Raw genomic sequence first — 72,089 nt, forward strand, 5'->3', positions numbered from 1 at the left:
TAAGGGGAGGTACCTTACAGGGACATTCACTATGTCAGAATTACATAAACAAGATGGAGGTCATGGGTATAAAAATTCCAGTCCACTCTCTGTATCTGGGGAGTGGTGAGTTGGCCCGGGCCACCCTCCCCCCTCATGCCATTTTGGCATGAGGCTGTAACTATTTTCTGTATTTCTATCTTTTAAATAAACTTCTGTAAATCTTCAGCAACTGTCCAAGATATGCATATTTACTCTTAGCTTAGGACAAGAACCCACAGTTTTTCTGTTTTTGGTCATTTTGGGTTTTGTTATGGGTTGGGAGTAAGTATGTCTGGGACCCTAGCAGGGGTTCCTGGGGAACAGTTTCCCCAAACCATATTCTCACAATCCGTAACAATTACCAGAGTCTAGAAAAAGGTGAAAAATGTCTCCCCCATAAGTTTCAGAGGGATAATGGCCCTGCTTGTACCAGTATTGGGAATGGCCTAGGAAGATTTGGAAAGCTCTGATTATTAATAGATGTATTTCAAAAATAATTGTGTCAAACTGGCGGCAGACCTGGGGAAAGAAAGGACATGGTTTCTGCAAAAAGAAGCAGACAATTCCAATGTAAATTAACCTAGCTAAAGGTAATTAGCAAGTGAATAGGACAGGGGAGCTAGGGCTTCCTCTTTCTAAACAACAGATCTACATGATAGTCTAGGGAGGATCCAACAGGGGGTTGACCTTCACCCTTCATGAAAGGAGACACCTTGCCACACGTTGCTAGGGGTCTCACCTTACAGGAATGTTATTATGTCAGTGAACAAGATGGAGGTCATGGGACTTCCGGGAAGATGGCGACCGAGAAAAGCGGGGCTTAAGAGCCCCGCTAACAACCAATCTCCATTACCACAAAATCAGCACCTTTCATAGCCAGAAAACACAATCACCAGAGAAACAAAAAAATCACCAGGCTCCAGAGAGAAAGCGACTGAGAACAGAGATCAGAGCCACAGAGGAGATACAGAGCGCCATACTGCTGGTGGAAGCGGCGACTTCACCGGACGGCTACAGCAAGCCGAGGTGAGCCGCTGCGGAACAGCCAGGCGGGATTTCTCACCGCAGGTAAAATCTAAAGCTCCCAGTGGCTGAGCTCAGCACACGCTGCAGGGATTCAGAGTGAAAATCAAAACCAAGAAGAAATACGCCAGCCTCACGGCCGAGGGCGTAACAGCGGCGCCATATTGCCACCGGCGGCAGCAGCAGAGAATTCACCGAATCCAGTACAGCTACATCTGCGTACTCAAGAACAGTAAGTCAAATTGCGGGCCACAGAGGAGAAATCCCAGTACTATACTCCCTGGGACTTGACCCAATGGGGGAGGGGCAGTAGCAGAGATATCACACCATAGGAGAACGTGCAACCTGGCACCCCCACAGTCTAAAGCAGCCTCTATCATCTCTCTGGGTCGGATACTCTGTGATACAACCCAGTAAAGGAGTAGTGGGGTCTGAGATACTACTGACTCGAGATCCAAAGCACCTTAAGTGAAGTCATAGTGACCCAATAGAAGAACCCAGAGAAGGCACAAACTTCCGAAATCATGGGAAAGAGGAATAACACTGGAGCAATGAATGCCCACACCCCACAACATCAGAACCCGATAAATCAGAAAATCAGAGATTTCTAGAAGATCAAATCAGGAAAATAACTGTAGAAATAATAGAGGTGCTTCGAAAAGAACTCAGAGAGAGCCAAAAAGAGATAAAGGATGCAATTAATGAAGTAAAGGCCTCAATTCAAAGCACAAACAACCGATTAGACCACATGGAGAACAGAATCTCGCTCTTAGAAGATGATCATTCCAAAAATGAACGCATAGTTTCTAATCTAGGAAAAAATATCCGACAGCAGGAATCTGATATTGAAGAAATATGGGCCCATTTTAAGAGAGCTAACCTAAGAATAATTGGAATAGAGGAGGGGAAAGAAGGTGAAACCAAAGGGATCAACAATCTCTTCAAGGAAGTAATAGTAGAAAATTTTCCAGACATAGAGCAAGAGGTTGATACACAGGTCCAGGAAACTTATAGAACTCCCTTTAGACAGGATCGGAGAAGAGGATCCCCAGGCCACATAATTGTCAAAATGACCAATGTGGAAGCCAAGCAGAAAATCTTAAAGGCAACAAAACAAAGAGCCAAGTGACATTCAGAGGCAAACCAATTAGAATCACTCCAGACTTCCCAAACCAATTCATGAGAGCCAGAAGGGCTTGGAGTAACATATTCCAAGCTCTGAAAGAAAACAACTTCCAGCCAAAAATTTCCTACCCAGAAAAACTTTCTATCAAATTAGATGGAGAAATAAGAAGCTTCCATGACAAACAGAAACTGAAGGAATTTATGTCTTCAAAACCAGCACTAGAGAAAATACTCAAATAAATTAACTACAAAGAAGAAATAGGAAACACACAACAGAACCAGAGAAACAAGAGTTTCCATCCAACAGGCAAGTAAGATTGGTTATCTGTGGAAATTCATTACTTATGTTAGTCTTTTACCTATCTCTAAATGGAATTGTTTGCCTTTATTGTTGTTAATTTTTAGGATTTCTAGTTGGAATATTAATATACCTTCAGATATAGCATTTGGAAATATTTTATCCCATTCTATCAGTAACTGTTAACTCTGTTTACATTTTCTTTGGATATACAATATTTTTTTTTTATTTTTTAGGGAGTTTGTATACTCTTCTGTTGCCTGTGCCATTGAAATCATATCCAAGAAATCACTGCCAATTTCAATGTTGTGAGGTTTTATGACCCAGATTTTCTCCTAAAAGTTTATAGTCTTAAGATTTATATTTAGGTCTTTTATCTATTTTGAGTTAATATTTGTATATGGGATTAGGTAAGGGTCCAACTTTATTCTTTTCCATGTAATTATTATGTTTCAACAATATTTAGTTAAAAGATTAATATTTCCACCACCAAATGTTCGTGGAAACCTTGTCAAAAATAACTTGACAATATAGGGAAGAATTTAGCTCTAGGCTTTTATTTAACTCCAATGGTTTATATATCTGCCTTTAGAATAGTACTACACTGTTTCAATTATTGTAGCTTTATATGGTTTGAAATCAGAAAATATATATCTTCTAGCTTTGTTCTTTTTCAAGATCATTTTGGGTATCTAGAATCCATATTCCATATTAGGATAGATTTTTTTTCTGAAAAATAAATATATAAATATATGATAATTTCACCTAAAAAAATAGAAAAAAATATTCTCTGGTAAGAAAGAAAGTAAAAAGAAATATTGAAATGTTATCTTTAAGTCATCAAAAGCTTGGTATCAGACAAATGAAACTATTATGTGAGATTATCATTTTTAATTTTGGATAAATTGCTATGATACTAGATGTCAACCACTAAGCCAAGCATGGGAAGGAGGAATGGGGAGAGAATGGGGTGGGGATCGGGTGGGGGCTGACTGGGCGATGTGTGCATGTATGTCTACAAAAGTTTGTATCCCACTATGATGTATGAATACAGTGCACCAATAAAAAATAAAAAAAAATAAAATAAATAAAAGATGGAGGTCATGGATATAAAAGTTCGGTCCATGTGCTGTATCTTGAGGTGGTGAATTGGCTCGGACCATGCCACCCATGCCATTTTGGCATGGGGCTATAACTATCTTGTGTATTATTATCTTCTTAATAAACTTCTTTAAATATTCAGCAAGTGTCCAAGCTATGTATACTTATCCTTAGCTCAGGACAAGAACCCGCGGTTTTTCTGTTTTTCTGTGTTTTGGGTTTTTTTGTAGTTTGAGGGAACTTGTGTTCAGAACCCTAACAGGGGTCCTCGGACAGTTTCCCCAAAACCGTAACATTCCCAAACCATAACATAGTTCACCGTAACACTGCTGACATCTGGAGCTTCGCCTTCAAGTTCTCAAAAAATTGTAAGAACATAAATTTCTGTTTTTCTATGCCACCCAATATCAATTTGAACAGCCTCCCTAGAAAATTGCTATATTTAGGTTATCTTATGCATTTGTGCTCACAGTATCATCATTTTCCCATGGAAATGTATATTCTGGTTAGAAAGAATTGGAAGTAGTTTGTGGAGCGGGTAAATGGTTTGTGTGGCAAAATTTTGTTCACTATAACAAAAACATGACAGTATGTTTTCTGTACAGAGCAACTCTCGAATGTATAAGAGCTTCCAACCAAAAGATAAGCGATCAGTTAGCATATGGTATAAACACTGCATGTCTTATATATTCAGTGGTTTTAAAATTATACAGTGATAAGAAAATCATATAATACTGACTTTACAGATTTCCATTTTCATCCTATTACAATCTTCCGTTTTTTAGTGGCATACAGTGTTTCTTTTAACTTCATCAATATAAATCAACTAACTCAGTTTGGGCACTAAAATATATATTTAGTTCTAAGGATTCACCATCATGTATCATTAGCTCTGTAAATAATTACAAAAGAGTATTCACAGCCAAATACTCAGAAACTGATAAAAAAAAAGACCAAGTAATGCTATGTCCACATATGAAAAATATCACTAATATGCATTGTGGCTCATGCCTGTAATCTAGTACATAGGAGGCTGAGACAGGAGAATTGCAGATTTAAGACCAGTCTAAGAAGTTTAGCAAGACTCACAGCAGTCTAGTGAGACTCTATCTTAAAACAAAACAAAACAAAAAATTAAAAAGTGTTATGGGTATAAATCTGGGGTACAATGCCCCTGGGTTCCACCCTAGTACCAATTAAAAAAAAAAAGTATCACTACCAGTCTTACTAATACATTATGTACAAAGAGTGGTTGGTGAAAGGGTGGGAACTAAAGGGAAACACACCACTAAGACCTGTATGTATGTTTTCTTTTTGTATCATTTTGAACCTCACTATGATGTATTATACAATGCACCAATAACAGTATTAAAAATACTCCACAACTGAACAATGTAAGTCCTTTATCGATATCTTTTTCAAAATCCTATGCATGTCTAATATTCTTTGGAATATTTAGGTCAATTCAAATTGCTTTGTTCTTGTTTGTTTGTTTGAGAGTATTTTGTGTCTGCATTTTCTCTCTTGATAAAAATTATGTTTTTCTACAGTTTGTTTTACTCATAATGTGAAAGTGTTTATTAAGGGAGAATGTAGCAAAAAATACAGATTTAAAATGCATAAAAATCATTACTAGGAGGTAGTTTGAATTGGTTGCTTCATTTAAGAAACAAGTTTGGAAATTTTATCTTATTGATCAAGAGATTCTGGGAATCAGTCCATTTAGAAACTGATAGACTCCTCAACTCTATATTGTATTTAGTTTAAGAAAAGGTTTAACTTTTGAGAAGTTCTAACATAAATATTTTTATAGTTTTGATTATCCAGCTGATATATTTACTTGCATTTTGCAAATTTTACTCTTCCATTTTCAAATGCTAATGTTGATTTATACTAGGTAGTACACATTCTATTTCAGTGATCAGTTTCAACAGTATATTTTCTCTTGCAGTTTAAACTGAAGTAGAACATTTAAAACTGCTGTTTTTGAAAATTATTCTATAGAATATTAACAGCATTTTGCTTTCCAAACTAAAAAGCATATGTTTTATTTATCTTGTCATTAATTAGTGCAAGCACATATGGTTAGGGTTTGTTAGCATTTATGATAACTTTATGTAATTCTAAGATACCAAATGTCATTTTGTGCTATTTTGCATTCCTTTTTTTACTTTGGATCAACCTTTTGTATTTTTCATATGCCTTTTTCTTCCTTTCTCACAGAAATTTGATGATATTACTAGATAGCTTGATTATGTTCCTTCTGTGAGGTTGTTGTTGTTGTTGTTGTTGTTGTTGTTGTTGTTTTTCCAGTACTGCAGATGGAACCCAGGGGCATTCAACCTCTGAGCTACACCCCCAGCCCTATTTTTTATTCTTTATTTTGAAACAGGATCTCACTGAGTTGCAGAGGCCCTCACTAAGTAGTAGCTGAGGCTATCCACAAAACACAATCCTTCTGTCTTAGCCTCCCAAATGCTGGGATTACAAGCGTGCACCACAAAGCCTGGCTCTTCGGTAATTTTTTAACACTTCAAGCAACCAATGAAACAAGAAATGTTATTTAAATAGTAGAGTATCAGACTTTACTTTGAAGTAAAATCTTACAATATTTTCCTAATAAGTATCATTAGCTTTATTCCCCTAAAAACAACAAAATTAAAATGATAACCTGCCATTTTTGGAACAGCATAATCAAAACATTTGTCTTATTTCCATAAGATCATGAGTTAAGGAAAAGGCCCCCTTGGTTTACTTGAATATTGCTTTACTCACAGATATGATGTGCTTTGCACACTCTTTATAGAATATATCAACACTAGTTCTTTAAGTCACTCTATAGACTTTATGTAACAAAGAAGCTGGACATGAAATTATTGAAGTTGATTTTAATGTTTCTGCCTTGGAATGATCTCAATTAGTGTACTAGTTACTATACTCTAGGGTGTACATAGAATTAAAAGTGCAATTTGAAGGCATTTTGTTAAATTTTTAGAATAAAATTAATATACATTCAAGTCACTAATTTTAAGTGTATAGCTGAATGAACTTAGAGCAATGCAGGCAGTTGTGTGACATAGAAGTTTTTCCTTATCCCCAAGAGTTCTGTTATCCTTCTTTTCAGATTATTCTTTACCCTCACCCTCTGGCTCCTACTTTTTTCACTTTGTTTTGCACTAGAATTTACTTAAAGAACTTAGCTGTACTTAGTGTTTTATATTTGGAATCCTTTAGACAGGATAATGTTATTGAGATGCAGCTATTTTGTTGCAGACATCAGCAACATCCTTATTGTTGCTGAGTAGCATTCACTATTTTATGGATATTTGTGATGTTTTAATTCCATTTTGTCTAAATGTACTTCTCTATATATCCTTAGACACTTAATATTACTCATAAAAATATTTTATGCTTTGCTTTCTAAATTCTATCATCTGTGTTCTTTGTAGCATCTATTTCTCTACTTCTTGCATGTAGAGATATTTGTAGGAAAACTAATATTTTGAGTTTAGGTTTGTGGGGTTTTTTTCCTGTTTGAATTATTTTAACTTGCTTTTGGCTTTGCTACAGATTACAAATAATTTGCATGGAATTAGTCTGATTTCATTTTTTAAAACCTTTACTAGCTGAGACAGTAGAATCGTGATTTGTGGACAGCCTCAGATACTTAGGACCTTTGCAACTCAGTGAGACCCTGTTTCAAAATAAAGAATAAAATATAAGCTTGGGATGTAGCTCAGAGGTAGAATGCCCCTGGGTCTCATCCCCAGTGCTGAATTAAAAAAAATAATAATAACCTTTACTATGATTAGCATGGGCCTTGAAAAGTCATTAATCTATGTCCAGTCTGTTCTCTTCTCTAGGTCTCTATAAATTTGCATCTAATTTATACTGATCCCATAAAAAAAATTCCCCAAATTAGGAGGCTTAAAACAACAAAGGTTGTTAACAGTTCTAAAAGCTATAAATAAATTTTAAAAAATCAAAAGTCATGTGTGTCATGAGCCCCTTCCAAACTTTTGATGATTGTTGGTGACTCTTGCTTGCAAGATGGTAACTTCCACCTTTCCTTCCATCTCCACATGGCTGCCTCCAGCTGGCACTCTCTTCTGTGTGAGTCTTTCTCTGAATCACTTTCCCTGTCCTTATAAGAACATTAAGTCATATTGCATTAAAGACTCATAGTACTCAAATATAATTTCACCTTAAATTACATCTTATGTACATTTACTGAGTCTTGATTTCCAAAAACAGATCACATTCACAAGTATCAGAGGTTAGGGTTTTCACCTATGTTTTTAAAGGATATAATTCACTCCACAGTATAGTTGTTCCAATGCACTAGAAAGCATATGATGTACTTAAACAAACTAGAATGGCTTTGCATTATAAGCACTACAATCAGAGCAAATTCTGGGCATCTGTGAGAATCCAAGATTTCCAATCATTCATTTCTGAGGCTGAGGTTGTTTGTCTGGACATGGTGGTGCACGCCTGTAATCTCAATACTTGGAAAGCTGGGTTCACAGCCAGTCTCAGCTACTTAGTAAGAATCTATTACTAAATAAAAAAATAAAAAATAGGGCTAGGGTGTAGCCTCTGGGTTCAATCCTCAGTACTGCAAAAAAAAAAAAAAATTCCAGTGATTTCTCTGTTTGGCATCTTTCTGTTGGTACTTCTGATAAATTCTAGCTGCCTTGGCTTCTGAAATTCCAACCTCTGTTCTCCAGCTTGATGACAGTGCCAGGCTTACATGCACTCTCTTAGTGGGATGCAGCCTAGAAACCTCTTCCCGATCAGTAAACTAGGGCACTTGAAAAAAAAATATTCTCTACTATTTTGTGAAAATAATAAATATAATAATAAAATATAATCATGTTTTGGCTTGTTATTTGTTGTTACTTGCTATTTTCCTCAAAACTGTTTCTATATCCAAACTGAAATGCAGGTATTAGATCAATCCTTTTTCACATGGAAAAATTATCTTTCTAAATATTTTGCTCAATATGAATTTTTTTTTAAGTTTTTCTGACATTCTTCAAATTTTAAATAGCACGCTTTAGTGAAATACATTATTTCACTACTTCTGGTCCTTTTTTTTTACAAAACCTAATTTTCAAAATTAACAGTGATTTAAATCTTATTAATTGAGATGACTTTTTTATTTCGGTTGACAACTAGATATCACCTCACCCTAGTTTTTATTTTTATTTTATTGAAAGTAAATGTTATACATTCAATCTGTATTTGATGCCCTCTCCCCTCCTCATTTCCCTCCCCCCTCCCGATACTTAATACCCAGGTTAACCTTGCTATATTCGTACTTTTACACCTATTTAGAAATAGCTGCTCATCAATCAAGTTCAGCCTCCTTCCTCTCTTAGTTTTTCATTCAAAGTTTGCTGAGATTTCCCTTCCATTGTCTGGAGTCCCTCTGGTATCCCCAAAGCTCACTCGTTTGGGCATATTAGAGGAAACATATGTCCCTTCTCTTTCTGTGTTTGGCTGATCTCACTTAACATAATGCTTTCCAGCCCTTTCCATCTTCTTACGAATGATGTGATTTTGTTCTTCTTTATAGCTGAATAAAATTCCATTGTGTGTATTTCCCATAACTTTGCAAACCATTCATCTGTTGATGGGGACCTAGGTTGTTTCCAAATTTTGGCTATTACAAATTGTGCTGCTATGAACATAGGTATGCATATGTTGCTGTAGTTCTCTGTTTTCAACCCCTTTGGAAAAATACCAAGGAGTGGTAAAGCTGGATCATATGGTGGATCTATTCCCAGTTTTCTAAGGAATCTCCACATAGATCTCCATAGTGGCTGAACTAGTTTGCACTCCCACCAAGAATGTAAAAGAGTTCCTCTTTCCCCACATCCTCGCCAGCATTTATTATTGTTTGATTTCTTTATGCTTGTCAGTCTGACTGGGGTTAGATGGAATCTCAGTGTAGTTTTGATTTGCATCTCCCTGATGGCTAATGATGAAGAACATCTTTTCATGAATCTATTGGCCATTTGTATCTCCTCTTTTGTAAAGTGTTTATTCATTTTAGTTGCCTATTTCTTGATTGGGTTGTTTGTTTTGCTAGTGCTGAGTCTTTTGAGCTCTTTGTATATTCTGGATATTAGCCCCATATCGGAGTGGTGACTGGTAAAGATCTCCCATTCTGTAGGCTTCCTCTTTAGATTCTTGATGGTTTCCTTTAATGAAAAGAAACTTTTTAGTTTGATGTTGTCCCACTTGTTGATTCTTGCTTTAATTTCCTGAGCTTTGGAGGTTTTGCTGAGAAAGTTACTGCCTGTGCCTATATGTTGTAGTGATGAGTCTATGTTCTCCTCTAATAACTTCACAGTCTCTGGTCTGATTTCTAAGTCTTTGATCCATCTGGAGTTGATTCCTGTGCATGGTGAGATATAGGAGTTTAGTTCCATCTTTCTACAAATGGATAGCCAGTTCTCCCAGCACCATTTGTTGAAAAGGCTGTCTTTTCTCCAGCGTATGAGTTTGTCCCCTTTGTCAAAGACTAATTGACTGTAGGTGTGTGGATTTGTTTCTGTATCTTCTATTCTGTTCCACTGGTCAGTGTACCTGTTATTGTGCCAGTACCATGTTGTTTTTACTACTATTGATCTATAGTATAGTTTGAAGTCTGGGATTGTGATGCCTCCTGCATGATTCTTGTTGCTGAGAATTGCTTTGGCTATTCTGGGTCTTTTTTTTCTCCATATAAAGTTCATGATTACTTTTTCCAGGTCTGTGAAGGATGTAGTTGGTATTTTAGTGGTAATTGCATTGAGTCCATAAATCATTTTTGACAGAATGGCCATTTTGATGATATTTATTCTGCCTATCCACGAGCATGGGAGGTCTTTCCATCTTCCAAGGTCTTCTTCAATTTCTTTCTTTAATGTTTTATAGTTTTTGTTGTAGAGGTCTTTTACATCTTTGGTTAGGTTTATTCCTAGGTACTGAATTGGTTTTGAGGTTATAGTGAATGGAATTGATTGTTTTATTTCTTTCATTGTGGATTCATTGTTGGTATAAAGAAAAGCCTCTGATTTCTTTAGGTTGATTTTGTATCCTGCAACTTTGCTGAATTTGTTAATTAACTCCAGAAGTCTTTTGGTTGAGTTCTTTGGGTCTTCTAGGTAAAGGATCATGTCATCTGCAAATAAGGATAATTTTAATTCCTCTCTTCCTATTTGAATTCCTTTGATTTCCTTCTCTTGTCTTATTGCTGTGGCAAGAGTCTCAAAGACTATATTGAAGAGGAGTGGTGATAGTAGACATCCTTGTCTTATTCCCGATTTTAGGGGAAATTCTTGCAGTTTTTCCCCATTCAGTATAATGTTGGCTTTGGGTTTGTTGTATATTGCCTTAATGATGTTGAGGTATGTTCCTTTTATTCCAATTTTCTGTAGTGTTTTTAACAAGAATGGGTGTTGGATTTTGTCAAATGCTTTTTCAGCATCTATTGCTATAATGATGTGGTTTATATTCTTGATTCTATTTATGTTGTGGGTGACATGTATTGATTTGCTTATGTTGAACCAACCTTGTTTTTCTGGGATGAAACCAACTTGGTCATGGTGTATTATTCTCTTGATATAGTTTTGAATGTGTATGGCTAGTATTTTGTTTAGAATTTTTGCATCTATGTTCATTAAAGATATTGGTCTGTAGTTTTTCTTTCTTGAGGTATCTTTATTTGGTTTGGGAATTAATGTTATACTGGCCTCATAGAAGGAATTTGGGAGAGTTCCATCTCTTTCAATTTCCTGGAATAAGTTATGAAGTATTGGTATTAGCTCTTTACTGAAGGCTTTGTAGAATTCAGCTGGAAACCCATCTGGGCCTGGGCTTTTCTTTGATGGAAGAATTTTTATTGCCATTTCTATTTCATTGTTTGCTATTGGTTGGTTTAGGCTTGCTATGTCCTCTTGGTTCAGTTTAGGTAGGTTAACTGTGTTTAGGAATCTATCAATTTCTTCCATGTTTTCTTGTCTATTGGAGTATAAACTTTTAAAGTAGTTTCTGATAATCCTTTGAATTTCTTCACTATCTGTGGTGATGTCTCCTTTTTTATTTCTGATTTTAGTAATTTGCATTGATTATCTTTTTCTTTTGGTTAGGTTGGCCAGGGGTTTATCAATTCTATTAACCTTTTCAAAGAACCAGCTTTTTGTTTTGTTGATTCTTTGAATTGATTTTTGCTCTCTATTCATTTATTTCTGTTCAAATTTTAATAATTTCCTGTCTTCTGCTGGATTTGGGGTTGGACTGTTGCAGTCTTTCTAGATCCTTGAGTTGTGCCAATAGGGTCTGAATTTGGTGATTCTGAGTCCTTCTTATGTGGGTACTCAATGCAATAAACTTTCCTCTTAATACTGCCTTTATAGTGTCCCAGAGATTTTGGTAAGTTGTGTCTCTGTTTTCATTTATTTCCAAAAAATTCTTTACTTCTTCCTTAATTTCTGCTTTTATCCATTCATCATTCAATAGTGTATCATTCAGTCTCCACGTATTTGCATAGTTTCTTTTGAGTTTCCTGTTGTTGATTTCTACTTTAATTCCCTTATGGTCTGAAAAGATGCAAGGAATAATATTATATCTTTTGAATTTTCTGGTGCTTTCTTTGTGTACCAGGATGTGATCTATTTTGGAGAAGGTTCTTTTTTTTTTTTTTTTTTTGGTGGTACTGGGGGTGGAACCCAGAGGCTTTCTACCTCTGGGATATACTCCCAGACCCATTTTATATTTTATTTGGAAACAGGGTCTCACTAAGTTGCTAAGAGCCTCACTAAGTAGCTGAGGCTGGCTTCAAACCTGCGCGATCCTCTTGTCTCAGCCTCCCAAGCACGGGGATTACAAGTGTGCGGTGCGCCACCAGGCCCGGCTTGGAGAAGGTTCTATGGGCTGATGAGAAGAATGTGTACTCTGTAGTGTCTGGATGAAATGTTCTATATATGTCTATTAGGTCCATTTGGTTTATAGTTTTCTTTAGTTCTAAAGAGTCTTTACTCAACTTTTGCCTTGAAGATCGATCCAGTGGTGTGAGAGGCATATTAAAATCTCCCAGAATTATTGTATTTGGATCTATTTGAGATCTGATGTCCTGAAGGGTTTGTTTTACAAAAGTGGTTGCATTCACATTTGGAGCATAAACATTTACTATCATTTTATCATCTTGTTGTATTGTTCCTTTTAATAAAAGAAAGTGCCCTGATTTGTCTCTTCTGATGTGTCTTAGTTTAAAGTCTGTTTTGTTGGATATCAAGATTGCAACCCCTGCCCTTTTTTGTTCTCCAGTAGCATGGTGTATCTTTTTCCATCCTTTCGCTTTCAGTCTGTGAGTATCTTTTGCTGTTAGGCGAGTTTCTTACAAACAGCATATATTTGGGTTATATTTTTTGATCCACATTGACAGTCTATGTCTTTTGATTGGTGAGTTAAGTCCTCTGATGTTAAGAGTTATTATTCAAATATGATTTTTGTTTTCTGTCATTTTGTGTTCTGTCATCTGTTTGGTAGCTTTGTCTTTCTTCCTTACTTAGAAGCCCCTCTGATCACTTTCCTCTCTTCTATGGTTCTGAAGTCTGCTTCTTTTTTCTTCTTTATGATTTATTTCTTTAAGTATTTTCTCTAGTATTGGCTTTCAATTCATAAATTTTTTAAAATTTTGTTTATCTTGAAACACTTTTATTTTGCTGTAGACTTTGAATAGTAGTTTTGCTGGATAGAGCAGCTTTGGTTGGAAGTTATTTTCTTCCAAGGTCTGGATCACGTTATACCAGTCTCTCCTGGCATTCATGACCTGTGTTGTATAGTCTGGGGTGATTCTTATTGTTTTGCCTCTGTATGTCACCTGACCTTTTGTTCTCACTGCTTTTAAGATCTTTTCCTTGGCCTCTATATTAGTCATTTTGACTATTATGTTGCATGGGAAGGTTCTTTGATCTTTTCTTAATGGTGTTCTGTATATCTCTTGAACATGAAGATCATTCTGTATGTCTCTTGAACATGAAGATCTATCTCTCATTCCATGTTTGGGTAATTCTCCAAAATTATTTCTGTGAAGAGATTATGGATGCCCCTGGTCTGTACTTCTATCCCTTCTTCAATGCCTTCTATCTGTAAGTTAGTGCATTTCATGTTGTCCCAAATTTGCTGTATGTTTAGGTTTTGTTGCTGTAATGACTTCTGCATACTATTGACTGTGTTTTCGGTGTTGGATGAACTGTCTTCTAACAGTGATATTCTACTTTCCATTTCCTCTAATCTTCCAGAATTTCTTTCTATTGCTGACTTCATTTCATTTATTGACTCTTTCATTTCATTCCAAGCCTCTTTCCGATTCTTTTTTAGTGTTTCTAACTCATCTTTCATCTCCTCTAAACTTGTTTTTAATCCTTTCATTATATTGTAGATCAAGATTCGGAACTCCCCTTCCTGCATTTCTTGTAGGTCAGTATTCGTGATTTCTGTCATTTCTCCATTATTTCTAGTTCTCATATTTTCAAAATTCTCAGGTCTGCTTTTCTGCTGTCTTCCCATCGTTAGTGGGTATTTTTTTTAGCCCAGTCTTTGTATTAGGACTTAAGAAAAGACTTATCCCCCCAGAAAAAAAAATTTTATTCCCCCCAGAAAACCAAAAACCAAAGCAAACCCAAAGACCCAAAAAGGAAAACAAACAATACCAAACCGCAATAGTAAAAAATAAAATATAAAAGGATAGAAAAATAGTAAAAAAATAATAATAATAATAAAAGAGATAACAGTCCTACTATGTTGCTAATATATGGTGAATCTTGTATTTGCTTGGAGTGTCCCCTTGTGGCCCCATGCAGGTATCACGCCTTAAGCGCTCTTCTTTGGTCCCAGAGTTGAATTGGCCCACTTTGCGCACACTGGCACTCACATATATCGTACTCACTGTGTGCTCGCTGGGTCTGTGGCTCCTCTGAATCCATGCTGGCAGTCCAATCTGTGGCTCTGAAGCTCTGGCAGCTCTCCTGTATCCTGCTGACTTTTCACTCCCATGGTGAGCAGGTCCACTTCCAGGTCCCTGCCGATCTCCGGGCATGTCTGCGGGGCCACCTTTGTTGAGTGCCGCTCAGGAGCTCCAGTTAGCTAGCAACTTCAGGTATTGGAACTCTCTAGTCACTTTCAGACTTTAGAACTTCTCTGGGAATCTAGTTGTTATTTTTAGTTACTTAGCCTATTCTCATTGATATTTGACAGTACAATGATCATAAATATCCTATCTGTAATATTTCAAATGTATTTTAAAAATTTTACTTTTGTGATAATATATTGAATTAATATACTCACTGGATTTATTCATACTTCTCATTTTATATTACACAGTTAATATTTATATATGAATTTTTAACTTCCTGTACCAAAATAAACCCTAATTATGTAAGATAAAAAGGATATGCAAAAAAAATTTGTTCATAGAATCAACTTTTCTAGAGAAAATGACAGATTATTCTTCTAGCAACTTTTTCTTATAGTTAATAACATTCATCTAATTATTTTTTCTCTGTCATTTCCTATATCTCAATAAATAAACCTGAGATTTAATTTAATCTTTCTTTAAAATATAACAAAGTCCCATTATCTATATTAAGGGTATATGGTATTAAGCTTTTGTTATCTGTAGCTAATTAATCATATATAAATTCTAATCAACCATTTTCCATGAGTTTTTATGCAATTGGACATTCCAATGAGAAAAATAATTGTGAGAAATATGAAAAAATAATTTTCAGTCAATACATCTCATGTATTCCAATTAATTCTTAACGTTAAAACACAAGTTAACCTTGTGTTTTGTAAGCAACACTATCCAGTAGTTTAGAGCTTATTTTCTATCTTAAGTGGTTGCTTAGCCTTTACATGACAGATATGAAATGCTCTGAACTTTTAACATACAATTTGCTGGGCAGGTTCACCAGATATTGGATGAAGGGTTAAATAATCCCATCAATTCCATCCCCTATGTTCCTCATTCACCTCCCTGATGTTCAGTTAATTTCCTGAATCAGTTTGCTGAATCTGTTGCTCGATGCTTTTCCCACCTCCCTGTTTCAGTTCATCTGCACACTATACCAACACTGGAACATAATTTCACTTCTGTCTAGGTTCAAAGCCTTTGACTCTGAAGAGAGGATCTGACTTGTTGAGTTAGAAAAGTTTTTGAGGATTTTCAGGATTTGATGCATCTGCTTAACCACAAACCTCGATCTTCTTTTGAATGCTAATTATTTAGCTCAGAATATAATGTGTGAAGCTTACAGTTCTTCAATAAATATACATAGCTTTTAGAAAACCAGAAAATTAAAAACCACTAGATAATATAAAAGCCTGATTCCTAAGGCAATGTTTCCAAGTGGCCTGCTCAACTTTTTCTCATCAGAGTTAGGTAAGTTAAATGAAGTGTATTTAGAAATAAATTAGACTCATAAATTAAAAAGATGGATAACCATTTCTACCCTCTATGGGAATAGGGATAGCCTCTGGAGCCTGAGATACTGTCATTGATACCATTACTAGAACAAACAATCACAGAAGAAATGAGTTTGCTGATAGGAATAAAATAAAATTGTGATTTTTATAAATATTAATTTTATGATATATGGATGGTACAACAAGAGGTAAAGTCCAAAAGTTAGTCAAGAGCTCAAAAAAAAAGTGAATGGAATAGAAGGAATAGAAGAATGGTTGAAGCTATGAACATAGATCTTGGATAGTTCTAAGGAGGAGAAAAGAGGGGGGAAGAGGAAAATCTCTAAAACACACAATGTACTTAAACATATCGAAGTCAACCACTAAGCCAAGCAAGGGAAGGAGGGATAGGGAGGGAATGGGGTGGGAATTGGGTAGGGGTTAAATCAGTGATGTGTACATGTATGTACACACAAGTTTTTTACCCCAATATGATGTATGAATATAATGCACCAATTAAAAAATTTAAAAAATAAAAAAAAGATCCCCATCTTACTTTCAAATGCATGGTTTATTTATTTATTTTTTCACCTGGGATCTCTAGAGGTAAATCCTGATCATCCAGGCTCTGTTATGCTATTATCATTTTGTTTGAAGGGAATAAGTGCCATAATAAAATTTTAGTTAGTGAATATCTGAGTTAAATGGAATTCCTCAGAGTGACTCTTGTGACTCATTTCTATGAGTTCTTTTAAGTCTGCTGTTCTCCACATTTTGTAATCACACCAATTTATCTTCAAAGGAAGTCTCTTCTGTGGAGCCTTCTTTGTGCTCCTATATCTTTCCAAGGCTGAATACTTCCCTGTATTGCACAGCCCATTTGGTGGGCTGAATAATGGCCCTCAAGGTCTCCATAGCCTGAATTGAGAAAATTATCCTCAACTAATAATAATCAGAATAGTCCCTATTAACGTCATCCAGTAGAAGATGTGACAAGGGAATCAAGAAGTTTCAGCAATGCAAGGAAAGGATCAGGAGCCACAGAATGTAGTTGGCCTTCAGAAGCTGAAAATATCAAAGTCAAGGAGACAGATTGTCCTCAGGAGCCTCAGAAGGAACACAGCCCTACCAAAACTTAATTTCAGAATTTTTACTTCCAATTCCATATGAGTAAATTTGTATTGCTTTAATTTACATTTGGGTTCAGTAAAGCAGTTAGGGTAAAAATGCATTATTTTAAATTGTGTTATTTATGCACATATCATATGTTATCATAATTATCTACTTGAATGACTATGATCTGAGGATTCTTCCTTATTCTTTATTTATTTATATCCTAAAAATTAAACCCAGAAACATTCTACCACTGACTTACACCCAGACTTATTTTGTTATCTATTTTGAAACAAGAATTTACTAAATTACTGCACACTTGCCTTAGGCCTGCAATCTCCAGTCTCATCCTCCCAAGTACTGGAATTACAGGCACTATGCCTGGTTTCACCATTTTCTATAAATAAAAATGAAAATACCTTATTGTTAATACCTATACTTTATTGTAAATCCTCTTTTTTTGTGTGTACTAAGGATGAAACCCAGGGGCATTGTGCCTTCAAGCTACACCCCCCAGCCCTAACTTTTAGTCCTTTTTATTTTTTTTGAAAAAGGGTCTCACTGAGTTCCAAAGGGCCTCAATAAGTAACTGAGACTGTCCAGGACTATCCTCCTGTCTCTGCCTTTCAAATGCTGGGATTACAAGCGTGTGCCACCATGCCAGGAAAAACCTCATTTTGATATATCCTATAAATTTTAGTTTTAACATTGTATTTACTAAAGTAAAATCATGTTTCCAAATTAGCCTTTCCTATAATATCAAACATAATAAGGTAACCATTTGAATATTTAAAAAATATAAAATATTCTATAAAATATTTTATGACTATATTTAAATATAAAATGAATGGGTTAAATATTAAATTCAACATCCTAGGAAATAAAATAACTGCCTTAGTAAATATTTACCACGAAGTTTCAGGGACCTTTATAAAAATATTTGTATATCCATTTACTTGACGGTAAAGATTGCATTTTCTATTTTTAAATGCCTATTTGTCATCACTTGTATCCATGGGGAACGGTTCCAGGACCTCCTGGGAAATCAAAAGTTGCAGATGCACAAAGTGCTTATATAAGTTTATATCTATTTGCATATAACCTACATATGTTCTACTGCATACTTTAAATCATCTATAGATCACCTCTAATACCTAATACAATGTAATTGTTCTACTGTATTGCTTAGGAAACAATGACTCAAAGAATCTGTACATGTTGTTCAGTACATATGCAATTTTTAATATATATAATTCACAGTTTACTGAATCTGTGAATGCAGAATCATCCAATAGAGGACTGACTATATTTCTATTTTTAAAAGATTTGGAGATATTTTTCATATTTATCAATAATAATGCAGTTTTAAATAATTAAATGTCTATTTTCATTTTTTCTAAAAATGAAGACAGAGATGGTGGTATTACTAAAAATAAAAGCATCTTTAGAATCATTCCCTAGTGAAAGATTATTGCTAGTCTCTTATAGAATGCCAAAGAGAGGTAAAAAGACAATGTATATTTATATCAGAAGTTCTTCCTAGATTTCTATTAGGAAAGTCAGTAATTTTAGAAGGTGACCTCCTACAGAATGAACTCATATTATATTTGTCTATTTTATATTTAAAAAATATAAAATACTCTATAAAATATTTTATGACTATATTTAAATACAAAATGAATGGGTTAAATATTAAATTCAACATCCTAGGAAATAAAATAATTGCCTTAGTAAATATTTACCATGAAGTTTCAGGGACCTTTATAAAAATATTTGTATATCCATCTACTTGACCATTAGGAGCAGAACCATTAGAGCAAATCATCAAGCATTTCACCTGACACTGTATGGAATGAATCTATTTTACACTAAGGACTGTGAAGTCACAGTCATATTCTTTTTTTAAAATTATTTGTGACTTTGTGCAAGAACTTTTACTTTTAGTATTAATAAAAAAATAAGTTTATTTTTTTCCAGTAAACTAACAGGACATCTGAGCAACTGTAAAATCTTTAGACCTAGAAGGAAGGCACATTTTCTTAATGAGTCACTTAATCCTTTCTGTTGACATTCCCCTAAAGGATGATGCACATTTGAGGTTTCTGTATATACCTCATAGAAAACACCCTAATATTTAAAGAGGAAATCTTGGATAATATATTAGCTACAAATTGAATTTGCCTCCCATCATCATTATTTTTGTATTAAGATAAGTGCAATAGAGAAGAAAAGATTTGTTTTTTATAAATCTGAGATACTTATAGAGGGATAGAATGTAGTTTAAAACAATGGGCTGATTCCATGATACACTCTTAAAAATAAAAACATAATTATTACTCATAACTCTGTATGAAGTCATAGATGTAAGAAAGTGCATTTTTTGTTTGTTTGTTCATTTGTTTGTTTTTACTGGAATTAAGCCCAAAGGTGTACTACCTATCAGCTATACCTCAGCTCTATCTTATTATTTTATATTTTGAAACAGAGTCTCACTTAAGTTGCAGAGGGCCTCATTAAGTTGCTGAGGCTGCTTGAACCCACAATCCTACTGTCTCAGACTCGAAAGTTGTATATTATTAAACAATTTTGATCACAATGTTCTACAGGGGATTTTATCTCTTTTACATATATGCTATAAAATATATAATAATATATAAGAATATATATTTCCTTTTAAAAATTAAAAACAATATATTTAATATGTGATTCTTTCTTTACTGACAATGTGTAAAACACTAAGAGTCAACACTGTTTAATAGAGAGTTTCAGTTTACTAAAATATTTTTTGCAACTCTCTTGTAAAAATAGTGTAATTAGTTAACAGTACAATAATTTGCACTTCAAGGTGGTTAAAATTATGTTTTTGTGTTTTTGATATATAAAAATATAATAAAATAAAATTACAGAGGATATGATAGCCAATGTCAATGTGGCTGCATCCATATACAATAAATATTTAAAATATTTCATATGTATTTGTTTCTAAAAGATAAAGTACAATTAAAATATCTAAATTCACTTTACTATCCTAATAACATATCTCTTCTACCTTCCTTAATACATTTCTAATATATATATACATATATATGTATATATATTAATACTTCTCATTCATGTTCTTTTAATTTTACTCTAAAAGTGTATAAATCTAAATGTTAAATGAAATGCACATTATATATTAGTGTGTGTGTGTGTGTGTGTGTGTGTGTGTGTGTGTGTATGCTGCATGTGTAATATTAAAGATTGAAGACAGGGTATTCTACCTCCAAGCTATCCTCCCATCCCTTTTTATTTTTTGTTTTGAAACAAGGTCTTTACAGGTTAATGAGAGTCTTACTATATGCTGAGAGTCTTACCTGCAATTCTTCTGTCTCTGACTCCCAAGTACTGGGAATACAAGGCCGATATCTTATATACCATTTTAAAAAAGGAATAGATAAAATATTTTATGATCTCAATAGATGCTAAGAAAGTGTTAAAACAATCAGCACCTATTTGTGTTCTCATTGTGTTACTAAGAAATTTTGGATAAAAGAAACTCACCTCAACTTCATAAAGGCAATAAACCACAGATCCAAAGTCAACATGACAATAAGTGGGAGAAGACTAAAAACATTTCAAAGGAAATCAAAAGGCAAAAATATGAAAAAAAAGAAAAATATGTCCAATATCACCACACTTATTCAACATGTTACTTAAAATTTCAGCCAGGGAAATTACAGAAGAGAAGAAAATTAAGGGGATATAATAGGAAAAGAAGTGAAGTTATCTTTGTTTGCAGGTGATATGATTCTATACTTATAGATCTCAAACACTCTACAAGAAAACATCTAGAATTTATAAACAAATTCAACAGTGTAGCAGAATACTGCTATATCAGTGTACAAAAATCAATGGCTTTTGTTTGTTTGTTTGTTTTGTTTTTGGTTGTACTGGGGTTCCTGGAAGCCCTTCTACCTCTGGGCTATACTCCCAAGATCTATTTTTTATATTTATTTTATTTGGAAACAGGGTCTCTTAAGCTAGCATGGCTGGCTTCGAACCTGCATGATCCTCCTGTCTCTGCCTCCCAAGAGTGGGGATTCAAGCATGTGCCACCATGCCCGGCTTAATCAATGGCTTTTTTTTTTTTTTTTTTTTTTTTGGTGGTACTGGGGTTCCTGGAAGCCCTTCTTCCTCCGGGCTACACTCCCAGACCTATTTTATATTTTTGAAACAGGGTCTCTTACGCCAGCGCGGCTGGCTTCGAACCTGCGATCCTCCTGTCTCCGCCTCCCAAGCGCAGGGATTACAAGCGTGCGCCACCACGCCCGGCATCAATGGCTTTTTGATATAACAATAATGAATCTTCTGAGAAAAATCAGCAAAAACAATTTCATTCACAATATCTTTAAAACACTTAAAAAAATACTTACCTGGCAGGGGAGATACCATGATCACAAAGGTGGTTTTCCCAGGGCCAGGCTTATTCATTGCACTCCAGATGTGCAGACCCCTGAGATTTCCCCAACTGCGGGAAACTGGACTGAGTAATTTGTGGTAGTGGGGGACTGCGATCAGGTTCTCCCCTAAAAATAAAAAACATAAAAATAAAAATAAAACACTTAAAACAAATCTAACCAGATAAGCAAAAAAACCTCTACAATAAATATTATAAAACTCTGAAGAAAGAGAGGTAATTAGAAGATATAAAAATTTCACATGTTCTTGGATAAGCAAAATAAATATTGTCAAGATGGCATACTACCAAAGCAAACTAGAGGTTCAATGAATTCCTTGCCAAAATACCAATGACATTCTGCACAGAACAACAAAAGTCAATCCTAAAATTTATATGGAAGAGCAAAATATCCAGAATAACCAAAGCAATTCCTACCAATAACAAAAATGCTAGAGATATCTCAATACACAATTTCAAATTATGCTACAGATTTATAGTAACAAAACAGCACAATAATGGTATAAAACAGACATGAAGGCCAATGAAAGTTACTAAAAGATACAGAGACAAATACATACAGACACAGTCAGCTGCACTTTGTCAAAGGTGCAAAGACATATGTTAGAGAAATGACAGTCTTTTCAACAAATGATGCTGTGGTAACTGAAAATTCTTATGTAGAAGAATAAATGAATTAAAAGAATGAAACTAGATCTCTTAACTCGCACCATGCATATGAGTCAACTCAAAATATATCAAATACCTAAGATTTATATCAGAAACTTTGCAACTGTTTGAATAAAAGATAAGGATCAATCCTCCAACACTACAGGCACAAGGAGCAACTCTCTTCATGATTTTTATTATTTTTTTCCAAGTTGTGATTACTGATTATCAAGCCTTTAAAAATGATCTTTTATTTTTTCAAAATAAAGAAGCTGAAGTAAAAACATTATAAAAAATTGTTTGGATAGCCACTCCCAGACTGTTAAGGCTAAGGACATTCCAGCTTAATATGTTCAGTCATTATTTATAGTGATCAGGTTAGAAGCTGTTTGACTTCTTGCTCCAAATCAGGGAAGGGAGATTATTGGATGAAATACCCGAAGTGTTTCAGGATCAAGCCATTACAAGATCATTAGACTATTTTTGTCAATAATGGTGTTACTTTAGCCTTAGCATTTAAGAGCAGAAAATCCTGCTCTTAAATCTTTCCTCTATTGATAAACAGAGTGATACTGACATGTTACTAAAATTTTCTAGAGGTCAGTTACTTCAGCTGAAAAATAAAAGTACTAGCACTTTCTCTGTGAAGTTTTTTTTATGACTACATGGACCAGTGGAGTGAGACTCTTCATCAAAGAGATAAAGAAGTTCTAGGTAGCATTAATGTTGCAGTTACAGAACCTCAGAAGGTAGATACTTTATGAGCTTGCAACTTCTGTAGCTGTTTGTAGTTCAGAAACAGATCAGAAAACAAAGACCAACAGTTTAAATCTGCCTCTAATTTAAAAATAACATGTGATTGAAATATATTTATGTCTTCCAAATCAGCACTAGAGAAAATACTTAAAGAGATGAACTACAAAGAAGAAATAATTAATACATGTCAGAACCAGAGAAACAAGAATTTCCAGCCAGCAGACAACTAGCAAAGAACAGAAGTGAAATATCAACATGATAGGAATTAAAAATCATCTTTCAATAATCACACTGAATGTAAATGGCCTCAACTCCCCAATAAAAAGACATAAGTGGCAAAATGGATTAAAAACCAGAATCCATTTATCTGCTGCCTGCAAGAAACACATCTTACGATAATAACAAACTTAAGGTAAAGGGCTGGAGCAAGGTAACCCATGCCTTGGAGCTCAAAGACAAGCAGGAGTAGCAACTATGATATCAGACAAGTTAGACTTCAAGCCCAAGCTTATTAGAAGAGACAAAGAAGGTCATATTTTACTGATAAAAGAACAATCCAAAAAGAGGAAATAACAATAGTCAACATTTATATCCCAAACATAAAACAAACTCTTTGTGACATTAAATCATACATAAATCACAATACAATAATACTGGGAGACTTCAAAACACAAGCAGCATTCATTCAATATCACATCAAAAATCATACAGCATGACCAGGTAGATCATCCCAGAGATGTAAGGATGGTTCAACATATGAAAATCAATCCATGTAAATCATCATATAAACAGAACCAAAGACAAAAAACATGATTATTTAAATAGATGCTGAAAAAGCATTTGATAAAATGCAACATCCATTTATGATAAAAGTAATGCAGAGAATCAGAATAGAAGGAACAAACCTCAATATCATAGTATATTGTCAGCTTGGGCTGTGTAGTATTCTGTGCTATGAGTATGGCATAGTTTTAAAAATACTTTCATTCATGCATCTTAATTATGAATTGAGACTCAGAAAGCATGTAAACAGTACTTGTTTTATTGTTTAATCTTCACATGTTCATGTACATTTTAATTATTTCCAATTTTGACTGAGGAATAAAGCTATGAACATTCATGTATACATTTTCATATGGATATATATTTTTGTCTCTTTAATAAATATCCCAAAATGTAGTGCTTATATTTTTAAGAATTTATGAAGCTCTTTCCTAACATCGTGCATCATTTAAAATTCCTACAAACATTAGATAAGTGTTTCAGCTCATCCACATGCTCTTCCAAACTGGGAATGATAAGTCATTTTCACTTTAATGATTCTATTAGATATATAGAATATTTCATGGTCTTTATAATTTACATTCCTAAGCCAAAATTATGCTGAGCATCTTTAAATGTGATTTGCCATTCACACATACTGTCAATTGTTCAAATTGTTCTCTTTCTTTCTTTCTTTCCTTCTTTCTTTCTTTCTTTCTTTCTTTCTTTCTTTCTTTCTTTCTTTCTTTCTTTCTTCTTTCTTACTTATTTATTTAGTCATGCTGAGGATTGAATCCAGAGGCATTCTACCTACCTCCAAGCTACACTTCCAGCCCTATTTTATTTTTTTTTATTTTGGTAGTACTGGGGGTAAAACCCAGGGGCTTTTCTACCTCTGGGATATACTCTCAGACCTGTTTTATAAATTTATTTGGAAATAGTGTCTTAATAAGTTGCTGAGAGCCACACTTAATAGCTGAGGCTGGCTTTGAACCTGTGCAATCCTCCTGTCTCAGCCTCCCAAGTGCTGGGATAATAAGCATGCATCACATGCCAGACTTACTTTTATTTTGAAACAGGGTCTTATTACATTCCTGAAAGCCTCACTAAGTTGCTGAGACTGACTGTGAACATGTGATCTTCCTAAATCAGCCTCACAAGTACTAGAATTATAGGTGTGTACCACCATGTCCAGTTTTTTTTATTTATTATTTAGGTTAAATATTTATTTATATCTTCTAGATACAAATTCTATATCAGATATATAATGTTCAAACATTTTCTCTAGCCTATGGCTTGTATTTTTACTTAACAGTGAATTTCAATAAAAAGATTATAATTTTGATAAAGTCTCATCTATGAATTTGTTCTATACTCCAGGTCATGAAAGGCTTCTCCTTAGTTTACTTCTAGATGATTTATTGGTTTAAGTTTTACATTTAGGTGTAAAATCTATTTTAATTTTCTTTTTATATAAAGTGGAAGAGATGCATTAAGGTTATACTTGTTTATTAGTGTCTGATATTAATTTTTTCCAAGACCATCTATAAAAAAAGACCATTCTATCTGTTCTGAATTGTCATTAGGCCTTTGCAAAATAAATTGTTCATATTTCTGGACTTTATACTCTTGCATATATCTACTTGTTTTGTCTTTATTTCATTTTCACCTAATCTTATTTACTGTAGGTCAAATGTTGTTAGTCCCTAATTTTGTTTTATTATCAATAATATATTTCTAATATAAGTCCACTAAATTTTCATTAAAATTGCAAGTTCAATTTTCAGATTTCCCCAAAAGAAATCATAATTACCTTTTTATTGGATTGAATCTTATTCAGGTTTAGGAAAACAAATATCTTCCCAGTATTTAATCTTCTAATCTATGAGATCTTCTCTATTTATTAGGCAGTCTTTGATTTATGTTAGCAATAATTATTTTTGTATGTTTCCTTTATAATTTCTGTTCATTTTAGGCCTGAACAGTTTATACTGTTAATTCTATGATAAATGGACTTTTATTATTTAATATATTAATTGGTTGTACCAGCATTTAGGAATAATTGATGCAAATTTAGAGGTCTTTTTGTCTGACAACCACATTAAACTCATTAATTTTATTAACTTTGTTGATATTTCATCTCTCTCTCTCTTTCTCTTTCTCTCTCTCTCTCTCTCTCTTTCTCTCTCATGACCATTTTATCTGTGAATATGGATTTTTATCTTTATTTTTATTTATTTGAGATTCACAGTAATGTATTTAACATGCAAGTTAAACAAACAATTTAAATCTTTAGTGGACACTAATAACAAGATGTCAAGGCCTTGGGAAGAAACAAGACAAGGGTGCCCACTATCACCACTTCTTTTCAATGTAGTCCTTGAGATTCTTGCCACAGCAATAAGACAAGTGAAGGAAATCAAAGAAATTAAAATAGGAAGAGAGGAATTAAAACTATCCTTGTTTGTAGATGAAATGATTCTTTATCTTGAAGAACCAAAGAACTCAACCAAAAGACTACTGGGGCTGATTAACCAAATCAGCAAAGCTGTAAGATACAAAATCAATCTAAAGAAATGAGTTGCTTTTTTGTATGCCAACAATAAATCCACAAGAAAATAAATAAAACAATTCCATTCAATATAACCTCAAAACCAATAAATACCTAACCAAAGATGGAAAAGACCTCAATAATGCAAACAATAAAACATTAAAGAAACTGAAGAAGACCTTGGAAGATGGAAAGATCGTCCTTGCTCATGGACAGGCAGAATAAATATCATCAAAATGGCCATTCTGCCAAAAGTAAGCTACAGATTCAATGCAATGCCTATAAAAATACTAACAATATTCTTAATAGACCTAGAAAAATCAGTCATGAATTTTATATGGAGTAAGAAAATACCTAGAATAGCCAAAACAATCCTCAATATGCATTTTTAAAAGATTTATTTCCTTATTGCATTGACTTAAAACTTTCAGAATGATTTAAAAGAGAAGTAGCAGGAGCTGGTATCTTTTCTTCTAATTTTAGAGGGAAAAATTTAGTCTTTCACTATTAAATATACTGTCAGTTGTAGACTTACTTTCCTTGACAACTACTAATTTAAAAAACACAGCTGGGCGTGGTGGCGCAAGCTTGTAATCCCCGCGCTTGGGAGGCAGAGACAGGAGGATGGTGAAGGTTCGAAGCCAGCTGGCTTAAGAGACGCTGTTCCTAAATAAAAATATATATAAAAAAAATAGATCTGGGAGTGTAGCCTGGGAGTAGAAGGGTTTCCAGGAACCCCAGTACCACCAAAAAAAAAAAAAAAAAGTGCTACTGTATTCCTATTTTACTGAGAATTTTTAAATCAATAATTAACTTATAGTTTAATTAGCTTTTGAAATTGGTATAATTAGGTAGGTAATATATATTTTAGATTTGTTAATATGATGACAGCATTACCTTTTATTTAATGCATTTATTTAATAAATACCTACTGATAAAAATGAAGTATTCTTTTTATATCTTATCATATATGATTAGCTAACATTTTATTTTGATCTTTTGATAATGGTACATTGGTATACTGGTATAAAAATTTTTTAATGCCTTAGTAAAAAAAAAAAAAAAGGAAAGAGCTTTATTTTGGGCTATGTGTGTGTTACAAGGATTTGATCCCTAGGTAATTTTACCTCTGAGTTACATCCTCTGCCCTATTTTATTGTTTGTTTTGAAGCAGGGTCTCACTAAATTGCTGAGGGCCTTGATACATTGCTGAGGCTGGCGTTGAACCTGCAATTCACCTGTCTCTGCTTCCCAAATACTTGGATTACAAGCATGCACCTCCAGTCCATCTTATTCTTGGTGATTTTGATATTTTTACTATTGTTTGTCTAATTTACACTGTCTAGTACAAAACAGAGCCAAGTTCTGTCTCAAATGAAAAGTGAGAAATGTGAAGCTCCTTTTCTCTGTGATAAGCTATAACAAAAGATAGGTTGTCTTGTCCATGAATCGGGCAATGAGCAGCAATTTGAGTGTACCTACTTAGTGCTATAATGCTAGTCAGTCTCATCAAGGAATTTATATTCATGGAACATCATTTCCTGGCACACATGTAACTCTCTTATAATTGTCTTCTATATTAACTCAGAGAACTATGAATTCACTCTTGGATTGCTTAGAAAGTTTATTACATAGCTGATGAACATACCAGCATTTAACCCCAAAATAGCATCAGCACAAGAAGATAATAAGATATTTTCATCCTTTCCTTTCTTTATTAAGTTATCAAGAAAAGAAAAAACTCACATTTCTACCAGATAGGAGTAAGGCGTAAGGTCATTTAATAACTTGTATAAGATATTGACTCAATAAAACAACTAATTCTTTTTCTATAGTTATCTTAAAATGTGTAATTGTTTTATACTACATAGAAAAGATAATATTAGAGAAGGAAAAGCTAATTCACCTGCTTTGATCATTATGCATTGTATAGACATATTTAATTGTAATACCATGCCCCACAAATAAATACACATATTATAAAACAATTTAAAAAACCTAATTTCTGAATTCAGCATAACTTCTGCAAAAGCCCTAAGTGCTGGACTTGAGGGAAATGTAATGTACTAAGTAATATAAAACTCACAATCTCATTTAATGCAGTATAGTGATTATTATAATTAATATTTTACCAGTGAGAATGTAAGGCACACATGGATTCTATCACCCGCATTAGATTATAATAGCTCATAGAGATGGAATAGGTTTAAAATCCAAACATAAAACTCCATAGTTTATGCAATTTAACACAGATATATTGTTTTCACATTTTCCAGGAGAATCAGTAATATTTAGAGAGTCTGCTCCCAAAGTATATGCTTATGATTGCCAAAAATAAGATGTCAAATAAAAATATTTTTTCTGGGACAAATAATTCTAGACTAGCAGCATTCAGTGTATGCTGGCTCCTTTATAATATGAAATCAAAGGAATAGCTACACATTTGACTCTTGGAGTCTAACTCCAAGAGTCAAAGACCAAGTGAAACCCAAAAATAGTGGTTTTTTTTTTTTTTAAAGAATTATAAGAAAGTTGGAAACAGATTATTCTAGTGCCTGATGAATGGTCACTTCATTGGTGAAAGGCAAGCACTCCTTCAGATAGGTAATGCAGACTCCACTAGTTGGCAAATACACAGTAGGTGCAGAAAGGAGATTTAGATGCTGTGTAGTGAGATGGTGTGAAAGAAAAGATTGCTTTACTTCTCTGCAGATTCAGTGAGAGCTGTGAGAGGAAACCAGATTAAATGGAATTTTATAATCTCAGATCTGTGCTGGGAGACCAGAAATACCTGTGTTCTTTTTTTATTTCCTATATTTTGTATTTACAAGATCAAATGGCCAATTTTTCATTTATTTTCATGTGGTCGATGCTGCTTGGACCAAAAATCATTATAACAGTGAGACTGTGTCAGAAAACCAACGGCAGCCCTGGATTATAGCAGGCTGATGGCAGGCCCTCTGAAATGAGCAGTCAAAGTTTGTGGCAGGATGCAGTGACTGGGTTTGGATATAAGATGGGTCTGGGTATGGGAATGCCCAGGCTGGTTTGGGTGGAAAGCATATTGCCTGCATCATCCTATCATGACACACACACTACAGACCAGGTTACCTACAGAGCACTCAAAGCATTTGGAGGAATCACTTCTGAGACTTGGTAACTTGTCATCTTTTCCCAGCACAAGGTCTAGGGCTCTTGGGTCACAGGGTGCAATGTAAACTGAATCAGTCTTTGAGGAAGTCACTAGCTCTTACTATAGCCATGTCCCCCTTCTCAGGTGTAAAACACAGAGTTACAGAGGGCTGAATTTAACTTTGCAACACACAGCATTCTCCCATCACTCACTGGGTGCAAAGAGGGCCCACAGCAGGTTTGGGCTTGTGTGGGTTGGATCTGAGATAGAACGAACTGATCTGTATTTGTTCCATTTAAACCTGGTAGATTCTAAACCTGAAGCCAGGGGAAAAGTGTCTCCATTTTAATTACTTTAGAAAGAAAAAACTTGTGAAGATTTTTGTTTGTTTGTTATTTCAGTTGTTTGGGAAGTTGTTTTGTTTATTCTCATTATTTGTTTTTTTATTTCTATATAATTGTGCTATTTTCTATTAGATTTTTTTCTTTTTCAATATATTTGTTTTTTGTTTTTGTTTTTGTTTTTGTTTTGGTGGTACTGGGGTTCCTGGAAGCCCTTCTACCTCCGGGCTACACTCCCAGACATATTTTTACATTTTTATTTGGAAATAGGGTCTCCTAAGCCAGTGCGTGCACTGGCTTTGAACATGCAAGATTCTCCTGTCTCTGCCTCCCAAGCGCGGGGATTACAAGCATGCGCCACCATTTGTATTCCATCTTTTTCTTTCTCTCTCAATTTCTTCTGTCTCTTTTCCTCTTCTTTTTTCTTTCTAGTTATATATTCTATTACTAAGCATAATATCATTAATGTGTAATTCCTCAAACTATTCTACAATATTACTCATCCTCCTTAGTGGAATTGTAGATATCATGCCTTAATAGTTTACTTTATTATACATAAATGTCTTAGTCATCATTCTCACTTCTATAACCCAAGAAACTGACCCCACAACTTAAAGGAAGGAAGATTTACTTGATCAATTTTTTTGTTTATTAAAGTTTCAGTCCATGTGAAGGCCAAGATCTGAAGCTCAGGTCATGGGGGCAGGAAGCAGAGAGAGAGAGAGAGAGAGAGAGAGAGAGAGAGAGAGAGAGAGAGAGAGCAAGCATAGGGGCTCTGCTCCTCACATCACTGAAGCAAGAGCAGAAAGTATAGCAAACAAGGGGAGGAGGAACCATCTATAATTTCCACAGCTGCACCTGCAGGGACCCACCTTCTTCAGGCACACCCTACCAACCTAGGCCACCACCCAGATAAATTCACTGAAACTCTCACTTAACTATGTGAACCCTGAGCTGTTTGAGGACCATTCTATATCTGACCATAACAGTAGATACATGATTTGCTCATAAAATACTTCTCTTGTCAGTGGTTGGTGTTTTTTTTTTTTAATAATTTCAAAGTGGTGCTGGTTCCTGACCAGCACCACTGGTTACTTCATAATGACATACCCCAGCCTAAGGGATATTGCAAAAAGATAACTGCTCACTAAAAAGACCCTTGCATGATAAAAGAAAAATCTGTTGCAAAAGATGCACAGGCCTCAACATAGAACCACAAGATACATGAGAAGACAGGCCAACAAGAAGACTCCAAGTGTTCATAACTACCCAGTAATTGAACCCATAGATATTAAAGTGGATTAAATGCCAAATAATTCAACAAATTGATTTGTTTAATCAATGAACTCAGAAAATATAAAAATAATCAACAGAATGAGCTAAGGAAGACAATATAGGATATGATGAGGACTTAGATAAGGTAATAGAGATTGAACATGATAATACAATGGAACTCTTAGAAATGAAAGGCAAATGCCTGGGGAGGGAGGTGGTGTATTTGTATTCCCAGGATTCAGGAGGCCGAGATAGGAGGACCATGGTTCGAGAACATCCTCAGCTACTACTTAGTGAGGCCCCTCAGAACTCAGTGATACCATGTTTCAAAATAAAAATTAAAAAATAGGGCTTAGGGTGTAGCTAAGAGGTAGAATGCTCCGGTGTTTCATCTCCAGTACTGCAAAAAAAAAAAAAAAAAAAAAAAAAAAAAGAAAGAAAGAAAGAAAAAGAGAAATGAAGAAATGAAAGGCAAAGTAAAAAAAAAACAACAACCTCAATTTGAAGTCTCTAGATCAAGCAGAAGACAGAACTCTTCAAAGCCTGAATACAAAGTTAGTGAACCTAAATATGCAGACATTTTAAAAAAAAAGAAAGAAAAGGGAGAAAGACATTATGAACAGAACAGGTAAGAGTTCTGGGCTATTAAGAGATCTAAGACTCATATTAATATATTAATGTTAAAAATATAGAACAAAGAATTTTTAAAGCTGCACAAAAGAAATGTCTCAATTCTCAGATTTGGGGCCTTAGATTTTCCCCAATGTAAAAATCAAATTTTGGTAGTTAATATAACTTTTGTTGATGTTAACATTGTACAGTAATAATAGTTTAGAATTATAAACTGTTATAAAACAATACAAAATTTACATTAAGATTAAATCTTAGGTGTCTTGTGCTTTCACAAATGATAGGCACATGTCTCAATTATAAGATCTGTTGAATTATTCTCAGAAAACGTCCTAGCAATTCATTCCTAACCCAACTGGTAACAAGGACATATTTGAGCTAGCTAAAAGTCAGTACATTATGGGAAAATTTTTAACTGTGTTCCTGTAGTAATAGTTTGGCATGTAAAAAATGTTACAAATATCCAGGGGCTTATATTTTTGTTGTCTATGACTTAGGGTTGCCTATGAACAAATATGTTTGATGTATTTGAGCTTTTATGTAAAGGTAAAAACGCCATCAAATTTTTAATATATTTATCATTCTATTTTTAATATACTCATTATATAAAATAACATAGTTTATTATTCTTTGTATTGAGGTTATGTATATCTGAAATACAATAAGCATTATTATTTTAATAATTCCCCATATAAATTGATATTGAATTATACAAGTCTAATAAAAATAATATAGATAAATGAATAGAATAAAACACTTCACACACACACAAACAAAACAAAACAAAACAGTATGTTTGGAAATAATACAAAGACTTGATGTGGACTAACTCAAAATGATTCATAATGAAAATATAATCTTTGTGCATCCCTGCCTCCCATCTTTATTGAAAGCATTCTGTCATAAAAACAGAAAAGTGGACACTCAAATCACACTAGCAAATTATGTCTGGAATGTGATTTGTTAGATGAACTGGTGAAAAAAAGATCATAATGATATCATTTGCAGGAAAATGAATGAAACTGGAAAATGTTATGCTAAATGATTATTAGTCTCACAAAATCAGTGGTGGTATGTTTTTTCTTTTTGTAGAACCTATAAAGAAAAGATGAAGAATAAATAATTCTAAATAATGCAAATACAGATCAGTAGAGTAGTTGAAGAGTGTTGGAGTGACAGCGAGGGAGAGGAAGAATGAGGACTCAAGAAGAAAACAGTTCAAATAATATTATGGCAATATGTGAAGGTGTTATTACCAATCTCCCTAACTCATCTGGAGAGGAACGAGGGAGCAGGATAGGATGTGGAGGGAAATACAAAAAGATCTGTGTGCCTCTATATTTTTAACACACTGAACCTTACCATGATATATAATTGCAGTACACTGATACTTTTTGCTTGTATAGTAGGAACTGTGTTTATTTACATTATGCTTATATGATTTTATAAAGTTATGAAAAACTGTTCAGTCCTATTGATGTATCCAATGAACTTATATTTATTTCTAAATCACACTTCCATTAACTAGAGGGTTTTATAGTATTCTGAATTTTGTTTTTATATTTTTTGTTACAAAACCTGAATTTGTTTCCTTTCTGCTTTCATTTAGAGAATTTCAACTTAATCAAAGGTGTTACTGTCCTAACCTGTAATTATTTACAAAAATGATTCCAATATTTGTTGGAATAAGTAACAAAAACAGAAAAAAAGAAAGAAAATTGGAATTAGTGTTTATTCTACAAGGCCACTGCATCTTTTCTTAAATTGTTTCATTTTAACATTGTGTGTGTGTGTGTGTGTGTGTGTGTGTGTGTGTGTGTGTGTATGTGTATAAAATCAGGTCATGAAAATAAAAAGAAGATAGTATTAAAACTCTTTTGATCAAAAAAGAGTACTTGAGCTAGCTTCAGACATCCATATTAATTTTCCTGCTATTGTTGATTAATAGAATCAACTTTATTTGGTTGGTTGGTAGGTTGGTTGGTTGGTTGGTTGGTTGGTTGGTTGGTTGTAAAAGGGTGGCTATTTATAAAATTTCTTATTTTTAAATTTTTCTTGGTGAATTGTAGTCATACATCTTATTGGAGTACAAGATGGGGGAGGCTTGGCAAAACTAGTTAACCATATGCAGAAAAATGAAAATAAACCCCACTTTCTAACCTTCCACAGGAGTCAACTCAAGATGAATCAAAGACTTGGAAATCAGACCAGAAACCTTGAGGCTCCTTGAAGAAGGCATAGGTCTAACACTGCAACACATAGGCACAAGTAAAAACTTTCTCAACAAGACCCCAAAGGCACAAGAAACTAAAAGGCGAATCAATACATGGGACTGCATTAAACTGAACAGCTTTTGTACAGCAAAGGAAACTACCAAGAACCTCAAATGAGAGCCAACAGAATGGGAGAAAATTTTTGCCAACTACTCCTCCAATACAGGACTAATATCTAGAATATACAGAAAACTCAAGAAACTCAGCACTAACAAAACAAATAACCCAAACAAAAAATGTGCAAGTGAACTAAATAGATACTTTATGAAAGAAGAAATTCAAATGGCCAATAAATGCATAAGAAATGCTCAACACAAAAAGCAATTAGAGAGATACAAATCAAAACTACTCTGAGATTTCCCCACAACTCCAACTAGAATGGCAATCATTCAAATACAAACAAGTGCTGGCGTGGATGTAAAGAAGTGGGAACTCTAATACATTGTTGGTGGGATTGCAAATTAGCGCAACCACTTTGGATAACAGTATGGAGGATCTTCAGAAGAATGATAATGAACTTACTACATATGATCCAGCAATACCACTTCTGGGTATCTACCCAAAGAAAGTAAAACAAACTACCAATCTAATGCATGCATATATATGTTCGTAGCTGCACAAGTCCCCATTGCCAAACTATAGAACCAGCCCAGATACCTATCAACAGATAAATGGATTACAAATGTATGAGATTTGTACACAATGGAATTCTACTCAGCCATAAAAAAAAACACAATTATGTCATATACAAGGAAATGGATGGAACTGGAGAACATTATGCTGAGTGAGATTTGTCAGTCACAAAAAATAAGAAATTTGACACTCTCCCATATTAATGCAGAGCTAGGGAGAAAATTGGTCCGCTCTCTTGCTTAAAATGATTTCAAGTTGCTAAAACTTGAAGGATATTCAACTGAAACTTTATTTCATTTGAATGGCAGAAGAGTCTACTTGTAAATTGTGTCATGAAATTATACCTTAAATGATTAAATATTACTAGGCAAACATTTTCTAGTCAGGTGATAAAGCATCCCTACATATATATGCCTGAAATAAATGGTGAACTGGACTAAAAGTAAACCAATAAATGATTATTATTATAGAATAAAATGTGTTTGTATAGATATTTGCTTTAAAAAGCAAAGCTATTAGAGAATTAACACTGGATAACCTAGTAATACCCAAATACTAGGTAGCATTTACTCTGAGTATTATATGATCTTTATAAGGTATACTTCAAGACATCAATCAGAGTATTTCAGGGAAAAAAGATATATTGCATGATTCTTAAAATAAAATGATGAATACCAGTTATACTATCTGATAGGAAAATTGAGTTATAGTTATATTTGGGTGTTTGTAGATATATAGCCATATTTAGAATTATGAATCCAGTAAGGTTATGTTATACAAATAGATACTATTTAATTTTAACTATTAAATTATAACTTTAAAATTTATCTTGAGGGTTGGAAATAAAGTCAATAATTTTACTGGCAAAAAATAATGAAAGTATAGTCACTGTCATTTCAAATGACAGCAGCATTCAGGAATAATTCATAAAATGCATCATAATATATTATACTTAGATATATATTCCTATACTTAAATGTGGATCCATAGAATATAATGATACAGTTGGGTGTGGTGGCACACTCTTGTAATCCCCGCACTTGGGAGGCAAGACAGGAGGGTTGTGCAGGTTCAAAGCCAGCCTCACTGGCTTAGGAGACCCTGTCCCCAAATAAAAAAAAATATATCTATAGAAAATAGGTCTGGGAGTGTAGCCTGGAGTTAGAAGGGTTTCCAGGAGCCGCAGTACCACCAAAAAAAAAAAAAAGAAGAAAAACAAAATAATGATAAAGTCGATTATAATTTACTTACACAATCAAAAATAACTATTCTCTACATTATAATGTGAGATATAATACAATAGAAGTATTAAAATTAACAAATAAAAGATAAAAGCAACTCCTAAAACTAAAAGAATAATGTCTTTGGAAAATCATCTCTATAGTTAATTTTAGTTACTTTTACCTCTAAATTTTAAACTATGTATGGCAATGGTTTATGGAAACTGACCCCCCAAATATGGTAGAAAAATTTAAAATGGCTTCCATGATCTTTATATCCTAGTAGGCTTTCTTGATTATTTTATAATGTGATGGGGAAATAGATGCTGTTAAGGTCACTTATTAATCTTTTTATTTTTAAAAAAAATTTTATTAGTGCATTGTAGTCATACATCTTTTTTTTTTTTTTTTTTTTTCCGGTGGGTCTGGTGATGGAAGCCAGGGGTATTCAACCTCTGAGCTACCCCCCCACCCTATTTTGTATTCTTGTATGTACCAATTTGTATTTTGTATGTACCAATATCTCTGATAAGAATATTGCATGCATTTATTTTCTCTCTCATTATATAATTGAGATAAAGAGGTCTTTATAAATGACCAATATGATTCTCATAGAGTTTTACTTATTCTGCGTTTGAGTTAAGAAAAAAATTAAGAAATGGAACAGATAATTGCTGAGCTCTAAAATCTTTGTTCTTAACTTAAATTCCAAAATTTATGCAATAAAATGCAGTATCCAAGGTAGGCACAGTAAATGACTAAAGGAGGATCCCAGGTTTGAAGCCAGCATCAGCAACTTACTGAGACCCTCACCATCAGCAATACCATGTTTCAAAATAAGTAATAAAAAGGACTACTGGGTGTATATCAGGGGTAGAATGACCCTCAGTTCAATTCCCTAGTACAAAAATATAAAATCACCATAAATTTCCACATTTTAAACCATTCCTATTTCATATCAATCTTTTGAATATTTTAGAAGGTCACCAGTTCTGCAAATAGAAAATAGAAAAACATAATCCCCCTTTTGGACATATCAGCTTTGTTCTGTGATAAATGGCTTAGCAGTAGAATTACAGCATCAAGCCGGGCGTGGTGGCGCATGCTTGTAATCCCCATGCTTGGGAGGCGGAGACAGGAGGATCGTGCTGGTTCGAAGCCAGCCTTGCTGGCTTAAGAGACCCTGTTTCCACATAAAAAGTAAAAAATTAGGTGTAGGAGTATATCCCGGAGATAGAAGGGCTTCAAATTTCATTTCTCTTCAGGGAATCTTTGTAGAAAGACTTTTATTTCAGTCTTGAATATTGAACCAAGTAAGAAAGATCTCCACATAAATTTTCAAACTCTCGTACAGAAAATTTGAACTCCCTAATCACCCTCTTCATAGATTAATGCCATTTTCCAGGCCATACATATGAAATTCATCCTGTTTTCTTCTCTAGCCCCATCCCATTCTTATTCACCTAGTACTCAACTGCTTTCCTTTCCTAAAATGTTTAGATAAGTTTATTACCTTAATAAATTTTCATTTTTACTTTATTTTTTTATTTTTTTGGTCGTACTGGGGGTGAAACCCAGAGGCTTTCTACCTCCGGATTATACTCCCAGACCCATTTTATATTTTATTTGGAAACAGGGTCTCACTAAGTTGCTGAGAGCCTCACTAAGCAGCTGAGGCTGGCTTCGAACCTGCGTGATCCTCCTGTCTCAACCTCCCAAGCGCGGGGATTACAAGCGTGCGCCACCACACCCGGCTCTCATTTTTACTTTAATTTCTCAGGTAAATAGCCTTTAAACTAGCTTCTCAATTTTTAATCTAGTCCTCTAATTTATGATTCACATTGATATCATGGTGAACTGTCTTTGATGCACGTATCAAATGTTCTGTGTGTGCCCTTTTTGTGTTAACAAGAGCTTTTAGAACAAATTTCACAGATTTTTTTGCCGCACTTGAAGGTTGATTTTCTTTCATTTTTTCACTTTCTTTTGTTTCAGCTTCCATCATTCCTTTAACACATTCATTTATTTATCTGTACTTTTATATTTGAAATATTTGCAGGTATTATGTTGCTTCATGACCATATGTTGCTTGATTTAATTTATTTGCTCTTTCTTCTCACCTCCTTTGGATTATTTTGATTTTAGTAGCTCCTTTTCTACTATATTGTGAACATCAGTTTATTTCCACTGTGCCTTTAGAGGCTGAGTCATTTCAGGAAACTCACCACAAAGCATGCAGAGGTCCACTTATCAAATATGTGAAGAATCCACCAGGATGATGGCACATACCTGTAATCCCAATACTTGAGAGGCTAAAACAGGAGGATCACAGATTTGAGTCCAGCCTCAGAACCATAAACCCTGTTTTAAAACAAAAAATAAAGTAGGGCTGGGGATGTGGCTCAGAGGTAGAATATTCCTGATTTCAACATCAAGTAATGCAAAATATATTTGAAGACTCAAGAAAGAAGAAGGAACAGAATAAAAATAATTTTAATACTTTAATTGGTGCATTGCAATTATACATTATAGTACAGTTTGAAGTCATATAAACAAACATGCATACATGTTTATTGTGTTTCCTTTCAGGTCCCACCCTGCTACCCAACCCTACCCTTACATAATAATGCGGTGGTAGCAATACCTTTATACATGGGCATAGCATAATTTGAATGATTTCATCATTTCTTCCTTTCTCCCTCCATCCCTCTCTCTCACAATCCCCTTCCACTATTCTACTGGCCTAGTTCCTCAGTTATCTTAAGTGCCTTTTGTTTTCTATTTTCTGTCTAGCTTCCACACATGAAAGAAAACATTTGACTCTTGCTTTTCTAAGAATGGCTGATCTCATTTTCCATAAAATTCTATATTTTTATTCATTTTCCTGCAAATGACATAGTTATGTTCTTCTTTATGGTTGAGTAAAATTCTATCATATATATATATATATATATATATATATATATATATATATATACAGTTTTGTTATCCATTCATCTGTTGATGGACATCTAGATTGTTTTCATAATTTGGCTATTATGAACTGCACTGTTATAAACATATACATAGATATATAACTAAAGTATTCTGACTTTAATTCTTTTGGAATTAATTAATTTAATTAATTCTCTTAATTCAATTTTTAATTCTTTTGAATTCTTTCAATATTCTAATTTAATTCCAAAAAGTGGTATAAATGGGTCATATGGTAGTTCCATTAGAAGTCATGGGAGGCACTTTCACAATGATATCGATAGTAATTGAACTAATTTGCAGTCCCACCAACAGTATTCCAACAGAGTTCCTATTTCCCCACTTCCTCACCAGCATTTATTATTGCTTGTATTTTCGATGACTGCCATTCTAATTGGAGTTAGATGCAATTTCAGTATAGTTTTGATTTGCATATCCCTGATTGCTAAAATGTTGAACTTTTAAAATATTTATTAGCCTTTTTATTTAAATTATTTTGTGAAAATCTATCCAGTTCAATTGCCAATTTTTTGATTGGGGTATTGCTTTTAGTGTTAAGTTTTTTAAGTTCTTTATATATTCTAGACATTAAGAATCTATTATATAGGGATTTAAATTATGTAAAATGTTTTCACTTTGGATAACATTAGTACATCTAAGGACAGATTCAAACAAAGTAATATTACAATTCTTAAAGTTAAACTAAGACCCAGGAAGGTCAGAGACATCTACTTAAACCTTGAAATAGGGATAAAATTTTAATAAAGGGAATGATATCCTAGGGCATAGGCAAAACACTGAGTGAGAAAAGCACAGATTGTGATTAGGGATAAAAACATAATTTCTATTTTATTGGACATTTACATAGGCAGTATTGGGAGTTAAGTAGCTGGATTTGAGTCATGATATATAATGCTTTTAGAAACAGTGGAAAATTTATAAGTAATTCTAAAAGCAATATTGAGGCCCTCTGTAACTTAGTGAAACCCTGTTTTAAAATAAAGAATAAAATATAGGACAGAGGGTGTAGCTCGGAGATCAAATGCCCCTGGGTTCCATCCCCAGAACCGCAAAAAAATTATTCACTATATTAAATATTCTTTAGGTTTGCAAGTCATCAATGGATTGGCATTCAACAAAGCACATTCAACTCATAAATGTAACTAGATCTAGTTTATCCCTCTTTTAAAATTTCTCAAAACTCTTGGAGATCTTATAGTCATATGAATAATAATTATAAAGATTAATTTTCTTTAGAATTAAAGAAATATGCACATATAAGATTTCCTTTTAGTGTTCTCAAATCTGTTTGTAGTACAATCAGAAACTGCATCTATATTTACTAAAGACCTCCATCCAGATTTAATTCACTGTATAATTCATTTAAGATGCTTGGTACATTTCTGATTTTACTAAACCATTCCAAGAGCTTTCTAGGAGTGATTCAGGATACATGCTGTTTATTTCTATTTTGCTGCATTCTGTTATCTCTATAGGTAGTTTTTGTACTCAGTCCACCTTTGTACATTGTTTTTTGTTAGTAGGCTAAAACAATGAGTTTTGTGCATTAAAGCTGGGCAGAAAAAAATGATAATTCTGTTTCATATTTAACATTATTCTCTCTGTTTTTCCAAATCTCTCATCTTTCTGTTTTCCACATGTGAAGATGCAAGACCAGGGGACACCAATAAATACTACTTTCAAAAAACAAAATCAAGTCCTATCATTTCTTACTTTCAGATAAAGCCTAAACACAAAACATGTAAATAAATCTCCATATGCAAATTATATAATCTTCCATAAGGTAAGTATTGCTTCATTAAGTGGCTTCATTAACACAATTGCCATTACTAACTAATCAAATTAAACAATCATTCATTTAGCACCTTTTATTGTGCAAAGTACATTTCTGTGTAACTGACGTAAAACAGATTTTAAAATGTAGATATGAGTACTCTCTTGTTATAGTTTATTATTAGTTTCAAATGATCACTACTGTTTTTTTGTCTATATGCTTTTTTCTTCCACATTTTCCCACTTTCACATTTTCTTGTGGCATAAGCTTGGATATTTGAGAGAATTCAGTTTAGTTTCTTGGGGATGTAATAGAGAAAAAGGCCTAAGTAGATTTGTTTTATGTCCATTATGCGAGTATATCTCCAGCGCTATACAAACAAAGCTCCCAAGAGGACGTGCAGAACATGCCAAACAGGCCCGTGGAAATATGCAAAAGTAAACAGAGTTGTTTTCATCATTATGCCTGCCCTTCATATGACTATCACTTTACTTTTTTGAACTAAAATGCAACATTTAATTGGAGGTGACTCATTACTTACTTGAACTAGATGCCTATAAGTCCAGTATTCTCGTTTTATAGATGATAAAATACTCCCTTTTGTATAGATAGAAGCAATAGCAGAATAAAGAGTGCAGCTAGTGGCTGAAGTGCAATCTGCCAGACATTAAGCTTGTCAGCTAGAATCTAGATCCATGCTCAAATTTCTATGTTATCCTGTCTTAACTCAGAAGCAAGTATTATCAGGTCAACTCCTGGCAGTCCCACAATACTCATAGAGCCCCATTTGCAATGAATCTTCACACACACACACACACACACACACACACACACACACACACACACACACACACACAGACAGAGAGAGTCTACATTCAATGAAACAATTCAAGAATAACTGAATCAAGAGCGGGTGTGGTGGTGCATGCTTATAATCACAGCATTCGGGAGGCTGAGACAGGAGGATTGCAGCTCACCAACAGCCTCAGCTACTTATCGAGGCCCTCTGCAACTCAGTGAGACCCTGTTTCAAACTAGAATTTAAAAAATAGGGCTGGAGATGTAGCTCGAAGGTAGAATGCCCTTGGATTCCATCTCCAGCACTGCAAAATAAATAAATAAATAAATAAATAAATAAATAGCTGAAACTAAATATATGGCAAAATGCATGTGCTGTTGTCAAAGAAGCATAGCCTGAAGTATTCGGGAAGAGTGTACATTTCCTTTTAGAGATAGATTTCAACAGAGCCATCATTCTTTCAATTATACTAATATCCCCATGAGAAACCTAGGGTGTTTGCACACTGTTTAATTTCAATTTAATAAAAAATGAAACTTCTTGAAAGGAATGTTTCCATCATGGTTGGAAACCCTGCAGGTGATGCAGTCTTTTATGAATAGTTAGAGTAGCTGACTGTTCATACCAAGTTAACTTCTTGCTATCATCTGCTTCCTGAACTCATTTGCAGTCACCAGCTGTCAAGAGAGGTTTTAACATTAAACAATAGGAAAAACACATCTGGACACCGGATTTCTTGTTTTTATAGACATCTTCCATCCTTTTTGGAAGGAGAATATTCAAGTCAATTTTAGTTATTAAATAGTTTCACAATATGTATTGTAAATTTATTTCACTTACATATCTTTATGCTTGTAGGATTTGTATTCCTATATATGTGCATATACATGTGCATGTACAATTTTAGATTCAGGTGACTCTCAGTCATACTTTTTCATTTTTCCTAGAAAATTTGTTGCTAAATTTAAACAACAAAAAGATTGCTATTATGTGAACAACTGTCTACATGTATGGTCTATTTATTGGTAGTAGTCCATTTTGGAATAATGGTTAATCAGTAGTTCTTGGTTAATTGGCAGCTGTGATTTTCTATATAATTGAAATTAAAATCCTTAATGTAAACTATAGCAATTTTAAAGTGTTTACAATGAAGAACAAACTAAGTGGATCGTTGGTGTTTTCAGGAAGTGGATCTTAAATTCTCTTACTTGTTACCTCCTTGGTAAAATATCTAATGTGTTAAGGTATACAGGAAGCTATTTTTTCTATACATAACAATGAAAGAAAATAGTGAAACATGAACTTGTGGTTGTGAGCAGTGCCTGGGCTGATTCTCTTGCTGTTTTTCTCTTTATGTATTGATCTCGTTTATATTTTGTGTTTCAGTGAAATGCTAAATAATTACACAATATTAATCTTCATATTCACTCTTAAATAATGAATTCAACAAATGTTAAAGCTAAAATAATGACTCTAGCTGTTTATAAGTGCAATTCCATCACTTATTTTCAGAGGTTTGAAGTTACAAAGATATAACCTGAATAGATTTCCTTTTTTTAAAAAATACTGAGGATTGAATGCAGGAACATTCTACCTTCAAGCTACACCCTCCAGCCCTATTTTTTATTTTTTATTTGTTAAAACAGGGTATCACTAAGTTGTGGAGGGCCTCACTAAGTAGCTGAGGCTGGCTATGAACCTGCCATCTTCCCGTCTCAGCCTCCCAAGTACTGGGATTGCAAGTGTGTGCCACCACACCAGGCTATAAATAAACTTTAATTTCACCAAGAACATTACAGACCAAACATTTTCAAAATGTGGCTCACTTGTGGAATAGAAAAGCTGAGGAGTGCAATATTCTAAATATATGCTAAAGAATATAATATTCTTAAAAAATTCAGTATAAAGTCATCTGATAGACATGTATAGTATTTCAAATACTATTTTTGTGTCTTTTAAAGGAATAAAAAATAAGTTTAAATGTGCTCTTTTTAGAGAATCAATGAAAAATTACCAAATATTTGTAGGAAGAGATACTAGAAGCCAGGCATTGTGGCACATGCCTATAATCCTAGAACTTGGGAGGATGATACGGGAGGATCACAGATTTGAGGCCAGCTTCATCAACTTAATGAGGACAACTTAGTGAGATCCTGTTTCAAAATGAAAAAATAAAATAGGAGTTGAGCATGGTGGCACTCACTTGTAATCCCAGCATTTGGGAGGCTGAGACCAGAGGAACATGGTTCATGGACAGCATCAGCTACTTAATGAGGCTCTCTGCAACTTAGTGGAACCCTGTCTCAAAATAAAGCATAAAAAAAAAATAGGGCAGGGGGTATAACTTGGAGGTCGAATGCCCCTGGATTTCATCCTGCAAAAAAGTAAAAATAAAAATAAAATAAAATAAAATAAAATAGGACTGGGGTAATAAACTAAAAGAGCTTGAAGGTAGAATGTACCTGGTTTCAATTCCTAGTAAATAAAAAATAAGGAGTTATTAAAGTTTTATCACATATAGTTAAAAGGATGACTTAATGTTAAATGGACAGGAATTAAAAATTCTGGATTCAATACCCATTGATAGTGTAACACTGAAATTGTTAATTGACTTCTCTAATTTTCAGTTAACTCAGGTAAAAATGGTTATATAATTGTACTTTGGACATGCTGTTAAATTAGAAGTGTTTAAAGAGTGCCTAGTGCATTATAACATATTCAACACTCTAATATGGGATAAAATTCTATGTGTAAAGCAAATAGTAATTTCAAGAGATATTATTAAAAAGCACTAGAAAAGAATTCTAATGTTAAAAATGTTTCAGTCGCTGAAGTTGGCAGTGAACCTGTGATCCTCCTGTCTTAGCCTCCCAAATACTGATAGGTGTGTGCCAATTTATCTAGGGCCTCCAAATTAGTGAGACTCTGTTTAAAAATAAAAAGGATAAATAAGTAAAACAGGGCTGGATGTGTTTCCCAGAGGTAGAATGCCCCTAGGTTCAATCCCTAGTTGCACCATCACCACAACCAAATCAACAACAACAACAAATTTCCAGTATGACCAAATAAGCAAATATTACTTATAACATTTAAGTCATTATATGATATATATGTATATATAATGAAATAATAAAAACTCAACATCTGACCTTTAAGATGAAATCATCTGCATCATTTTCAGCCTAACAATTTTCTAATTGTTATCTAGTAAGTTTTAATTAGTCAAAGACATATTAAGAGAAACCTCAGCAAACAAGAGTTGAGGTATACGATCCATTTACAATGTTTTCTTTGTATGTTTTAATTCTAACACTTCCTTACTATGGTAGCCATTTCCATTCTTAATCAGTTACTTGCAAAACTTCCAGAATATCTCAAACTCTAGTTTAATAAAGCAATACACCTTGCATTATGGGATAGCTCTATTATTTTTGTAGTATAATAAAGATATATAATATGATGCTCCAGCACAGTGGAACTTAGTGTTCCACTAAGTGGGTTTGCTCCATCATAAAGGAACCTAAATTTATTAAAAATAATCTTTTTCCTATATTAGAAAACTGAAAATTGACACTGAAAATTTAACTTCTTTTCAGCTTTAATTAATAAAAGGCTGAAATATTCTGCCCATGAATTCTAATATTTTAACTTTCACACATTTTTAATTTTTTTTTTTTTTGGTAGCTAACTAAATTTAATCCCTGGAGTTCCAAGGGAAGTTTCACTGGAAAAAATGTAGAAAGAAACTATACCATACATACATGTAGCTCTTTGATCAGGCTCAGAGTAAAATATCTGAATTGCTTTAGTTTGTTCCAAGACAATTTACATTTTTAGGCAAAGTAGTACATTCTTGAATCCTTTTTATGTTTTTCTTTGCCAGAATGCTTGATCAAGAGCACTGATAATCTGCTGTCAGGTATTTCCCCAAATTCATATTTTACTGACAAAGAAACACTTGAAATTAAATGCTGAAGCTATGTTATTCTATTCCTACTGGAGGGCAAATTTTATGACTATATTTCTGATACTCAAATTGAGTTATCATCCTGTGATTTCAAGTAGAGAATAAAATGATAATAAAATTTAAATCCAAATGTACTTAAAGTGATGGAAGCAACTATCTAACGGATATCATCAGGTCCTTATTTCAAATTTGAATGAATAAAGACTTTTGGCACTCAATTAATGTGATTCAGGGCCAGGCATGGTAGTGCATATGTGTAATCCCAGTACTTGGGAGGCTAAGATAGAAGGACCAAAGTTCTGAAGCGAGTCTCAGAAACTTAGCAAGACTCTCAGCAACTGAGTAAGACCTTATTGATAAATAAGAAGTAAAATAGTGTCAGGGATATAGCTCAAAGGTAGAATTTCCCAGGTTCAATTCTCAGCATCACAGAAATAAGATAAATAAAATACTTGACTCAAAAACTAAGAAGCTATTCTATAACACTAATTAATAAAAATTATGATAAGTATCTTCAAAGCTGTTTGGGCCAATGAATTTTATCTACATTTAGTCTGGTTCTATAAAACCATTCAGTGTGATACAACTATATAATAGTTATATTTAAGCCGATCAAATTATATTAATTTGATAAAACATGATATTGACTAGAAAGATATTACCAAGTACAAAAATGTTTATCTTTGTTCCCCATTCCCATAATCATAAATCATATCAGTTCAAGAAAATATGCCTAAGTGAACTGAATTGTAAATTATGTTTCACACTATTATCACACAGATGGAATCAGCTTAATATAGAAAGTATTAACTCTCCATATTGTCAAGATTATCCTGAAATACTATAATTTTAAATAATGGCATGCGCCCATCCGGAAGGACCCTGAGGTCCGGGCCGCCTGGCCCCGACCCTGGGCAGATGGGCAGGCACTAGCAGGGCACCCTTAGACAAACCCCTCCCCACCCAGAAGGACACTGAGGTCCGGGCCGCCTGGCCCTGACCCTGGGCGCATGGGTGGGCATGGGCGGGGCACCCTTAGGCGACCCCCACCACACACCCGGAATGAAAAAAATAATTTCATTCTTACCGAGCGCCTGAACCCATATCCTCCCCAAACCACACATACTCTCTTCTCTTTTTTTTTTTTTTTAAAGGGAAAAGAAAAAAGAAAAAAGAAAAATATTCTAGAGAGGTTAAGATGGCCGAGGTGGCAGCTAGAATATTGGAGATGCAGACAAAACATATACATCTGAACTGGAGCTTTTGGAAAAATTCCCCGAGAAGGAGGACTGGGGCTTCTCTACATCTTTAAGAATCCTGGACATCACCTGTAAGGAGAGATTCTAGCGGAGACCTAGGAGGAAGGCGGTGGCGGCAGCAGTGGCTGAAATGGCGGTGGAGACTTGCCTTTGGAAGAGGCAGATATCTGATCCAACCCACCCTGATCCTCTGAAGAAATTACCCCAAAGGTCAAATACTACCATTGCGCATGCTTTGGAACATGATATTGTGCGGTATGGGAAAAGAGCTTGGGAAAGATTTGAAAGGGTGGAGACAGTCGCATTGGCAATGGCAAGTACTCAGGGGAGGCAGAGATCTAATGTAATATACCTGGAACTTTTGAAGAAATTACCTCAGAGGTGGAATACTACCACCACGCACCTCGGGAACATGGGACAACCTGCTGGGTGAAGAGGGGGCTCGGATCAGAGCCTGCCATGAGGCAAGGCAGGTGATGGGGCCTCTGAGGCTGGGATCAGAGCCTGCAGAGGGGTTAGGTTGGTGCCAGGGCCAGAGAGGCCGGGATAGGAGCCTTCTTTGAGGTATGGTCGGTGCTGGGGCCTCCAAGGCCGGGATTGGAGCCTGCTGAGGGGTGAGGTCAGTGCCGGGGCCAACCAGGCCGGGTTCAGAGCCTGCTGTGAGGAAAGGCCGCTACTTAGGCCTCTGAGGCAGGGATAAGCGCCAGCCGAGGACTTAGGCCAGTGCCAGAGCCAGCAAGATCGAGATTGGAGCCTGCCGTGAGGCAAAACTGGTGCTGGGACCTCTGAGGCTGGGATCGGACTCTGCCAAGGGGTAAGGCCAATGCCAGGGCCAGTGAGGCCGGGATCAGAAACTGCCGTGAGGCAAGGACGGAGCTGGGACATGCGAGACCAGGATAGGAGCCTGCCGAGTGGTTAGGCCGGTGCCAGGGTCAGTGAGACCTGGATTGGAACCTGTCATGAGGCTAGGTCGGTGCTGGGGCCTCTGAGGCCGGGAGAGGAGCCAGCCGAGGGGTTAGTTCTGTGCGGGGGTCAGCGAGGCCAGGATTGAGGCCTCCATTGAGGCAAAGCCAGTGCTGGAGCCAGCGAGGTCGGGTTCAGAGTCCTCCAGGTGACCAGTCCCCTACTGGGGCTATCAAGAGTGGGATCGAAACTTGAAATGTGGCATGCACATAGAAATAGCACAGAAAATAAAATCCAGCTGCTTCCCCTAATTAGCAAGAACTAGGAGAAAAGGGGTAACAGGAGGAGGTCGAGTAGTAGAAAAGCCCTATTGAGAAGCAATTAAGGTGACCAATCAGAGGGGAGGGGATGGGGGAGGATGGAATCTCTTTAAAACTCATGAGGTATGTAAACAAATATATCAAAGATAATTACTAATTAAGCATGGGATCGACGGAGGGGGAGGGAATGGGATGGGGATTGGATGAGGGCTTATTGGATGATATGTGCTTGTATATCCTCTTAAGTCTTGTATTCCAAAGTGATGTATGATTACAAAATATATATATATATATATATATACATATATATATCATGTAAAATTACAATGCATCAATTTAAAAATTAAAAAAGGAGTTAGATGCCCAGAGGAAAAAACAAAATAAAAATAAAAATAAATAATGGCATGATTTTAGCAGCATGTTCATATATATATATATATATATATATATATATATATATATATAGAGAGAGAGAGAGAGAGAGAGAGAGAGAGAGAGACCTACTACTTGGTGTATACATAGCATATCATTTTACTTGTAAAATTATGTTCTGTAAAAATTATTGATTAAAATCTAAACTCCAGTGCCTCTGAATGAGGCCTTATTTGCAAATAAAAATAAATAATACCTTTGCAGATGTAATCAAGTTAAAATGAGATCATTAGGGTGGGCTCTAATTCAGAATGACTGGTGTCCTTATAAAGAGGAAAAACTGAGACACAGAAACTGACACATATGGAGGGAAGTGGAAGAATGACATGTAGAGATAAAGGGAGATATTGGAATTACATCACCAAAAAAAACAAAACAGGGATGGCCAGAAATCTGCATCAAAATCAATATGAAAATATTAATCACTAACAGACATATCTTCATGCTAATTTGTAGTCCCTCCTCTAGCTCCTTTTGCCTTCCTGGAGCAACTACTATTTGCTCACAGGTACCATGGTTTGGTTACACTTCCTAGTGATTTAGATAAATAAAACCATATACTTATACATACATGTATACATATATAAAAATTAATTATGTACTTCAAAATACAGAGTTAAGCCCAGTGTATACACATGTAATCCCAATATTTGGGAGGCTATGACAGGAAAATTGCAGGTTAGAGGTCAACACATGGTGACTTAGCAAGACACTGTTTAAAAAAAATTGGCTAGGATCTAACTCAGAGACAAAATGTACCTAGGTTAAATCCTCAATGCCTCAAAAAAAAATGTAGAGTTCATTTTATTTCAAATAAGCTCATAAAAATCTTGACTTAAAAGTTTCACACAGGTGGAAGAAACAATTTGACAAAAGAGGATCATGGGTTTTAAAGTCAGGCAGACTTCAAAACTGAGTCGTGACTGCCATATTTAATGTTGCAAATTCAAGCAAAGCATATTATTTATACTTGATAAGTTTCACTAAAAATGGGTCATTAACCTATGTTTAAAAAATGATTTTAAGGATCTTTCTTTCTTTCTTTCTTTCTTTCTTTCTTTCTTTCTTTCTTTCTTTCCACTAGGGATTTAACCCAGTACCTCCAAGCTATACCCTCAGCTCCACATTTTTTTTGAAACTGAGTCTTACTAAGGTGCAGAGAATCTTGCTAAATTGCTGAGGCTGGCCTTGAACCTGTGTTTCAATTGTCTCAGCTTTCCAAGTACTGGAATTATAGGTATGAACCACTGTGCAGTTAGTGTAAGAATTTTTAAATTAGAGAATGTAATGAATATACATAGGCAAATAGAAATAGAGGCAGACTATACTCTATTGAGTAGACCTTATTTTTTAAGGTTTGCAGTACTTGGGAAGCTGAGACAGGATGATCACAGGTTCAAAACCAGCCTCACCAAGTTAGTGAGGCCCTCAAAAACCTAGCAAGACTTTGTTACAAAATAAAATAAAATAAAAATAAAAATAGTGCTGGGAGTGTAGCTTGGAGGTAGAATGTCTCTGAGTTCAGTACCACAGAGAAATAAAATGAAAATATTAAATTCCTGCTATCTGTACCAGATCTCTACCCTGAGCCCTTCTACTTCTCAGTGTGGAGTGATCATATCTTTCCAGTTTCTCAGGACAAAACAAAACAAAACAAACAAACAAACAGAAGCAAACTTTTAGATTCTTCCTTGATATACCATTTTAATACTTCATATATAATACATAAGAAAATGCTACTCGTTTCACCTTCAAACTCTATACAGAATCTTATAATCTATCACCATTTTTACCCGACAGTACCCTGACCCAAACCTTATTCATTTCACAACTCTATTAATGTTACAATAACCTAACTAGCTTTATTCTTTCAAGCTACTCATGCTATAGTTTAATCTTCATATAGAAAGCAATCTTTGCAAATAAAACCCAGAGGATGTTACTCAGAACTTTCCTTTGCATGGTTCTCTCTGAGTAATCACGTAAATACTTATAATGGCTAGTAACATCTTACGCAATTAAGGGACATATGTTACCACACCCTCATTTCTAACTGCATCAGTAACACTGGCCTTCATGTTATTTTAAAGATTCCCATAGATTCCATGCAACTCGCAGGCCTAACTCTCTCATTTTCCCTAGAGCTCTGTTCTAACGTTACGTTTTTAGTGCCAGTATTCTCTTACTCTACTTAGGTTTTCTTTAACAAACTCCACATCCCATAGTAATCACCCTTCCTATGCTGGAAAACCCTCTTGCTCCTCCTTGCTGTATTTTTATTTGTAGCACCCCCCTACACTCTGTTTTATTTATTATTTTGTTTCAATATCTATACTAGAATGTCAGAAGCTGAAAAGTGGAAAAGAAGGTAAGAAATTATGAGTCCATAATTACTATTTAGAGAGTTTGGACAAATGAAATCCTAGTATCAGAAGAGAACTGTCAAAAGGAAATGGAGCTGTATACCATAAAAATAATGCTGCAGTGGGGTTTTGGCTCAATATTTGTCTACTAAAATTTGTTTTATAAATTTATAGACCACATATAAATGTTGGGAAAGAAATTATGGCCTAAAAACCCTACCACAGTATACAAATATGTAGAGTTTATTTTGTATCATTACCTCTGCCTTGCAGTATTTATTTAGGCACAAGAAATTTTTTTTTTTGGGGGGGAAGCTTTCCAGCAGTGTAAGAAGAATGTAAGTTTGGGGGAAAGAAAATGACACTTTCTCCATCTTACTTCATTAACAACTTTGAAAGCAGTCTTTCTTCAGAATTATTTTTATAAATTGCTACTGGGAGAAGTGTTTGCTATTGTGTGTATGATTGGCAAGCAGGTACATCCCTAGACACTGTACAAATGAGCAGAGCTGAATACAAAGCAGAGGTGATGTGAATCAAATGTGCCTGTAGTTAAGCTCAGCAGAAACGGCCTTCACTCCTACCGGCAGTCTGGTCCAGCACTTGGCAGAGAAAACTCACTTTCCTCCACACCTGGCTTCTGCTAATAATAAGCCAGATTCTCCTCTGCAGGATGTTGGCTTACCACACAACAAGAAATACACTTGTATAGTGAGTACATTTATCTTTGGGGTTGCTCAAAGTAACTTAATGTGCTTTATACACTTCATCACTACTTGACATTGCAGCATGTATATTTTTTCTTCTGGAAAACAATCCAGCTCCTAGATTGCCCATATTTATGAGCTATAAAAGGGAAAACTTCAGCAAAGATAGCGTTTTCCTTTTGAAAATGTTGAGAAAATTAAATTCTGATGGCAAAGTCTATAATAGATCACAGGTATTCAGAGAGAAAATCATCTACTGCGCTTCAATATCACATCTCATAGATTCTTAGAATTTTGGGGATAATGCTATTAAATGTATCACTTCATGCAGTGAAGTCAGCCTTTCTGAGCTAAAGATCTTTATTGTGAGTATATTAGAAACTTTCAAGGCAAACTATATGATTATGTTTTCAGGAGAAAAATATGGAGGAAGAAATCTAAGGATGGTCATTTGTTTTTCGTAAAGCCAACAAAGAACTGAATATAATGTAAGAAAGAGAAAAAAATGCTTTTTCTCACCAAAGTTTTGTTGAGAAAAATGGGAAAGTAATTATTTTACCGCTAGTAGATTTACTACATAAACAATTGCCAAATACTTAGCTTTTGAGTTCTATTCTACTTGATTGAAACCTATTGCATATGAAGGGGAAAAAAAGGCAGACTTGGGTACTAGAGTAGGTCTTGAGTTTGAATCCCTGCTTCACCACTTATCTAGTCATTTTAGATAAGTACTTGTGTCTCTGAACTTGTTTGCCTTATTTTTTTTTAAAAGAGAAAGTAGATTGCCGGGCTTGTTGGTGCACGCTTGTAATCCCAGCATTTGGGAGGCTGAGACAGGAGGATCACACAGGTTCGAAGCCAGCCTCAGCTACTTAGTGAGACTCTGTTTCCAAATAAAATATAAAATAGGTCTGGGAGTGTAGCCTGGAGGTAGAAAGCCCCTGGTTCTACCCTTAGTACCCCCCCAAACAAACAAACAAACAAACAAAAAGGGAAAGTATATTTGTGTGTGTGTGTGTGTGTGTGTGTGTGTGTGTGTGTGTGTGTTGCTGGGTATTGAATCCATGGGCATTCTATCTCCAACCTACACCCCAGCCTAATTTTTTATTCTTTATTTTGAAACAGGGTCTAACCAAGTTGAACTGCTAGTGAATAAAATTAATATAATGTATTTTGCAACATTTTGTTTGTAGAAGTAGGCATCTAAGAAATAGTTATTAGTATGTTACTAATGATATTCATCTGTAATTTCTAACATTATTAAGATAAAAATGCTTGATGGCTAAATGTACACTACTTTTTTTTTTGGTACTGGGGGTCGAACATTCTACTTACAACCTATATCCTCAACCCCTCCACTTTGGTCTTTTTTTTTTTTTTTCCCTTCAGTACTAGGGATGGAACCCAGGGGAATTGTACATCGAAGATACACTCAGCCTTATTTTTTAGTCTTTTTTATTTTTGAAACAGGGTCTCACTGAGTTGTGAAGGGCCTCACAAAGTAGCTGAGGCTGTCTGTGAACCACCCTCCTCTGGTATCCACCTCTCAAATGCTGGGATTACATGCATGCAAAACTATGTATGGCTATTTTTTTTTTTAAACAGGGTTTTCCTAGGTTGCCAAGAATCTTGCTAAGTTGCTAAGACTGGTTTTGAACCTGTGAAGCCTCCCAACTCCCAAGTATTGAGATTACAGTGTGCACCATCATGCCTGGCTTGCAGGTTACTTTAATGGATAAATACTCACCGGATAAATAAGAGACCTGAGAAGGAACATGGTGGTATGTAGCCTGAAAGTGCTGTCAGTAAGCACACATTCATGGATTTTTATTCTAGACCGTTACCAGTGCCAAAGTTTCCCAAGTCCTTCAACTCCTCTTCTGTCAACGTGGGTAAGTTTCCTTCACAAATACTTGTTTTTCATTCATATTTTTGTAACATTGCAATATTTTTTTGCAATATTTATCCTAAAAGTACAGTTTCAAATGTAAAACATTTGCGTATATACCTAAGCAAGGCAAAAAATTATTACTGGTGGTCACAATTACATTAGACAAATGTAAAAATTCATAATAAAAATCCTATTTCACTTGCATATGACATTCTGAAGGTGAGCAATGACTCTAACAAATAAAAGTGAGCATGAATTCTCAAAAGAAAAATAAATACCAAAGTGATGTTTTCCATACAGCCTACTTAGTAAAAAATATCCTCTGAGACAGACTTATTGTTAGGTGTGAATCTTACCCTGGATGGTAAAGTGTTTTTTAAGAATGCTTTAAAGAGACTTTGAGGAAAGTATATTAATATCATTGTTTATTTCATTTCTTACAACTGACTAGTAAGAAATTGGGCTAGCAAAAATGTTCTATTCAATACTTTTTTTTTTTTTTGCGGTACTGTGGATTGAACCCAGAGGCAATCTGCCCCTCAGCTACACCCCCAGCCCTATTTTTCATTCTTTATTTTGAAACAGGGTCTCACTAATTTGCAGAGGGCCTAAATAGACGAGGCTGATGGCGAACTTGCAATCCTGTCACAGCCTCCCAAGTACTAGAATTACAAGCATGCCCAACCATGTCCAGCTTCCAATATTTCTAAATATACCTACTCACTTCACATTTCAATGTTCTATGTAAGAAAGATGAAGATGCAGATGAATTATTTTTATCATTATTATTATTAGGGAATGTTTAGTATGACTTTCTTGGTGACATTTATTTATTTATTTATTTTTATTTTTTATTTTTTGCAGTACTGGTATTGAACCCAGGGTTATTCTACCTCCGAGCTATACCTCTAGCCCTATTTCTTTATTCTGTATTGTGAAACAGGTCTCACTAGTACCTCATTAAATAGCTGAGGGTGTCCCTCAAACATTGATCTTCTTGTCTCAGCATCCCAAGTACTGGGATTACAAGCATGTGTCACCATGCTTGTCTTTCTTGGTGACTTTTTTACAGCTTTTCAAAAAGTAAAAATTGTGATAATTGTGAAATATCCTTACCATTCTGCTGAATTGATAATTTTGAACTATCCTTACCATTCTGCTAAACTTTTAGTAAGGCATACTTTACAAAAAAAAATAAATAAGACAAAGAAATAAATGTGGATGTGCACCTTTAGACACCTGACCAAATCTGAGATGTGGAGGCTACTGTCAAACAAAGCTTAGAATAATAAAACTCCAACAATTATCCTTGTGTGAAGGATGGAATTCAACCCCAAAGCCTCTTTCTAGATCTCTTGCTTGATTAAATCTTTACAAAATTAGATTGACTCTAAAAGGGAAAGGCTGCCTATGCCACAAAAGGTACACACTGGCCTCAGCTCTGACCCTTCTCAGGTGTGCTATGATAGAGAATTGTCTTTTGAACACTTTAGTTTTTGTCTTTTTAATCTAGCATAGATTCCCAAATGTATTGGCTTATGGCCCACTTAAAAACAAGAACTTGGCGCTCCCCCAGCACTTCCCTTATTCTTATTCAGTACCCCAACCAATGGCACCTGAAGCTTCTACTGCCCCTCTGAATCTTTCCAACATTCCCCACAGGTGGTATGACTGACTTGAAATTGATGAATTATATACCATAAAATAACCTTTAAGACACTTTCTGACACTGAAATTTCATGACTTTGTAATCCTGAGGGTTGGAACATTGCGGTATCAAGGACAAGCATCCCTGGAGGCATCCGATATGCCAGTGAGAGCAGCTGCCCCCACGCTGAGGAGTACAGATGTGGGTGATGACCTCCATCTGGAGGAGCAGCAGGCCCGCTCCCCAGCAGAGCCCATCTAAAAGGCTGTCTGTTTGCATTTCTCACTAGCCTTCTTTAGCGAACCTTGAACATGAAGGTCAAGCAAAGTCACACTTGATCACAGAGCCATCAAATTCTATTGGCAGCGACCAAGACAGAGGGGTAGTTGGAAAATGATGGGAAGCAGGCTTGACAGGCACAGTCTGAGGTTGTCTTAGGCGAGAGGAACTTCTCATTCAGGAAAGATTCTTTTCTGTTTCTTCCTGTCAATTCTTTTATTCCATCATATTCATTACCTTGAACAGACTACATGGTGTACTGAGAAGTGTTAGAGGAAACGAAGTACAGCCTAGATAAATTCTGTCAAATATTGTCACAATGCAATATTAATATGGCTAGGCATGTATTTGGGAAAAGCACATTCTATCACATTTTTCTTAAAAATATACATATGTTCATTTATTGCCACCTCAAAAATACTCTGATTCAAGACATTGTCCTTTCTTGTCCACCAGATATTTTCATCCAGATTACTGCTTCTTTTTTTTTTTTTTTAAGTACAAGTCAGACTGTGTTGTTCCCTTGAACAAAATCCTTACTAGTATCCTACCTTACTCAGAATAAAACCTAAATTCCCCACCATGGACTGAACAGCCTGAACATCTTTTCATACCTTACTTATGTTTCCTACTTTATGTTTTCTTAAAGTACAAGTCAGACCGTGTTGTTCCCTTGACCAAAATCCTTACTAGCTTCCTAACTCACTCAGAACAAAACCTAAATTCCACACTATGGACTATACAGCCCGAACATCTTTTCATATCTTAATGCTTCCTACTTCTCAATCACTCTGCCTTAATATTCATCATCTTCTAACAATTCCACAAAGACAGAAAACAACTTCCTATGAAATAACTTTAGATTTCCCATCTCAACTTAATAAAAAATAATGAATTCCCTATTTACAAAATTAAAGTTAATTGCAAAAGAGACTGATAATCAACTATATAATTTAGTTCCATAGAATGAAAATGCTCTCACCAGATATACCCTGGCTGATGGGTTTAGAGAATTTTTGGTGAAAATCTATACTTTGCTACTTGCTCTAAGAGAACCTAGGAATATTGGTTGCTTTAGTGATACTAGAACTCTCTACCTTAAAAGTATAGTGATACATAAAAAGTTAAAAAAAAAGTAGAGTTCCTTTAAGTTATAATTAAAATAAATGGCCTCCATCCAGGCAAATTTTCATAATTTATTTAAAGAGCAGTATAATAGTATTAATAATTACCTCTTGCCCATATTTATATTTATAGTTTTTCCTACACATTATTTCTTATTGCAAGGATTTGCAGGGGGGTTTTTTTGTAATACACAGTCATAGAAATGGATGTTTTTCTCTGCGAAAGAAAGTTTGTAGGCATATGACTAATAAACCCAAGTTGTCAAAGTAAGAATGCCCATGAATGTCATTCTTATCTAATGACAATCTCGTTACCTCATACTTCAAGCAGAAGGATTACACTATACACCACCTCCATCACACTCCTTATATTCTTGGTCTAAAAAATTGACAACTCATAGCCAGGCATGGTGCTCACGCATGTAATCCCAAAATTTAGGAGGCTGAGACTAGATGATCGCGGTTTGCGGACGGTCTCAGCTACTTAGTGAAGCCCTCTACAATTAATGAGACCCTGTTTCAATTAAAAAAAAATAGGGCAAGGGGTGTAGTTCAGAGGTAGAATGTTCCTGGGTTCCACCCCCAGAGCCAAAAAAATTTGACATCTCTATACATTGCATGTTCAAAGCATAATCTAATCATGATTTAATGACATCTCTTAAATATGTAAGAAAATATATAGTTACATTGAGAACTGAAAAATGAATATCCTGGGTAATAATTCCTAGGGGATTTTTGTTTTAATTTGTTTGTACTGGGGATTGAACACAGGGGCCTTCTGCCTCGAGTTACATCTCCAGCCCTTTTAATTTTTTGTTTTGAAACGAAGTCTAGCAAGGTTGTTGAAAGTTGTGCTACATTGTTGAGGTTGTCCTTGAAACTATACACCTCCTGTCTCAGCCTCTCAATTATTGAAATTATAAGTGTACACTACCAAATTTGGCTTAGTTCTTAATTTTAAATTCACATTGGTGATTGTTTATAAAAAATTTATTTAAAATTCATTTTACCTCTTTTTGAATTATTCAATTTGATAGAATTTTTAACATTTTCATTATTTTTCAGCTTTCACTATTATTATTGACATTCATGAAAACAGTATGCAAAAATGTTACAGAAATAGATGAGAAGATGGAAATGGTATTATATATTTTAATAGCACATGCAAATAAATAGGAAACATGTTGGATATTCATAAAGGACATTTGGAAAGTTATGCATAAATTACAAATAAACCAAAAGAAGGATTTGAGACTATCAATCAAGAATATTATCTCTTAATATTTAAGTTGAACATTTACAGAATTTTGTTTTAGAAGCATTTTTAAGTGTATTTTGTGCTTTACTTTTTATTTTGTGATTGCTGACATTAGCAAAGAATAGCTTTTTATGCATACAAATTTTTTACATAGCAAAGTTAAACACCAAGTCACCCAATAACCAAAGTTTTATTTTTTTATGCAATGAGCAATTGAGGCATTTGAATGGTCAATATATGAACCTTCTGAATTAGTGTCATATGTAATATTACATAATTTTATTTTTGTGAACCCAGCTTCTTACCTGCCAACACTGAATTTGCTCTTCATTGCTCTTTCTCTTCCATATTTTATTGCACAACAGCAAGAGTGTGCTTTCTCTTTAAGATTCTTCCATCACCTTTTATTAAAGAACTTGAGCCATTATTTGAGCTATATAGTTACACACTCAACATTCTTTCTGCCAGCAATGAACATTCTCTGCAGGAAAATGCCCAGAGATGTGATATATTTTTAGCTTCAGAGTAAAATTGTAAACAAACTGTAAAACTTTCTGAAAGTCTTGGGAATACACGCTTTCTTAAGAGTCCAATTCTGTTGTCTTAAATTCCAATACTTTATCCCACTGCCCTCTTTGTTATTTCTTGTAACCTAATCCAAAATAATTCAGGTAGCTGTGCTTCTAAAAAAAGGCTACATGAAAACATTCTCGTTTATTATTCAATTGAACCCATATTCAAAATTTGAATTATCATTTCCATTATGGAATTAAAGAAGGATCTTTAAAACTCATTTATTATAAAACTCTTATATGTCAGCTGATGGGGTCACAATGATAATAGTGTTGGTTTTCACAAGTCCTGGAACATGAATCCATATTTCTAAAATGCTCAGTCACTAACTACTCTCTGTACTTAATTGCTCCCATAAGTGTCAATGTTTATTCACTGCAAGATAAAAATTTATATGTTAATCATTGATTTTAGTGGTAAAATCATATATGCCCAATGGTTAAAATGTGGAAAAGATCATTATCTGGAAAACACAAAATGTCGGTCCTTATGGCATGAACTATTGTTTTCTACTATTATTAATTTATATAGGAGACCTGCCATGGTATTTGCATTTAAAAACTTATCTGTGTGTGGTGGCACACACTTGTAATCCCAGCATTTGGGAGGCTGAGACTGGAGGATCGCAGTTTGAGGCCAGCCTCAGCTACTTAGCAAGGCTCTTTGCAACTCAGTGAGAACCTGTTTCAAAATAAAGAATAAAAAATAGGGCTGGGGGTGTAGCTCAGAGTTCGAATGCTCCTGCATTCCATCCCCAGACCCACAAAACAACAACAACAACAACAAAAACAACAACAAAAAACTTATCTGTATCCTTAGGAGTCCCTGATTATAGAAAATGTGAAATTTAGATTTTAACAAAGAAAAATGTACTGGTGAACAAAGGCATTTATTGAAAATAATTTTATTGTGTGTGTGTGTGCTGTTCCTAGTAGAGGTCAGGGAATACATAAGCTAGGAATAGTCTCAAAAGTAAGGTTCAAGTAATATTTTTTAAGTTGTATAGATAAAAATATATATAGCTTTGAACAAGTTGTAATATGCATCATTCATGACAAAAATGTATAAATACCTTTGGTACTCATTAGATTGCATAGGAAATCTTGTATCTAGTAGGTTTAAAACATTAATTTATCTACAAAAAATGAAAGTTCAGATCATTTTATAACCACTGACTTTCTTTACAAGATGAAAAGAAAATAAAAGAGCAGTATACTTAAAAGAGAATATAATTTGATTATGTAACGCCTCCCTGAATCCTTACTTGCAAATGAATATTTTCTTGATTCTAGCACTTTTTTTTTTTTTAATGAAACAGCTAAGAAGAGGACAGGGCGCGCATCTATAACTGAGTAATCCTGGTGATACAGATGCTATAGATGTAGTCTATACTGAGTTAAATGAACAAGTATATTCACTTACCTAAACAAAGTTAGAGAACAGACAGAGTAGAAGTTGTAGTAATAGCACAGAAGCAAAAAATAGTGAGACAGATATCAGCAAGATGGCAGAATAAGAAGCTCCTGCCTTCATTTCCTTCCTTTTAACACTAAAACACACACAGAGAGCATAAAGACACAGAAAATCTGAAGTTATATAACTTATAGGCTGACTTTATCAGTTAGAAAAGTCAAGGACCAAATGACTTCACTAGTGAAATCCACCAAACATTTAAAGAAGAATGAACACCACAGCTAGCATGGCTGCAATCCTAGTACTTGGGAGGCTGAGTCAGGAGGATGACAAGTTTGTCACCAGCCTCAGCTACATGGTAAGGCCCTCCACGACATAGTGAGACCATGTTTCAAAATAAACCAATTTCACAGAACATCTACATAGGAGCAGTTTGTAAGACATTCGGTTACATAACTGTATGATATAATTTCAGAGAGGTAATTTCCAGTAACAAACTGTTTTCTACCTACTACAATTTCCTTCTTTCCTGGCGACAGGACAATTAAAGCTCAACAGAAAAATAAAAATTCTTTGCTCTCCTTAAATTTGCTATACATTTGCGGAATATGTGATTCCATCATTTCTTCAAGTTTTTAATTCCACCTTGTACATAGCCCTTAGTTATGGAGAACAGAAAGAAAGCAACACTAAAATAGAGGGTATATGATACACCTTTAACAATGATTGTTTTTTCAGTATTGTGCATTGAATCCAGCGACATTCTACCTTTGAACTATACCCCCGACCCTAATTTTTTATTATTTATTTTGAAACAGGAATTTTTTATTATCTATTTTGAAACAGTCTAAGTTGCAGAAGGCCTAAGTAGCTGAAACTGGCCACAAACCTGAGATCCTCCTGTCTCAGCCTCCCAAGTGCTAGGATTACAAGTGTGTGCCACTATACCTGGCACAGTCTTATTTTTTATTATCTTTAGATGCCAAGTTATGCACACAGATTTCATTCTTCATTGTAGGGTATGTGAAAAATTTGATGATCCCATGCATTTTATGAATGTTGATTTCTATGCTTTGACTTATTTAAATAAGCACAGCAAGATTCACTTACAAGGGCTCACATATGGATCTAAAGTTAATATACTAAGAAAAAGAATGCTTTCTTAGGTTCAGATTATGTCAGGCAGAGATTTTCTATAAGAAATTTCTTTAGAATTAGAAGGGTTCCTAAAATGTTTGTAATGAATATAGAATGTGCATTAATTTCTGCTTCAGAAAATATTACATAGATAAAATATTTGAACTCTTTAGCACTAAAAGCATAAGTTCTCAGTCCTTTTCCATTCATCTTTTGGAATGTATTTTATTTCCCCTTGACCAAAGTCCGTTTGCCATGATTCAGGAAACAGAAGCTTTAGAACAGGAGTGTCTTTAAATTCAAGAAATAATCTTATAGTCCAGTTTAGCCAGATAAAGCCTGGTGAAGTCCTATAATATAGAATGTTCATGCTGTAATTGCAAGTCCTTAATAGGTTTGGAGTATTGAAGGTTAGGATAGAAATTACATCTCCCACAAAATGCAGGAACCCCAAAATTGTATGATATGTAGGCATATCTATTCAAAAGCTGGGATAAAAACCCATGTTTACATTTTCCTTTGCATAAGCATTCAATTTAACTACCTCCCTAGACATGATTGTAAAAGACCATACTCAAAGAGGTTTTATTGGGGATATCCAACCTGTTCTTGCTTTGTGATGGTTGAGTCCTAACTTTTTTTTTTTTTTTTGGTGTATTGTAGTCATACATCATAATGGAGTATTGTGTGAAGCCTTAATAAAGAAAAAAAAAAACCGTTTATTAATCTCATAGTTTGGGAGGCTGAAATTCCAGGATCAGGTAGCCTCATGTTTGGCCTCTGGTAAAGGGGGCTGCATTACAACCTGGAGATACTGCATCTTGGGAGGGTGTGTGAGAGAGAGAGATCACACAGCAAGACATGACACCAGAGAGATTCAGGTGCTAGTTTCACCATTTTTATAACCTGTTCCTGTGAGAGATAACTGGAGTCCTGAAAGAACTAAATTAAGCTCTTCTGTCGTGGATGCCTCCATGACCTCATTACCTTGCACAGACTCCTCTTAAGAGGTTCTACACCACCTCTAGCCATCACCATGCTGAGGACCAAGGTTCCAGCAAATGAACCTTGAAGACAAACCCAAACCATATTCAAACCACAGTAATGACCAAAAGGACTTTATTCTTAGATTTCAGGACTTAACACAATTAGAATATTTAGTCCAAAAACAAACAGCTTTCCTCTACAATCAAAGACAAGCAAGAGTGCCCATGCTTGTCATTTCTATCAACAAAGTATTGGAAGACCTACCCCAAAAAATTAGATAAGACAACAAAATTGGAAAGGAAGAAATAATTCATCTCTATCCATAGATGCCATCATCTTTTTAAATTCACTTTGGAATTTACATTTGTATCAGTGAATAAGGAACATGTTGAACTTTATCAGAATTTTAAAAAGTTGGTACATCAATGTCACAATTAAGAGTGTACATACACACTGTAGAACGGGAGAAAAAAACTGTAATAATATACCTGATAAGAAATTTATATCCAGAATATATAGACAATTTCTACAACATAAAACCAAACAGAAGCCAAACAACCCAATTGAAATGGGAAAAGGCTTCAGTCAATATTTCTTTAAAAAAATCAGTATCACAGATTTTAAAAAAGAATATGCAAATCAAGATGACAAAAAATAACAACTATTGGTAAGGATGTGAATTAATTGAAATCCTTGTCCATTGCTAATGAAAATATAAAATAATGACTTATCCAAAAATTAAACATATAATTACCACATGATTCAACAATTCTGAGTATGTACTCAAAAGAATTGAAAGCAGGAACTCATATAGATATCTGCATACCAATCTGCAGAGTACCATTTTTATAATAGCAAAAATGGTGAAGCAACATAAGTATCCAGAAGATGAATGGATTTTAAAAAGGTGGCATAAAAACACAATGACATTTTCAGCTTAAAAGAAAGAATTCTGATATGTGATATAACACAGATGAATTTGTAAACCTTATGCTGAATGAAATAATCCAGTCACATAAGAACAGAGTATGAATCCACTCCTGAGGTCCGTAGAGCAGTTGAATGGTGGTTGGTGGTGGTTGTCAGTTACTGGGAGAAATAGCATGGAGTTTCAGTTTGAGAAGATGAAAGTAGTTCTAAGACAGATGATGATGGCTGTAGAACAACATGAATACATTTAATGCCACTGAACTGTAAAATTAAAATGGTCAATAGTGTAAATTTTGTCATGTATATCTTTTCACAATAAAAAAAAAACAATATCAAGCCAGGCGTGGTGGCGCAAACTTTGTAATCCCAGCATTCAGGAGGCTGAAACTGGAGGATCACAGTTCACAGACAGCCTCAGCTACTTAGACCCTGTTTCAAAATAGGGCTGGGGGTGTAGCTCAGAGGTAGAATGCCCCTGGGTTCCATTCCCAGTACTGGAAAAAAAAAAAAAAAAACCAAGACAATATCTAGATATTTTAGGATGTTACACGGTAAAGGAGAATGAGGAATGAGTCTCCCTCAGTCATTTAGAGATCAACATAAAGGCTTATTCATCTACCCCCAGATATTTCTATTATAAAATATACTGATGAATTCAGTCCTGCCTAGTGGAATATAAGATTCAAAGGCATAAGGGAAAAAAATTTAACATATCACAAAGAAACAACTCCTCCACAAAGAAACAAGCTCCTCTTGAGTCTGTGATCCTCCTGTCTCAGCCTAAGTACTAAGATTACAAGCATGTACCAGAACTGGCTTTTTTTTTTTTTTTTTTTTTGGCAGGTCTGGGGATGGAACTCAGGGGCATTAGACCTCTGAACTACACCCTCTACCTATTTTTTATTCTGTATTTTGACGCAGGGTCTCACTAAGTTGCGAAGGCCTTTGCTAAGTAGCTGAGGTTGTTGGCAAATCCCGATCCTCCAGTCTCAGCCTCCCAAATGCTGGGATTACAAGCTTACTTATTTTTAAGAGCAGATTTTGATAACCACTTATGATGGTATTCACTCACCTTTTAAAAGGTTTTCAGGCTGACATATAAACAAAAAGCCATCCAAGAGATTTGAAAAGTAAAAAGAGGAAAACAAATATTGATATGAACGTGCATCAAGGACTCAAAGAAATGCAGCAACTGAGTAGCCAAAAGAAATGTCACATAGAAGCTAGGATACAAAAAAGGTTGAAACTCAAAAGTAATGTTTAGCAGTTTTCATGATTTATAGGTTGAAACAGAATTATAAACCCATTGCCCAAAATTGTTATCTGGTCAAGGGTGAGTAGAGAAAGAATTCACTAGTCACCAAAACTCCTGGTAAGAGAGTTTATGAATTTCTTCTAAGTGTGAAACAAAAAGGATTCAATCTACTCGATGTACCTGGGAACATAAGGGTATTTTATGACTTATCCTATATTTTAAGCAATAAACTGCTCAGCAAGTTTCTTCAGCTGAAATATGGCTTGAGGCTGAAATGTAAGAGATTAAAGAAATAGTGAATAAAGCACTACATGTGGCAATTTTTCATCTTTCATTTATAAAATAAGAGAATTTAATGTAATTAGATTGTGCCTTTGTCCAAAACTCCACTTGTTTACAGTTTTTTAAATATTTACTTTTAACTGGACATTTAGATCTTTTAAGAAGTTTTTCCAATTCAACAAATGCTTAATTACTATCACCAATGTTGAGGTTTTCCAAATTTTTATGATTCAGATTACCAGAAGATTTAACAAATCTTGTATAAGGATCTCTATTTCAGTGACTTCGTATAATACAAAACTTTTGGTTTAACTTTTGGTTTCATCATTTCTGAGTAGTCCAACACAACTGTCTTTATGCAGGCTGTTTTCTTTATGCCCTAGGCTCCCTTCATTTGGAGATGACGTTCTTCCCTTGGTGTCCTCTCCATTTAGAGGAATGCCAGGTGACCTGAGTCAGGGTTGCATGTGGTTTCTAACACTTCTGCTCACTCCCTCTTGATTCTAATCTAGTCATGTGACTACACTTAACTTCAAGAAGGGGAATGAATGTATCTGACCTCTGTGAGCTTGGTGAAACACTAACAGGTCATTTATCTCTTCATAGGTAAGGATTTCTAGTTCTGGCAGTTATTTCCTGTGAGAACAAAAACTTTTTTTTTTTTTTTTGGTGGGTTTGGAGATGGAACCCAGGGTCATTTAACATCCGAGCTACACCCCCAGCCCTAGTTTTTTTTTAATTTTGAAACAGGGTCTCACTAAGTTGCGGAGGGCCTCACTAAGTAGCTGAGGCTGTCCGCGAACCACGATCCTCCTGCCTCAGCCTCCCAAAACAAGAACTTTTTATACTTATCCAATTCTGCCTTCTTTCCAGGTCATTGTGTATGTGCATGCACGTATGTGTATGTGTAGGTATGAGTTTAAGCAAAAAGCCTTGCTCTGCTAGTTTGTTCTCACTTTATTACTCTTTTTTCAATATCATCTTTCTACCTCAGGCAGCACATCTTCAAGAACCTCAGACTTCTTCCAGAACCTAGTATTTCCATCATTTTTATAAAACCCAACTCTTTCAAGGATGCCAGTACTCTGAACTCCTTTCCAGATTCTGATACTTTTCAAAATGTACATAGCTACCATTCTTTAGTTTATTATAAAATAGTCTTTTTCATAAAATGTTCCCCAAATCCACTATACCAGAATTTGGTGGCTTTTGATAAATTTTCAAAATCTACACAAAGAATAGAAAATTACAATCTCTCTGAGAGATATACTGAAATCTGCATTTAAAAAACCAACCACTAGTGACGCTGTTGCACATTTAATTTTAAGAAGTAAAAGCTTAGTGAAATGGTCTTTTGAGACAACACATTATAGAGAAAAATATAAATATATGGGGGTGGAGAATATAACCTGTAAAAAGAAACTCTGAACTTAATGCCTTGAATTTGGCAATCACAACACTCACTGAAGTTTTTTCCCCTCCACCTTTGACAAAATAAATGACAATATTTAATCACTTAATGCCCGAAAGCACAAGTCTTCAATATCTATGACCTATTAATCTGTTTAAAAAATTGGGAACCGACAAAAATCTATTTTCATTGAAGAAAATGAAATTGAGCAATGAGTCAGTATTAAGCAGAGAAAAGCTTAAGTGAGGTTTTGAAATATATTTGGCTTTGTTTCTAATCTTCAAACTTCTTAGAACATCATTTGCTATAATTTGCCCAACTAAGTTTCCTGAGGTCATTCTACACTTCTTTCAAGCCATACAACCAGATATATAGTGCATGCTTCTTTGTAGCCACATTACCACTTACTGACCTGGGAAACCTTATATTATGTATCATTTATTAAGAAATTTTATTTTTCTTAGAATATGCTTTTTTTTTTTTTTTTTTTTTTTGGTGGTACTGGGGTTCCTGAAACCCTTCTACCTCCGGGCTACACTCCCAGACCTATTTTATACTTTTTATTTGGAAACAGGGTCTCCTAAGCCAGCGCGGCTGGTTTTGAACCTGCGCAATCCTCCTGTCTCTGCCTCCCAAGCGTGGGGATTACATGCGTGCGCCACCATGCCCGGCATAGAATATACTTGAATAATTCCCTGAGAAATATACTTGCAGAATGGCTATTTACATAATACCATTTCTATGGTATTTTGGGGATCAACTATCTTATATGAATTTAGACAAACACATCCCTCACATATTTCTGTAAAATGTTGATTTTAACATATTTTAGTAGTTAGAGCAAAGATACTGTACAGAAAATGTGTAAATTAGTATTGGTTAAATGGGTAGCTTGGCAGGTAAAGTGGTCTTTCACTCATGTCATTAGGAAAAGGACAGGACTGTGACTATTTGCTGTTGGAGTGGAGCTGAGTGACCATTAGTGACATCTGATAGAACAATTTACACCTATGAAGATCAAAGCCAATCAGTATTTGGCACAATATACTGCAAAAACTTTTCATCTCAAATCAAATTATAAAACCCTACCATAGATATTCAAAGATGTCTGTGATCAAAGGACACTCCAATTGTTTGTGGTTAACTTGCTTCTCTCAGGGATTAATGGTATTAGTCCAGGAATTTCAAGTGGAGTTTTGAAGGGTGGTTTCATGAAAAAAAATATATTCAAAGAGCCTCTGGTTACATTCAAAGGATTAATCTCATGCCAGATGTACTTACGATAACACAGGCTAAATAAGCAAAAAATCGGCAAGATCAATTTTCAGTTTGTTTTCCCAGGTATGAGCTATTCAAAACAATTATTAAACAATCAGGCAACCAGTGTTCAACCTAGTATGAGAAATAATAGCTTTTTATTTAGTTCAAATATAAAATCAATGAGCTATTTGTTTAATCCAGGAGATATTATATGTTAATTTAAAATTGCTCAAGCCAGGCGTGGTGGCACACACTTGTAATCCCAAATATTTAGGAGGCTGAAGACAGGATTGCGTAGGTTCGAAGCCAGCCTAAGCTACTTAGTGAGGCCATTTGCAACTCAGTGGGACCCTGTTTCAAAATAAAGAATAAAAAAATAAAGCTGGGGGTGTCCCCAGTACCACAAATAAGTAAATATGTAAATAAATAAATAATTTATTTTAAATTGCTCAAGGGGTTAGAGAATTTGTGAATGAGGAATTGAGGAATAAAATATGAAACTTTATGGAAAATTCAGAGAATTATTTACAAGGATGAAGCCTCTTCTTCCAGATTCCCTGCCAAGCATATGTATGTCTCTGGAGACAATGATGTTAAAGGGAGTGAGTATTAGATGTTTATTTTTTCTATTTGTTAATATTAACTAAAATTATATATAAATTCATATATAAACTGTATAAAAATATTATATAAACTTCAACTGAGATTGAACAAGCACATGTTTTCCTCACAAAACTTTAATATTGCTAGACTAAAACAAACATCCAGTCAGCAAACATCTTTTGAATTCTAAGACAGCACTAAATGTGAATGCTGCTTCTGATGCAAATTTTAAAAATGAACCAGGATGTCATTTATCATCTTTACAAATAAACAGGAAACTCAGGTAGAAATATAGCAAACTGTTGATAGTAATCAGTACTGCAACAACATTATATAAGATTCCTGTAGGGTCCAGGTGTCTTCATGATTGAAACAAATGACTCCTTCACAAATAAAGCAAAATAAATTATGGAGAGAAAAGATAACTGACTTCACTGTTTATATGTAAATATATATATATACATATTTGACACACTATATATCTAATTAGAAAAACCAAAACACATGTTTAAAAACTAAAAGTAACACTTTTAACAGAAATTATGTTATGAAAGAGCCATTTAATGCAAATATTTCCCATAAATTACACTCTAGTTATTGGGAATTAAGTTTCCAGAGATACATAAAATGTAATGCAAAGGGCCAAATCACTTAATTAGATATAAGTTATACCTTTAGGAATATAAAACCTCATGCTTTCAGTTTTTCCCAATACAAAAGATATATAATATATAGTGATTTTTACAATTAACTGAATATTTATCATGCCTGTTTGTTATCATTTTTTCCCACTATTACTTTTTCAGATCACCATGAACACCACAACAATGGAGTTGATTTTAGTTAAGGAATTAATTCCTAAAAATTCTTGAGATGGGGGATCAGTTGGAGTGGATGAGATAAAAGAGAAAAACAATCAAAGATTACTTGACTCAAGTAAATTTTTTACTATTACGGTCTCAAAATAATTATAAATGTCCAGTGTTATAGGCACTTCTTGCCTTTAAATTCCAGGCCTTTTTTTTTTTTTTAAACATAAGTGTTATGGGAGTCAGGGTTTTGTTGACATACCATACTCATTTAATTAACTGATGTGAAATAGATCATTATTCTTTATTAAAAGAAGTTTACAGTAGTTTTTTCCTTCCTGTTTCCAAAAATTCATTTCTAAAAATCATTAAGTAGGATATTATTGAGGCACACTGAGTGGTTTTGCATTGCTGAAATTGTTTTCTAATGTTCTGAGAAAACTGTAAGTCCTCAGTGACTATTCATCAACAAGAACTGAGATATGGGATAGATGGTTCATTCTTTTCCAGTAGGTGTGCATTTGCTTTGATTTTAACTGTCATCATCCAGGAATAATAGTGCCAATGAATTGCTTTAGTGATTATTTTAGTGTGTATAATATGCAGTAATTCATAACAATCAAAGTATTCTACCTACATTGAAGTAGCAACATTCCAAAATAAAGGTTCTATCCTGGTGCCACTCCATCGTTGCTTTAATACATTATTTAATAGCCTAAGTTTCTTGGAGATTTTTTGACAAAGTAGAAAACTTCAATAGGTTTCCATTGCTTCTGCATGAAGGCATTGATTCTCTAGGGTAAAGGTAAGAGGACCTTATGGACACATTACTTCATATTTTTTCTTGTGTCTTCTACTTCAAGCTCTGCTAGGCCTTGTATACCAACTACACACCAGTCTCTCACTTTTCTTTCACTCACAATGCCTCTTCTTCCTAGTAAGTTCTGGTCCTGTCACTGTATTCTTCTTAATATTTAATAATAGCAACCAATACTTTTTGTTCATATTACCTTTTCAAATACGTATTTTTGCAGTCTCCATATTTAAGCTTGGAGAGGGAAAGACTACTGTCTGTTTTTTTAGACCTTATATTCACCATATAACTGACATTCAATAAATATTTGATGAAATCTGCCTCTGGCTTATTTCATATTTGAAAATGAGTTCAAAAAGCAGCTCTTTGGGAAATCTTTCCTTAATAATATTCAGAATATTTACTTAACACTTTATTGGTATGAAGGCACTGGTATACATTTATCTGTGGATGCAGAAATATGTTCCATTAAAGAGAAATTTGCAGAATAACAGAATCTACATCTGATGAAAGCCAACAGCCATCAAGCAGTCACTCTCACATCCCATATTTTTGTTCTACCTACATTGTTTGGTTCTGGAGAAGTATTCTCCCACTGAACTATACCCCCAGCACTTCTTATGTGTGTGTATAGACACATACTCCCTCCCTCCCTCCCTCTCTCTCTCTCTCTCTCTCTCTCTCTCTATATATATATATATATATATATATATATATGCATTACTTTTATGGATAAAATATTGAATTTACTAGTTTCTTTTCCTCTTATTTTTTTCTCAAGTTGAAAACAGTATATTAGAGCATTGTAGTTTTAAAAATTACTTACATTGGTATAACTATAAATCATACTGAGGTTCAATGTGATACAAACATATATATATATATACCCAGTACTTGATGTGAATCCTTCCAGATCCCACCTCATTCCCCTTTCTGGTACATGTTACTGAAATGGGTAGTGAAACCTTCATATAGGAAAATACTTGAACTGTTTACTTCAAGCCTTTTACCCCTCCCCTGCCTCTCCAAATCTTCCACTGGTTTCTCTCATTTAACTGAAGTCCTTTGTGTTTCCTGTTCTAGCTTCCATGTTTGAAAAAACATTCAACTTCTGAATTTCTGAGAATGCTGATGCCACATAGCATAATATCCTCTAGTTCCATCAAATATTTTTGCAAATAATATAATTTTGTACTTTATGGCTGAGTGATATTGTTATCCATTCATCTTGTGACAAACATCTAGGTTGATTCTATTATTTGGCTACTGTGAATTGTGCTGCTATAAATACAGATAGGCATTTATCAATAAAGTATTCTGATCTTTATTTCTTCGGGAAAGACACCGAGGAGTGGTATGGCTGATACATGTAGTGGTTCTACTCCTAGTCTCCTAGATTGACTATTCTGAGTCAAACTCCATACTGATCTCCACAGTGTTTATACTAATTTACTGTCCCACAAACTGTATGAATTATTATTTCCCCAATCCTTTCCAGCATTTATTATTGTTGTGGTTCTTGATGATTGCCATTCTAACTGGAGTTGGATGGAATCTCAGCTTAGTTTGATTTACATTTCCCTGATTGCTGCTGTTTAACATCTTTTTGATGGCTATTTGTTTCTCTAGTGTTTCAAGTCCTTTATATATTCTAAATATTAGTCTTCTATCAGAGGAATAGCTGACAAAGATTTTCTCCCATTCTGTTGGGCTCTCAAGCTAGAAACAGTACATCTTTCCTAAGAAGTCTTTAAGTAGTAACCAAATGAACCAAAGATAATGCTATATTTCAGCAAATAGACTTGAAAGTATTCTTTTATTTCTAGAATATCTAGTCAGAACAATTTAAATTCTACAAATCTGGAGACTATAGACTGGCCTCTCTTCCTAAACAAAATATTTAATCTTGTAACATAAATTATTGAGCGATTAGTTATAAGGTTTAAAATTTAATGTAACTACTTTTGACTACCCAAAATACAACTGCCAATTTAAGATGTAGAAATACAGATAAATATGGCTTCTAAAATCTAATCGTCACATATTGTAGAAATCCATAATGATAAAAATTTGTTTTTTATAACTCTGTTAAGTTATAAACTCAATTCAACAACACATGTTGAAGAACTTATACTGCTCAAAAATGACAATTTAAGCGGGACGTGGTAGCACATGCTTGAAATCCCAGCATTCAGGAGGCTGAGACAGGAGGATAGAGGTTCAAGGATATCCTCAGCTACTTTGCAACTCAATGAGACCTTGTTTCAAAATAAAGAATAAAAAATAGGGCTGGGAGTATAGCTCAGAGATAGAATGCCCCTGGGTTTCATTCCCAGTACCACAAGGAAAAAAAAAAAAAAAAGCAGTTTAAAAAGGCCTAGAAACAAAAAATATGTTCATTCTAGAATTAAAACCTTCCAGGATTTCCAGAGCAAAGTGTTTCAGTGAAGCATATCTGGTAATTAATGAGTTACAAATTCAAATACTAAATTTCTCACAGCATAATATTCTAAGTATCAAAAGGGCCATTTAAAGACAGGGTAGGGAATGGTAATAAAAATCAATTTATTTAATTTCACACTCCACCAGTATTTCAAAACTTATGTATAAAGCAAAAACATAAAGAGGCTAAAAGAAGAGACAAACACTTTAAGGCAAGTTGCCTAATTGCTATGAGATAGGAATAAGATGCATTAACTTCAGAAAGACTATAACAGAAGAAAATTAACACTGTGTGAAACTAGTTATCCACGTTTGGTTAGCTGAAACTGCTTGCATGCTATGACTGCTGGTCTTTACACATTGTAGTTATTTGTTTATTCCCCAATGAAAGAATAAGCCCATAAAAATAGCACATACATCAATAAAATAACACAGGCCCACTTTTACATAAATATGTACTGGTGGCACAGGGAAGAAAAGGCATTTATTTTTAGAGGACATTCAATCACTGTTTACCACTTCTATAAGAAGTACAAATTTAGTACTATAATAAACAAAGAAGAGCAGAAAATTTCCTTATTACATTTCTAATAGACAGAGTAGAATATTACAAGTGAAGCCTCAGTTTAATAAT

Source organism: Muscardinus avellanarius (assembly GCF_963383645.1).
Source record: "Muscardinus avellanarius genome assembly, chromosome: 7".
NCBI lineage: Eukaryota > Metazoa > Chordata > Mammalia > Rodentia > Gliridae > Muscardinus > Muscardinus avellanarius.